General features: G+C 32.3%; 1 protein-coding gene across 5 annotated transcripts; it reads left to right on the top strand.

Moving 5' to 3' along the window:
* Positions 1-7,842: 7,842 nt before the first annotated feature.
* LOC130666225 (calcium-dependent secretion activator) lies at positions 7,843-38,409 on the top strand. 5 transcript variants are annotated; one of them, XM_057467015.1, is made up of 16 exons: positions 7,848-8,274; positions 8,396-8,446; positions 21,774-22,328; positions 22,389-22,556; positions 25,117-25,608; positions 25,676-26,073; positions 26,155-26,619; positions 26,698-27,057; positions 27,144-27,383; positions 29,464-29,764; positions 30,135-30,291; positions 30,423-30,874; positions 33,627-33,785; positions 33,905-34,021; positions 34,099-34,337; positions 37,938-38,409. In XM_057467015.1, the coding sequence occupies exons 3-16, from the start codon at positions 21,882-21,884 to the stop codon at positions 38,140-38,142; spliced, it is 4,200 nt and encodes a 1,399-aa protein (XP_057322998.1). In that variant the 5' UTR covers positions 7,848-8,274; positions 8,396-8,446; positions 21,774-21,881; the 3' UTR covers positions 38,143-38,409. The 5 variants fall into 5 exon arrangements, with proteins under 5 accessions (XP_057323001.1, XP_057322998.1, XP_057322997.1 ...); XM_057467014.1 differs by lacking the exon at positions 8,396-8,446; XM_057467017.1 differs by lacking the exon at positions 8,396-8,446 and having other exon boundaries at positions 7,849-8,274; positions 29,464-29,761.
* Positions 38,410-60,948: the final 22,539 nt, after the last annotated feature.

The raw sequence follows: 60,948 nt of genomic DNA, 5'->3' as shown, positions 1-60,948 counted from the left end.
GTCATATTGACGTCATAGAAGGTCACACAGACATCACATTTACATCATGCATACGTCATTAGTTTTACATCATAATCTTACGTAAAAAAGTGGGAAATAATGAGTCACACCTGACTCATTCGTGACTTATATCTTACGTAAATGATGACATAGCGTAACGTCACTCTGACGTCAAATTTACGTCAATGTGTTTACTGGGTATTTCCAAGAAGCGTCCATCTACTGGTATCGGCTGTCCATCTATTGGAGATTTCGTCCATCTACTGGGAATTTGGACTTTTTCTTAAATTTTCTTTTTTTGTAATCAACCACTACGTTTACAAAGTTTTAATTATTTTTTTCTAGTTAATCAAACATTTTTGCTTAAGTATAATTCATTTTATTATAACTTATTTATATTTTATTGCTTCATTTCGATTAAAGAACATGAGAGTCTGCTTAACCGTCCATCTATTGGTGCGTTTACCCTATACTTAATGAATAGCATTTATTTCAACCACTTTTTTTCATTATTTACGTAACAGCTTAGCTACTTTGGTACATTTAAAAGAAAGAGATATTCTATTTGAAGCTTTTTCGGAGATAATCATAGTTTTGATTTTTGCAACCAATTATATCAATGAAACCCCCTCATGAAAAAAATTATATATGGCCAAACATATATTGATAAGTTTATGGTGAATATGTAACCACAGAAGACGGCAAATTTGTATATATCTAATTATATATGTTTACTCAATATAATTATGATATATTTGTTGAATCAGTGCTGAGTGCCGTCATCTATCTCAGACTTAAGATACTCACGAACTGTTTTACCTAATGTCTTGCATACTTTGCTTTGGTGATATTGAAGATCCAGCATATGCTGTCAAATCAGGTCATAACTGTAAACAAAAACACAAATTCCACGTCTCGTGTGCCAAAGTAAAACACAACCTCCAATCTGCAAGTGCAACGAATCAAAATAATAAAATTAAAAAAATGTAACCCTCCTCTTGATTAATGGATCTTCAATGGGAATGGGAACAGGACCTCCTTCCTCTCCTCTTTGAAGGACTAGGAATGGACTCCTTGACTCCTTCTCTCCTTCCCCAATGAAATTGGAAATATTATCTGCACATAATAAAGAATAAAACGAGTATCTCCAACTTTTTATTAAATTTCATACTTAAACATATTTCATCGTTACATCTTATTATTTACTAGTTGTTAATTTATAAACTATCATTATGATCAATTCAATAATTTCGATCTTATATGCTCAATGTTCTACCGTTCGATCCATTCAGTCCATATGCTGATATGTTATCTATAGCTAACATATCAATGATACTGAATAATACACGTTGCAACGAATTTCAATTAATTTCTTTTAATTTTTTCCATAAAATTAAGTACCTCGGAAACTCTCCAGGGTATCCATATATCTCTCAGAAGTCGTGGCGATCAACAAAACAGAAATGCTGACGAAGTCAACTCCGGATGGATCCCAAAGCTCCAGTCAGGATACTATTGACCAATGACGTCCTAAAAATTCAGACTTTTGATTTGAGCTGAGCTCACTTAAACTAAAAGAAATATCCAGTCTTTCATCAAAGGCCCTGGAATCCCGGGAATCCCTTACAACTACCAATCGTTCAGGGCCCTCAGCCAGACTTCCTTCCATCTAATAATCGAACTTAGAACATTCCCAGTCCTAATAAAATCCCGGGAATTCCCAAACAGCGTTACCACCGAGATCGTTCAGAGCCCTCAGCCAGACTTCTTTCAGTATCTCGGGAACTCTCCAACGACTTCTACAGTGTGACTATTTAGGTTCCACTGCCAGACTTCTCTTACGGACTATACCAGTCTTGAGTAAGTTGTCCAGACAAATCCTTCAATTCTATCAGTTTGAAAGAGATATCCTAGTCTCACTAATTGACTACAGAATCCCTAGAACCTTTTATAACGTTTATATTGAGATCGTTCAGGGCCCCAGCCGGACTTCTCTTTTACTTTTCTAATTGATCAAAATGTGGTTCAAGACGATTTACATGCACGATTTTATATTTTCCATTCGGTATTTTTCTAATTATATAAACTACATTATTTAGCCTATTTTCAATTTCATAAGGACCCTCCCAATCGCATTGAAGTTAATAAAATTATTAATTATTTTCGTTAATATTGACTTTTCTTTTTTTTTTAATTTAATTCATGATAGTAATCTCAGCAATTTTACAAAATTTCCTTATTTATCCGTCTAAATCTATATTCATTGACTCAATTAAATAACTGAGTCATTACATAGCTCCGATAGAAGAATAAAAAAAAAATTTTTTTAAATGATTATTTATGTAAAATCTTTTATCTAACGTTCTACAACATCAAATCATTAAATGTACCCGGTTTATTAATCACGTAAATCGATTATAAAACAAAAGAGCGGTTAAATATCACGATATTTTTAGTTAACTTGTACTTTTTTTTTTTTAATTTTATGTAACTATTATTATTATTGAATAATGATACATCACCAAATTTATCCTTTCCGAATTTTAAGTTATCCACAAGTTCAACTTGTACTCCTCAATCAATTCTAAGAAATTTTTTCCGTCTTCACTATTTCTTCCTGTTTTTTTTTTAATACGTAAATCTCAAATACGGTTACCATATATTATGGTAATGGTTGCCATAATGTTATAGTAATGGTTTCTATAATATTATAATAACAGTTACCATATATTATGGTAACGATTAATATAATATTATGGTAACGGTTACTATAATATTATAGTAATGATAACTATAATATATATGGGTGCTGTTCCTATAATCAACATTTCAAAAAAACCGGTTACCATGCATAATGAGAATCATTTCCATAATATGTTGTAATTGTTACCACAAATTTCTCTCCGTGTATACTATAGTGTTTTTTCTCTGAATTAAAAATTTCCTATTTGATTAGAAATTTAATTATTCACATATCTGATAATCTCTGCGTCGCTTAAATAATTGAAAAATAAATTAAAATTTTTTTTTTTCAATTTAGTTAAAATTTCTATAAATAATCATACATGGCCATATCAAGCTGTGTATGGTAATACCTGGCCATTTACATACATGTTCATGTGTGGTCATATATGGCCATACACGGTCATGTATGATCATATATGGGCATATCTGGTCATATGGTTGCGTAACAACATATCCGCGGACAAAATATCCGCGACAAAATATCCGCAGACAAAATAACCACACGACAAAATAACCACACGACAAAATATCCGCGGAAAAAATATCTACGGACAGAATATCCTCAAAATGACGATATTAAAGGTGTGAAACATAGCGCTGTTTTTTCACGAATTTTGTATGTTTGCAATTTGAAAAATATACTCATACATAAAATAGTGTAAAAGATAACGCCCTTTTTTCACAAATCTTTTGTGTGTGTAATAAAATATCTACGGACAGAATATCCAAAAAATTGACGTAACAAATGGATGAATTCATCACATCAAATATTTCATGGTTAAAATAACAGTACAAAAAAAGCTATTAAAATCATATTTTTCTACACATATATCATTTAATTTATCAAATACTTAATATGACAATACATATGATTATAATAATAATTCTTATGGTATTTATTTTTCAGATAATATTTAACTAACAGCCTTTTTTAATATTTAACTAACAACAAAATATACTAGATGTCGCAACTTGTGATTTTTAATTAAGGGTAATTCATTTTATCGACATATATTTGATCTATTGAATTTTCATCAATTAAATATTTTTACGGATATTTTGTCTGTGGATATTATTTCCGCGGATATTTTGTCGTGTGGTTATTTTGTCGTGTGGGTATTTTGTCTGCGGATATTTTTTTGCGGATATTTTGTCGCGGATATTTTGTCCGCGGATATTTAAGCGTGTCACCGGTCATATATGACCATGTCTGGCCAATTTCCATACATAGATATTAGGGTGCGTCATTTCGTTGCAACATTTTTTTTTTTTTAAGTGCATGTAGAAAAAATCATAGTTCAACACAAAAAAAAAATTTTCGCGCAAGAAAAAAAATTCTATGTCGATTACAGACCTAGCTCATTGAAAAATTCGATTTTTCCATTTAAATAACACGGGAAAAATTTTTTTTTTAGCTTTAAGTATTGTTAACTCATTAAACAAATCAATAGATCGAATAGACTAATACATATTTTTATAGGAAATTGAACGCTCTACAAAAAATGTCTCTTATCATTTTTCGATAAATCCATCTGTTCAAAAGTTATTGGCGCTCGAAGTGAAGTTGGAGATCATTTTACTTTTCCGGCGAAACTATCAGATTCATCACAAAATGTTGTGGAATCTTTTTTGCTGACAATTTTATTTTCTACAAATTATTATCAGTAAAGTTTTTTTCAAATTCCACATCGTTTTCTAGTTATTTCCATTTTAATTTCAAGCTCTTAAAAAAGTGGTTCTGATCGATTTCAAGAGCTCGACATTAAAATGGAAATAACTAGAAAACGATGCGGAATTTGAAAAACTCTACTGCCAATAATTTGTAGAAAATGAAATTGTCAACAAAAAATATTCAACAACATTTTGTGATGAATCTGATAGTTTCGCCGGAAAAGTAAAAAGATCTCCAACTTTACTTCGAGCTTCAATAACTTTTGAACAGATGGATTTATGGAAAAATGATAAGAGACATTTTTTGTAGAGCGTTCAATTTCCTATAAAAATATGTATTAGTCTATTCGATCTATTGATTTGTTTAATGAGTTAACAATACTTAAAGCTAAAAAAAAAATTTTTCCCGTGTTATTTAAATGGGAAAATCGAATTTTTCAATGAGCTAGGTCTGTAATCGACATAGAATTTTTTTTCTTGCGCGAAAATTTTTTTTTTGTGTTGAACTATGATTTTTTCTACATGCACTTAGAAAAAAAAAATGTTGCAACGAAATGACGCACTCTAATAGATATATATTGAGCATTCATATATGGCCAAGTATGATTCATTTTTCACGGGATGTAACAATTCCATCAAAAGTTGCTGGTCAACAAGATCTATAGTTATAAAGATGTAGACAACTAGTTTACTGGTGATCAGGCTTGAGCTAGATTGCTATAAGATTGTTATATAGGTATAGATCATTCAAAAATCAAGATTTTCTCAAATATATTATAACGTAAAGATATTATTTACACGGAAAGAAAATTATGGCAGCGGTTCCCATAATTTTGTGAAATTTTTTCCTATACCATCATAGGAATTACGACCATAAATTATGGGAGCGATTCCTATAATTATAGGAATGTTTCCCATAATTATAGGAATAGTTCCTATAATTATGGGAATGATACCCATAACACTATAGGAATGATCCCTATAATTATAGGAATGGTTCCTATAATTTATAGGAATACTTTCTATAATATTATGGGAACCATTCCTATAAATTATAGGAACCATTCCTATAATGCAATTGGAATGGTTCCTATACCATTATGGGAATCATTCCCATAATATTATGGGAATAGTTCCCATAACATTATGGGAACAGTTCCCATAATATTATAGGAATAGTTCCTATACCAATATGGGAACCATTCCCATAATAGTATGGGAATGATTCCCATACCATTATGGGAATGGTTCCCATAATATTATGGAAATCATTCCCATAATGGTATGGGAACCATTCCCATAATCGTATGGGAACTATTCTCATACTATTATGGGAATGGTTCCCATAATATATGGGAACCATCCCTATAGTAGTATAGGTACTATTCCCATACCATTATGGGAACCATTCCCATAATGCATAGCAAAACTTCCCATAATTTTCTTTCCGTGTAGTGGAATAATTTCTCATGTGTACACGTAAAGAAATCTTGTGATTCCTCTAAAATTTTTAATTATACTTTACAAAACTACAACACTGTATAAAAGATATTCAACGTATCCCAACAATTGGTTGGCTATTCTCAGTCCAGTTTGGATATTTCCGTCAAAAGCATACTCAGTTCAGATAACGATGAAATATGTTACATATATATATATATATATATATATATACTTCAATTATAGTCCCGGAAATAGAATAATCTTTGACCTGATGGTGGGGATACGTAAATAGTAGGTTAACTTGGAAAAAAGTCATTCTTTCGATAAAAACAACTACATATACATATATGGTATTTTATATTTAATCCTCTCTGCAGTTCTAAAGGGATTTAAATAAAATCATTGTATATTTCGTATACACTGTAAATCAAATGTAACTGTTGTATTCTTGATCTATATCAACATGATAGTGGTTTTGGAAATCCGTAAAAGTATTTTTTTATTTTGTTATTATAAAAAACTCTACCAAAAAATTAAAAATTTTGGGGTGTTTGTCAAGAACGAATATTTTTTATCAAGACCCGTATGGAAAAACCATATACTGTCGATAATATATAAAAAAATATATGGTAAATAACTGAACATATATGGCGGCAAAATTATTAATATTGATTAATATATGATTTATCATATATAATAATTTATACGTTTAACATTATAATAATCCATATCATTTATAATATGTGATTATATACATGTGATATTGTATCAAAAATTATATGTCCGCTTTATATATTAATTTATAACGTAAAATATATGTTTCATCTTATAAATTAATTAATAATTTCAATATTATTATAAACCATATAATTTATAATATATGTAATTGTATACATATGATATTACATCTCGAAATATATTTTCGTTTTATAAATAAACTTATAATTTAAAAATTATAATAATTTCGATATTATTATTCATAAATAATTTAAAAAATACACTCATACCAAAAATTAAAGGAACAAAAAAATTTTAGAAATTTTTTAATGATTTTTGCAAGACCGTAACTTCATGAAAAATAATCGTATCGAGATTTAAAAAAAAGCATTTTATAGCTTGAAATCTCTAGTTTTATATTTGTGCAAATATATATAAACATATATCTATATGAATATATATTTACATACATTTATACAAATATATGTGAACATATATTTATAATATTATATATTTACATGTATAAATATTATATGTCAGTCATATAATTAAATCATATATCTTATCATATAACTTAAAGTATAGTATAAAATATTATAAGCAATATCTATAAGTTAGCATATAAAAAAAATATATTACCGATATATATGTTGCAAATTATAGAATCATATAATATTTCGGCAAAATTTTGTATATGGCTCCATATATGACTTCTTATAATTCCATATAATTTATCATATATTTTGAATTATACTGAAGCTCATATATTGCTTTTTCATACGGGGAACTAAACCCTTGAATTCTCAGTATACATCAAAGTTACCAAATAAGCTTGTTTACATTAGAACGCCCGAGTTTTACAAGGTTAAAATGACCAATGATTTAAAAAATCATTATGTAAATAACATTATGATCATATACATATGTAAGCTCTGTTGAAAATGTCGGAGACTTTAACAAATTTTGACAAATTATATTTTATAAATATAATTTTTTTATATTCTATAGATAGAGGCATTTCTATGAGGTTGACAATACATAACAAAACGGAGTATTTGCTTGTACAAAACGGTCAGCTGCTATTACACCAAGCGCGCAGCCGATCGATGGCCTAGTAGCGCTTTATACAGGTAGAGAAACTCTCTCCCTCTCTACTTGGTTTTCATTCGAATCAACTGAATTCTCTTTTCTCATTCGTGCTTGGCAATCCCACTCTTATACGCCGCATTCCCTTCCCCTGATATTAATCGCTCCTTACTCTTACCCCGCTTTAGCACTACCACATTACGTTGATTCAACCTCTTCTATCTTTCTAGCTTTCTCACTCGTTATCTACCAAACAGTCAAACGCGTCACAGTGCGCGTGTTGTTACCAATCGTTCCTTGCAATTTCTTTTTAACCATTATCGTCGATGAATTTTTTCCATTTCTTTAACCTCTCCTCAAATTCTTTCTTACACTTTATTCTTTACTATAAATTTCATTTTTTCATAAGATTATTCCACTATTATCTACTCCGTTTCAATTTTTTTACATTTATTTACTCTTTCTGTACATTGCTGCACTCCCTTGTGTCCTCCTCAATGATCTACCAACCTCACTGCCGAGCCGTCATATTTCCTTCACTCTAGTACCGGTGTTAAATCTGTTCTCGAGTGTAAATCAGAAAAGTTAAACTATTTAATATCTCAATACATGGTAAGATAATTGATTTGAAAAAGTAACAACTTTTTTGTTTCTTCACGTGTTGTAATCACAAAATAATTTGCATTCATATATATTATCACTGTGACACCATTGTTATCTTTTTGGGCATAAGCGATGACTTGTTTCAAGATTTAAATTAACGATGGAGACATTAATTGAAGAGGTTAGTGAAACAGTTGTAGCATTGGTCAGACATTGATATTCTGGAGATATTGTTGAGCGGTTCCTCAGTATTAATTGCTGCAGATTAATTTAAAAAATTTTCATAAAATTAATGACACACCCAAGTTCGTATTGCTCTGCGCGACACATGTGCCACAGTCGCTAGAGCAATGGCGAGGTTTAGAACTCGTGTCTAGATCAATAACGTTCCGTGAAGAATTCCACAATGTGACTACTATATTGTATTCAGGAGAACTTGACGTAATTCTTTTATCGTCATTAGTAAAAAATGATCGATTTTAGGCTGTTATATATTTTCATGGACAATAATAGGATTATAACATAAAAACGGTTTTTTTTTCGTTTCGCATTATTAATTAGTAAGTATTTCAAGCTTATTATTATTGACTTATAAATTAATAATCTCATCATTTGATTCGTATTTTTACACTTTAGATAATCAATAAACTCTTGAGTATATTCGTCGATTATTCTGTTCTTTTTATGTTTTGAGAGGTAATTGAAGTAATGATGTCACTGCTGTGCTGCAAAAGCCTCGTGACCGATATGTCAACGAAGCTTGACATGTTATATATTACAACAAAATTGAACATTTATACTTTTATTATATATCACATAAAAATTTCATTATTTTTTTCTATAGTTATTATACAATTATTGACAATATATTTTCGACTTAAGCCAATCAATAAATAGTGTTAAAGGTGTCCTTAAGTAATCAATTTAAAAGAATATTAATATATGAGTTTAAAACTTTTAATATTCGTGCTTTCATACTTAATATTCTACACAACCTAATCTGTGGAAAAAAGTTTTAATCTGACCAGATACACTCAGATCTGGATAGACCTGCAAGAACAAACCTTTCATTTGTATCTGCCTGACTAGATCTTGCCAAATCCAACCAGATATAACCAGATATGGTATAATGGAAATAAGGAATCATTCTGAGCAGATAAATCGGATCTAACCAGATCTTAAATTATCTGGATCAGTAGATTTGAGCCATTGAATAGATACAAATTTAATCAGATCTTATCCCTGATTAAAAGAAAAGACCCGGGTTAAAAAATTAGATCTGTTTTAAAATAAATGATAAATTCAAATATTTTTCCTTTAATTCAAGTTTATAAATCGTATTTATTTTATATAAGAATTTAATCTGTTTTTGCCCGTACTATTCCTTATCCAGGCTAATATCAGACTTATTTTCGTATGATATTTAGTCTGTTTTAAATCGCGTTTAGACTAAAAACAGACTTTTTTAATATAATTATTGCTCTGTGTTCAATTGTTTTTAAGGACAAATAAAGGACTTTTCATAAATATAAATAATAATAATAATAATAATCTAGATTTATTAATTTATTTTAATTTTCTTGGTATTTAAAACATGCTAATGCGCTTCCATAATAAGATGTCACACAGAGAAAATGTTGGCTCGAAACCTACCATTTTTTACAATGCTGTTGATTAAACTTGAAACAGGAAGTAAAGCATCCAAAAAATTATCGTGCTCTTACAAAAAATGATTATACTGTATCACATTACTTATTACGCGCGAGAAACTTATCGATGAGCTTTAATATCAATTACTTCCATACATTATAATAATTTTGATGCAGCATAATAATTTTTTACAAGAGCATATAGTAATTTTTTGGATACTTAACTTTCTGTTTCAAGTTTGGTCGACAGCATAATAAAAATTGGTAGATTTCGAGCCAACATATTTCTCCGTAGCACAAGAATTTTGATGTTTTCTTATGCCAAAATATTTTCAATTTTATCCTGTAAATAAGAGAAAATTCTTGACATTTTAAGAGTTGTTTTATCACTTTTATTCAATGATATAAATATTCAATGAAGACAACTAAAAAATTAAGCTGTCAAATTTTCATTAACTGCCGACATTTTTAAACAAAAGATAGTAAATAAATAGTAAATAAAACATAATCAATTCTGCAACTTAAAATTTTTTCATAAATATTGCCCATAAATAAAAATTTTATAAGTCCACGATTTAATCTAGTTTTGTCCTTGTAAATTTTCAGAACTAAAATTTTTTAAAGTTCACGAATTAATCTAATTTAGTCTGCTCGTAACGCGTTTGTTTTTTAAAGTAGCAGGTCGAAAAAAGCTTAAAATTTTCATAAAAGATCAAAATCAGATCAAATAGTCCAATTAGACTAAAATCAGGTCAAATTTTTCAGTCCGGGTAGATCAAAAACCGATTAAAATTTTTATCGAAGTTCAATAACAGACCAAGTAGTCCAAATACAGTCCAGTTAGACTAAAATCAGATCAAATTTTTCGACCCGGGCGATTCGAAACGATTTGCAATGTTAAACTTTCATAAGAAGGGTGATCCAAAAGTATTCAACGTATTCAAAAGCATTAACAACTATTTAAGATTTTTTTTTTCTAATCGTTTCAAATAGTTACTTTTAATAAGGGATAGAACGTCCTAAGTATTTTGTAAAATCTATTCAATTTAAATTATTATTTATAATATTGCACATCTCGAAATCGAAGCGGAGAGGTAGTGCTCTACTATCACCAAAGTTTTACAAATACTTATAGATTTCAAAAGATAAAAGAAAAACTTTAAAATGTGTCCAAAAACATTTATTAAATTTTTTTGGTTTGTTGTGAAGACATCTGTGCAGACCTCAACACAAATATAAAAAAAATTTCAATGATTCTCATTTAAAAATCTTATAGCAATCTTGCCCAAATCTCGTCACCAGTACACTAGTTGTCTACATCTTTATATAACTATAGATCTTGCTGTAGACCCTGGTACAAAGTTTAAATTTCAAATCTTGTACAAGACTTGAAAAAATACTTTGTGTTCTGTGATACTTCAAGAATTGTGCAAAAACATTGAAGATATCTTGCATAAGGTACATTGGTACAGTGACTGGAGCTAATCTTACTCTAGAAATTACTTGCAGATACTAACGCATATCTTGCGGCAGATCTGCTCAAAAAGTCTCATGTTACACCATCCATCTCACTTCTGTCTCTCACTTTATCCCCTCTATTGAAATACGATACAGGATCTTGGGGTAAAGTGACAGAGAGTGTAACATGACACTTCTTGAGCAGATCTAGTGCAAGATATGCGTTAGTGGCTGCAGTAATTTCTAGTGCAAGATTAGCTCAAGATATGCGTAAGTAACTTTACTAAGACATCTTCACGGTTTTTTTGTACAATGTCATGTACAAGTCCTGCAACAATTTTGTCTTAGAATCTTGCATTAATAACTTGTGACAGATTAATAGGGATACAGAGACGCTGACATCTAGGGGTCTTCCGCAAAATACTTTCATAAAAATAGTACTACAAAATTATTTTATGCACGTTATCTTAGGCAATCCCATGTAATATCTGTCAAAAGATTTTTGTTACCAGTAAGACCAGTGTTGACCAGCAACTTGTGATGAAAATCATTGCAGGGGTTTTATATTAAAATTTTATTTTTGGTATAAGCAAACTCAGCATAATATTATAAAGAGTATATTTTTGCGTACTCTCTAAATCTGAAATAGTGTATATGCACTATACCCGTGTAAAAAAAATTCGTTCCAAAAAGATTCCAAAAAAGTTCCGCATATGGAACTTCTAAACATGAGACAGATTAGAACTTCGAATGGAACTTTTTTGGAACGTTAGTTATTTTGATGGTAAAAAAAAGTTGTTATGAGCGAATTTAGAGTGAAAAAAGAACGTTCTTGGAACTTTTTTGGAATTTTTTATGGACGTTTTTTTTTAGTTCTATTAAAAATACAAAAGTAGTGATTTTTGAACTATTGTGGAAGCTTCTGGAACGTCTTTATTCTACAAAAGATGCAAAAGAAGTGATTTTGGAAAGTTTTTGAACGCCTTTTTTAGTCCATAAAAAGTCAAAAGTGGTAATTCCGGAACTTTTTTGGAATGTTTTTGGAACATTTACTTTAGTTCTATAATAAGTTGTAAAGTAACGATTTTTGAACCATTTTTGAATGTTTTTGGAACGTCTTTTTTAGCTTTCGAAAAAGTCCAAAAGTGGTGATTATGGAACTTTTTTTGGAATGTCCATTTAAAATTCCAAAAATTTCTAAGAACGTTCTTTTTTGACTCTAAATTCACTCATAAAAACTTTTTATTTATCATCAAAATGACTAACGTTCCAAAAAAGTTCCATTCGAAGTTCTAATCTGTCTCATGTTTAGAAGTTCCACATGCAGAACTTTTTTGGAATCTTTTTGGAACAAATTTTTTTTACACGGGTATTATTCAGTCGTTTTCACTGTTTCAGATTTAGAGAGTATGGTTGTAGGCCAATTCAGATTTGAATATATATAATAAAATTAGCGTTCTTGTGTGATGAATTTCTTCAGATTTGACTATCTGTACAAATAGTTAAAAGTGAAGAGACCTGCACGATTTCGAGAACAAAAATTTTTTAAATCTGACATTTTCCGTCTAAATATAATCAGATTTGATTGTCTAATCATCATTTCTTAGATATAATTATTATATGACCAGATCTAAACTTTTCTCATCGATTTTTATAGTCAACATTTCAGAGAGATGATTTTAGAAATTCAATATTTATGTATTTAATCCACTCATTTCAAGATGAGCTTTCGAACAAAAATATTTTTAAATTGAATTTCTTTAGAGAAATGGTTTTGTATTTTATTGTTTTGTGTACAAACAAACTCAACAATAAATATACAACAAAACTCTGAGAAGATCTATGCGTATTTACATGATTTTTAACGCATTAATAATGTGAAGCAAGCTTTAATCACAATAATATGATAGAGAATATCACCGCTATTATTCATTTTTAACTTCCCGCTAAGAAAATTGTAAATTTTCAAAAATTCGGGAAGTTATTGGTTTCGGTCCGATTTACGAAAATCGAATTTCCATCAGATGTCGACGTTTCGAGGTCCTAGGAAGCTATCCTGACTAATTTCACGATGATGTCCGAGTGTATGTATGTGTGTACGTACGTACGTATGTATGTATGTAAATATTCATAACTCTTGAACGGATGAACCGATTTTGATCGTTGAGGTGTCATTCGACGCGGCTTGTTAATGTCTTGAAGCCGTAAAAATTTGAACTTAATCGGTAGGGTGCGTTCAGAGATATTTCAAAAATAAAATTTTTTCGAAAATGTTTTATTTGGATAACTTTTAATTTGCTCGATGGATTGATTCCAAAATCTAATCAGCTCTAAAACTCTATAAGCCGCGTCGAATGCCACCTCAACCATCAAAATCGATTCATTCGTTCGCATGTTTGCGATTCATTCATTCGTTCAAGAATTCGTTGACGAAAGAATTCAAAAAAAATTTTATCCTTGGTTTTTTTGAAATTTCTCAAAAGCGGCTAAATAAATCAATTTCAAAATTTGATCAGCTTCAGAACTTGATAAAACGCGTCGATTGCCACCTCAACCATCAAAATCGGTTAATTCGTTCGCGAGATATCGTGGGAGAAGGAAATGCTAAAAAATGGTTTTTTACAAAACAATGGCATACAAAAGTATTAGCGAGCTCAAAGAGCTCGAAAATGTATTCACAATAATGTTTTCGAGCTCGTTGAGCTCGGAAACAGCGGGAAGTTTTGGGGCTGGCCCGCAGAGTCAACTGACAGACCGATTTTTTTTCGTAGATTTGCATAAGAAATACATGCGCAATTATGTAGTTTGCTTTAATTAAATTTTATAACAAATGTTTCAATGCAATAGGAACAGAAAATTAAACTCAATAAATTAACTTTTATATCGCAAATTAAGAATTGAAAATTATGTGCATTTCTATCGATAATTATTGATCAGGTGTTATTTATATAGTTCGATTGTTGAAAAGTTATTGTCAGTTTTGTCTATTTCAACAATTAAAACGCATTGTTTCAGTAGTGAATAAGAAATAATGATTCATTCAAAAATATGCAATGTCCCTGAGTAAGAAAGATGATTTGAATTTCCTTACAATATTAAATATTTTCATAAGAGGTATCATTCAAAATTATATAAATATTTGTAATCATTCCATATGATTGGAATGATATTATTATTCCCATTAGTAAAGTACAATTTTTATTTTTAATATTAATTTTCTTAAAATCTTATCTAGACCATAAGGAATGATGACCTCTTTAACGTACTATAGATTCACAAAAAATAACTTTTATTAAAACATTTGTTTTCTGAGTTTTCCGATAGTTATATATCTATAATTGCACAATGGACTGAAATAAACATAATTGTTCAACTGCCGTTCAGATCTTGAACAGTTTAAATTTAATCATAGTCGACATACTTTTCTCGACATTCCTTCCACACTGTGGTATAGCCTTGGATTTGGTAGCAGATTAACAATTACAATAGAGCTTAAATGTTCAAAATCGGAGTGTCCTGGCGTATCTGAATTATAATAACTTACAGAGATCTATCGGACATAATGATAAATTATGCATTGTACTGTAAAATACTGCGTTTTACCATAATTTATGGTAAACTGTTGTATTTTACTACAGAATACCGTAGTTTACTGTAAAAAACAGCATTTTTCCAGAATGGTAATATACATCTTTAGGATACGGTACCGTGAGTACTGTACTTTACAATATTGTATCGTACAATAGCATACTTCACGGTATCTTACCGTAAAATATCAAATTTTACGATATATCATAAAGTACGGTTTTTACAGTCGATACCGTAATTTTTCTAAATACCGTAACTTAGAGTAATTTTCGTGATTCACGGAAAAAAAAATCTGTCTATCGGTTGACCCTGTGGGCCAGCCCCAAAACTTCCCACTGTTTTCGAGCTCCTTGAGCTCGAAAACATCGTTGTGAATACGTTCTGAGCTCTTCGAGCTCGAAAATACTACTGTATCCCACTCTTTTCGAAAAAAACCGTTTTTAGCATTTCTTTCTCCCACGATATCTCACGAACGAATCGGCCGATTTCGATGGTTGAGGCGGCAATCAACGTGTTTTATTGAGTTCTAAAGCTGATCAAATTTTGAAATTGTTTGGTTAAGTCGTTTCAAAGATATTCGCAAAAAACCGTTTTTTGGCATTTCTTTTGCCCGCGATATCTCACGAACGAATGAACTGATTTTGATGGTTGAGGCGGCAATCGACGTGTTTTATTGAGTTCTAGAGCTGATTAGATTTTGAAGTCGATCGTTCGAGTCGTTTCTGAGAAACCGATAAAAAACGAAAAAAAAAAAAATTTTTTTTCCGTAATTTGCCAATATTTTCGAATCTACTTGATCAAATGATCTGAAATTTTAAGAAAAGTTGATGGCTAACAAGCTCTTTCGATTGCCGCCTTAACCATCCAAATCGGTTTATTAGTTAAAAAATTATAAGCCGGTCACACACACACACACACACACACACACACACACACACACACACACACACACACACACACACACACACACACACACACACACACACACACACATATATACATACAGACACTCAGAAATCATTCTGAAAATAGTTAGAATAGTTTCCTAGGACCTCAAAACGTCGACATCTGATGAAAATTCGATTTTCGCAAATCGGGGTGAAAACAATAACTTGCCAATTTTTCGAAAATCGTCGATTTTCTTAGCGGGAAGTTAAAAACCGGTAGCAGCTACCGATTATTTCGGACGCAGTTACCGATTATTTCGGTAACTGCAACAGATTATTTCGGTTCTACTGACGAATTCCAGTGGACAAAAAAAACTTTCTGAGGGATGTGTGTACGAGTGTGCGTGCGCGCGCGTGTGTGTGTCCGTGCGTGTGTGTGCATGTGTGCGAGTGTTCGTGCGACTACGTGTGCGTGTGTGTATTTCAATGTGTGCGTGTGTGTATTTCAATGTGTGCGTGCGTGTATGTGAGTATGTGTCTGCGCGTGCGTGAGTGCACGTGTGTGTTCTCCTGTCTACGCGTGTGGGTGCTTCTGCTTACGCGTCTGTGTGCAAGTGCGTGCGCATGTGTATATGAGTGTGTGTGTACGTAACTGATACCAAAACAATCCGTAACGGCTACCGATTATTTTGGTAACAGCTACCGGAATAATCGGTAACAGCTACCGAAAACAAAATCGGTAACTGCTAACGATTATTTTTTTCCGTGTACGCGTTATCTATTGTAAATTATTTTACCTACTGTATAAGTAACGGTAAATTTCTGTAATTTACCTAAATTCGTATCCTTAAGGGTGAAAATGTATATATAGTTAGAGCGGATATGATGATTGACCATTTGAGGATTATTAAAATTTATTATCAAACCCGTCGATATTTTTTATCTTATTCTTTAACTAAAATTTTGTAAGATGTGGTAAAAATATTTCTTTTTGGTAAATATATATTTTAGATATTATAATTTCTGTTATGGCGTAGAATTATCTGTTGCACTTCAATAGGCAATAAAAAATTTGATTGTTCTTGTTTTTTTAGGGTATACGTGAAATCTAAACAAATACTAGAATTGCAAAATTTTTTAATTCAATCTCAATCTATTTTTGTGAATAAATTTTTGTGAATACATTTTCGAGCTCGAGAATACTTTTGTATGCCATTGTTTTCGACAAGAAACGTTTTTTATAATTTTTGCTCCAACGAGATCTCTCAAACGAATTGACCGAATGAGACGGTTGGGGTGGCAATCGACGCGTTTCATTAAGTTTTAGAGCTGATTTAATTTTGGAATCAATCCATCGAGCACATTACAAGTTATCAAAAAAAAAAATTATTTTTAAATTTTATTTTTGTAATATTTCCGAACGCACCCTACCGATCAAGCTCAATTTTTCATAGATTATATGGATTAACAAGCCGCGTTGAATGCCGCCATGGAGATCAAAATCGGTTCATCCGTTCAAAAGTTACAGAATATTTATACATACGTACGGACATACACACATACATACACTCGGATATCATCTTGAAATTATTCAGAATAGATTCCAAGCACCTCAAAACGTCAAGATCTACTAGAAATTCGATTTCGGAAAATCAGACCGAAACCAATAACTTCCCGAATTTCGAAAAATTTTTAATTTTCTTTGCGGGAAGTTAAAAATGGCTGATTACGCGACTGGCTCGTATGCTCATTGTAATAGTTCATGATCAGAATTATACTCAGTCTGATGCAGCACAAGAATGCCAGCACCGTAACCAGTCGTGTGCAGAGGATATTGATTCATGTGCGCACACGAATTAGTAATGTCCTGCACAAGACTGACTACGATATGTTACAGCACTGGTTAGCGTTGAGCACAGAAACTATTCATGTTGATGTCACTGGAATGAGCCGTGTGCAGCACATGAATGGTTCCTATGCTAAATACTATCCAAGGATGTGATATACAATTGTCAGTCTTGTGCAGGACATTATTCATTCTAGTAGGAGAGCTGATACGCAAGTTTAGGTAGGTTCTTGAGGCACTTAGCAAATTTTTGTGTCCCTAAGAGACCCCTAAAAAAGATAACCGAGGTCTGGCTGGAGGGTAGCGGCCCCCCAGCAACCCTTGAATTTTTGAAAAAGGAAAAATTTTTTATTCAAAAAATATTTTTGAGGCATTTTGATTTTTCTATATATTGAAGTTATAGGGTAGAGGTACCATTTGTGGCCACTGCTCCATTTTTGGACATTTAATATTTTATTTTAATTAATGAAAAAGAGTAAAATAAAATTTCCATTTGAATATTGGGACAAAAATATTTCTAAACACTTTTAAAAAATTAATCATCTGATTGTGGCTTTTACGAATTAATTAATTAAAATTTTTCACGTGTCCAAAACTGGCACTAAAGTGACCAGAAACGGTACTTCTACCCTATATGTAAAGAATCGATACATGAAAAAGCCAGATTAATTAGTCGGCACTTAATGTTAGCCAGACTAGTAAAAAATGGTTTGTAAAACTAATTCAAAAAATGTTCTTGAGGCACTCGGAAATTTTGGGAGGGTAATCTAGCTAATTAAACATAAATAATTCCAAAAAGCTAGATCATTTTGATGGCACTTTCGATCTGCCAGATGGTCGTAAAGTTTCGCGTAAGTGCGTGTGAACAGCACTATGTGACGCTTAATGTGCGAGAGAGAGCGTATATTGACTGTACCTCTCGCTCAAGACCACTACGACATGATTGGCTCTCGCGAGACCACGTGACCTACAGTGCGGTTAATTTAAAATTTCGGAGTAAATAAGTAATTCTGATAATAATAATAACAGTAATAATAGTAATAATAAAATTTAAAATAACATAATAATAATATTGATAATAAAAATGATAATAATAATAGTAGCAATAAGAAAAATAATGATAAAATTAAATCAAATAATAATAAATTTTTAAAAAATAACAATGAAAATAATATTAGTAATAAAAATTTTTAAAAAATGATAAAATAAAATAATAATAAATTATTATCATTATTATTATTTTATTTTATTTTAATTTATCATTTTTTTTTAACTTCCCGCTGAGAAAATCAACGATTTTCAAAAAATTCGGGAAGTTATTGGTTTCACCCCGATTTTCAAAAACCGGGTTTTTATCATATGTCGACATTTGAACGTGCTAGGATGCTATTCTGACATTTTCAGAGCGATGTCTGTACGTATGTGTGTGTGTGTGTGTGTGTGTGTGTGTGTGTGTGTGTGTGTGTGTGTGTGTGTGTGTGTGTGTGTGTATGTGTGGATCTAAACCTCTCGTATCTTTTTGATGAATGAACCGATTTTAATGGTTCTTGCGGCATTCGAAAGATATTTTCTGAACTAAGATTTTCAAAAAAAATTTTAGACCATTTAGTCAAATAAACTCTGAGATATTCAAGAAATACGAAAAAAACAAAAATGTTTTTCTCGTTTTTTTTTTGGATATTGTGAAAACTGTTGGATCGATAAATTCCAAAATCTAATCAGCTCTAAAACTCGATAAAAGCTTTCGATTGCCACCAAGAACGTCTCAATCAGATAATCCGTTGAAAAGATATCGTCGACGAAAGAAACAGTAGAAAACGGTTTTTTGCAAATATCTTCGAAACGACTAAACCAATTATTCCCAAAATTTTATCAGCTCTAGACCTCAATAAAACGCGCCGATTGCCACCTCAACCGTCTTAATCGGATAATACGTTCGAGAGATATCGTCGACGGAATAATAAATGTTCAATCAATATCTGCTTTTTTCATTGAATAACATCATAATTACTAAACATAATTACTCAAAACTAATATGTTCTTCTCTACATAAGTCATTGGAAGTGATCGCCTAAAAATCGTCATGTTCGCTCGTATCAGGATATACTTACACGATGTAAATACAACGTATCACGTAAATACTTATTTTTGAGCTAATTATTGAACATAATTGTGAACAAATATAAAAAATGCTCATTCATTTATTATTTTAGATTCTAAATTTTTAAACTTTAACATAATACGTAACCCTGTTGAGCTTGAAAAGCTCATAAAAAAGAGAAACAAAGGTATCTTCGAGCTCGAAGAGCTCGAAAATGTATTCACAGCAATGTTTTAGAGATCAAGGAGCTCGAAAACAGCGGGAAGTTTTAGGGCTGGCCCGCAGGGTCAACCGATAGACAGATTTTTTAATTTTGAACCTAGTCCCATACAGGAGCTGCCAGAGTTGAACAACGGGCCGCTACTTGGCCCAGCACTGGGAAACCTAGCTTTGGCACACCTATATTGGCCCAGGCTTGGGCCAAGACTGGGTAACCTAGCCTTGGCCGTCCAATGGCAAGCCAGACTTGGGCCAAGACTGGGTAACCTAGCCTTGGCCATCCAATGGCAAGCCAGGCTTGGGCCAGGACTGGGTAACCTAGCCTTGGCCGTTACAATAATTACCCGGGCTTGGGCCAAGGTAGGATTACCCAAGTTTGGATATACCCATGATTTATACAAGTAGATCATATAAATGTACCAGTTCAACGTTAGTAGATTCGTCCAGTAGCTACCGTTCGGACCCAGTAATCAGAAGGACGGAAGTTCGCGCCCAGAGTCCAGCAGAATTTCCACCGAGTTTTTTTCACATCATTTACCTCCCTTAAATAATTAAAACGTTAATGATCATGAATTCTACGAGGTTAATAATAATAAATTTTTTTAAATTAAATTTATTCGTTTCCTGGAAGCCTGGGCCAGGTCTGGCAACCAAGCATGGGCCCGTGGTACTTTCCTCTCTGGGGTATCTTCCACACGACTGATTATGGTGCTCGCATTCTTGTGTTGAATCAGACTGAGTACGGTTCTAAATATGAACTGTTACTGTGATCACACAAACTAATCGTGTGCTGGTCAGTAACCGGTCACCTTAAAATTTTTCTTTGTAGAGTTTCCTATTTTCTTATTCTCATGATAGTATATTAATTTTGGAAATAAAATAGCTTCGCTGTTTAGAAAATATGTTTCAAAAAGATTCGTAGTGTTAAACGCCTACAAAAAGCTACATTACATTTCATTTAAACGATTTAATGGTTTTAAATATTATTCAATTATTGTTTTTTAAATCATAAGATCATTATGAATCATATGTTTGAATCAAAGTTACACGGCGATTGATCTCTATTTCAACGGGCATAATTATACACACGTTTTGTAAATTTTGCACATGACATAAAAGCCCCAACAGTGCTTTATACTTGATTGAAAGTTTTTACGTAATCCACTTACATTAAATTATCTTCACAGGTTATTTACTATATTAGTATGGTATAAAAAACACATTAATTTAAAAAGAACTATCTTATACATAAACCTGATATTATTTTTAATACGTTTGTTTGCATTTTCATAATAAAAAATTTCATTAAAGTCAGGTGGTTAGTTCAGACGTGACTAGGCACAATATTTTCCGAAAGTCTCAACATCAGCAACAGCATTGGCGTAACAGTTATATCATTTAGGTTCAAAACTTCTATTACATTAACGGAATTAACAATCTCCGACGCCGAACCTCTTATGAAACCCTATCATCGTATACATTTTATTTCTATGGAGATTTCTATTGGATCAACATGCATAAAATTAACTTTAAAATAAAGAAATTTATTAAAATAAAGGTTTTTAAACTTTGAAATTGATGCTTTTTATTCTTTTCTTGATCAAACTTTTTTGATAAATTTATAATTGAAGCAAAAAAAAATTTTAAGAATATAATTCGAAATTGCCGAAATTATTTATCCGGCATGTGATTCCTTTTTTTCGTTCGTAATATGTATTTTTTCTACATATTTTGATCGTACGGGATTTTTTTGATTATAGCTCCAAAAGCGGAGATAACCCAAATAACGGAAACGACATCACGCACACGCCGCTAGAAACGGCCTATTCACGTGAAAGTAATCGTATTTTTTACGTTCAACCAACGTCATGATTGATCCAAGTTCATCGGATGAAGAACCTGATGAGGACCAAAACGCACAGCGTGGAGCAGCCAGTGGGGGCCGGGCTACCGGTAGTAGCCATGGTTCTCGTCGTCATCCCAGCGCTGGAAGTGGAGGCTCCGGTGCGGGTGCCATGAGTGGAGGTAGTGCCGCCGGATTTACTGCATCACCTGGAGGTCAGAGTCAAGGCAGCGGAGGATCACCAAGCTCGCATGGTGGATCTCATGGACGCCAAGCAGGAGTAAGCCAAGGCCCTGCAGCCCAAGAAGCTGCAGGCTCTGGATTAGACGTCCCTAACTTATCAAGTGCACGAAACTCGCTGTCACCATCAATGAGCGCTACCCAAGATGCTGCGAACTATGCAAAGTCAGTGCAAAGGCCTACCAGCCCTTCGCCGTCTGTTGCTAGTGAAAAAACAGAAGTTGATTTACAAGTCAGTTGGAATCGAATAACTTATTCAACTTATTTATTAATTGAAAACTTATTATTTTAGGATAAACAAGAACGTGAAGAAGAAGAAAGGAAAACTCGCATACAACTTTATGTATTTATCTCTAGATGTATAGCTTATCCATTCAATGCCAAGCAGCCCACGGACATGACCCGAAGACAAACGAAAATTACAAAGCAACAACTGGAAACATTGTGCTCTCGTTTCCAGGTACATAGTTTTAGTCTTTTTTTTGTTAATATTGAAAAATATATTTTAGTAATATGATGTAGAGTTAGGTTTCATAATTTTAATATCTGAGATCTCTGAAGCCATGCAATGAAAATTTCTGATTACTTTAGAAGCCTCACAGAGAGTCTTGAATTTTTCACCTATAACCTTTCAATGCACATAATCAATTATAGAGTTTTTTTTTAAAATAATGTTAATCAAGTCGGGAATTTCTTACAATATTAAAAATTTATTAAAATACGATTGCGAGTTTATGGTTGGTGAGAATAAGTAAATTTTTTTTTTATCCTGCATCAAAACTGCAAGTTTCAGAGCTTATAGTGAGTCAAAACATGCTGATTTTAGATCATTGTAATGGACATTTATTATGAGCAAATGCGTGAATTGAAAAAATTTTAAACAGTGGGTGAAAACAAAAGCGTTTCTGCTAGTTGCGAGTCAAATTTAATGATCGTTTCTGCCCAATTACTTTGTCATTTGTTTGTTAGTTAATTTAGTTGAACTCTCAGAGTATTTATACCCTATTTGAACAAGACAGCGCCCGCAGAAAGGAGTTGGGATAAACCGGTGTAAAAATCGATAGCTTCGTTACATTAATTACTTCAATTTGAGGTGAGCATTAACAGACTTCGACTTATTACGAAAAAATGAAGTTCAAAGGGAAGTTTACCTTCTAAACACCGAGCAAGCATCTGCTTGTCTACTTGTTCAAAATTTGATCGATTATAGACATTATAGGAAAGGGGCAGAAACTATTGTGGAGAATAAGGTGAAACCGTATTTTACCACTTTTCGAAGTGGTGCTTAACTACTTAAAGGGACTGATATCGTGGGCAGACTATCCATGTTTTACTCTGTTCAGAGTCTATTTCTGGAGAGAGCCAGAGTGATGGTCCAACGAAGTTTGGATTTGTGGTGGTTGTGGTGAGATCACATACACTAATAGGGTGTATTTATATGAACATGCTTTCAAGAAATGTCCACCTCTGATCACTTAATTATATTCATAGACCAGGACTATCGTCTGGAGAAAAAGTAGGGAACCCTGCCGTAAATGTACCTCCTAATCGGGTGAGGTAACGGCTTCTCAAGGACCAAGCTTCGAAAAAACTCACACTCAAAGGCTAGCGGATTCGCTAAATTAACTAACTGTTTCAATTTAACTTTTGGATGCCGTCCAAGAGAGGCAGAGGAAGAGACCATGTCTCCTTTCGGCCAAGTGTTGCACGAGGGAAGCCAAGTGCTTGGGTTTCACGAGAACGGACTTGTAGTAGCTGTTAGTTCGGTTCCACATACAAAAGATCAAACAGATCTTATTCTATCGCTGATAACAAGCTTGAGTTCGATATTTTACTATTTTAACTATGCTGTTGATTATATTATGGTAGAGAATGACACTCGCAGCTTGTGTTTTTAAAAATCGGCTAGGCAACGGCTTAGCAAAGAGTGATTACCAATAGGAACCAGCCTCAAAAACCGGTGACTCCGTTACATTAATTGATTTCTTACGTTTAAGCAACTTCTACGCCTACGGAAAACGTTAATCTGTTATCAGTCAATTGATGATATTTTCATGATACCAGCATCGAAACTTAAAATTTCAGTGTCTCTACAGCCAGTCAAAATAAGCTAATTCCAAGCCGATGCTGCAAACAACTGCTAGCGAATTCGTAATTCACAAATGTGGGCAGAAACACACAGCCTCATTACTCTCATTTGTTTACTTGTCACTTCAGTTTACTCATTTCATTTTTTAAGTGACAGTTTTAATTAACCAAATAAAATTACTAAAAAATGAGTGAAGATAATATTTTTGTCGTATTTACTATTTAATAAGTGACTGTAAAATCACAGATTTCTCATTCTCTAACAGTTCTCCGTATCATCGACTTGAAATTAACTTGTTTTTTACTGGCTGCTTACCCTGGAACTTGAAGTTCCGATGCAGGTGGTCATAAAAAATATGGCATGTGACTCAGGATAAAACACGATTTTGGACTTCGGGTGAGTCAGCCCTCGCCTGCGTTTCAGGCAGCTAACTTCGCCCTATTCTGAAGTCTTATTTCATCCCTCGTCACACAATATACTATTACGTACTGATTGCCGTTCTCGCGAGGGTCAGAAAAAATGTATACCCGCAGAACGTGTATCTTGTGATGGCGAGGAAACGGTTTTGCAAGGAGTTTGTTATAAACAAATTTAATAAAAATGACTTCGAATAATAAAGAAAATGATTCATGTGTGTACTGATTTGCTTATTTATTTATATTCAATTGTGAATTGCAAATCACAATTTGCGCATACTTCAATCGTTTTTCGCTCTATAAGCCTTAAATTTATTTGTTTTTGACTAGCTGTTGACACTAAAACATGGTTTCAATGCATACAATCATGACACGGGATGAAACAATACGATTTCAGTCTACGAATGACGTTAGCTCTCGCTACGGCTCGCGCAGCTGACTGCACACCAGTCTGAAATCATTTTATTTCATCCCTTGTCACACAATATACTAATCTAAGATTTTTATTTTTATAGGCTTTTTTGAAAGGAGAGACACAAATTATAGCAGATGAAGCCTTTCACAATGCTATTCAGAATTATTTCGACGTATTTTTAAAATCAGAAAGAGTTGTAAAAATAGTACAAAGCGGAGCTTGTTCCCAACACGACTTTCGAGAGGTGTTCAGGAACAATATCGAAAAACGTGTTCGCAGCCTCCCGGAAATCGATGGGTTGAGCAAAGAGACTGTTCTTACGTCCTGGCTGGCCAAATTCGATTGTATTTTTAAAGGAACTGGTGATGAAGACACCAAGAGGCCATCTAGGATGCAACAGCAGTCTTTAAATTCGGAGCTAATATTGTCGAAAGAGCAACTTTACGACATGTTTCAACAAATCCTTGGCATAAAAAAATTTGAGCATCAGCTTCTGTTCAACGCCCTTCTGTTGGATTCAGCCGACGAGCAGGCTGCCGCCATCAGGAGGGAGCTGGACGGTCGCATTCAGAAAGTTAATGAAATGGAAAAGGTAAAATAAAAATGATTAAAAATATCAATGTGCAATCAATAACCACTGCCTTATTTTTCTTTTTTAGAATCGAAAGCTCATGCCGAGGTTTCTCCTTAAAGAGATGGAGTCGCTCTACATTGAGGAGCTAAAGTCGTCTATCAACCTACTAATGACTAATTTGGAGTCATTACCAGTCTCCAAGGGTTCGATAGACAGCAAATATGGGCTGCAGAAGCTGAAGCGCCGTAGTGACCGCTCCCGCTACCGCACCCAGGGCTCTCTCGCTAAACTGGAGGGCGACTCCGCTGACTCCGATCCGCAACTCACTAAAATGGATGTGGGCTTAAGTTTTTCAATGGAAGTTGTTGTTATGGAGGTTAAAGGTCTTAAAAGTCTCGCACCAAATCGCATTGTCTATTGTACTATGGAGGTAGAAGGTGGTGAGAAGCTCCAAACCGATCAAGCTGAAGCCTCTAAGCCAATGTAAAAGATTGTGAAAAAAATTTCAACCCTTAATCATAATTATGTACAGAATAAAGAACAAACACACTTTCTCTGTTTTAGGTGGGATACTCAGGGTGACTTTACAACGATGCATCCCTTACCAGTAGTAAAAGTTCGTTTATATACAGAAAATCCTGCAATATTAGCACTTGAAGACAAGGAATTGGGTAAAGTCATATTACGACCAACCCCATTATCTTCAAAAATTCCCGAGTGGCACCGTATGAACGTTCCAAAAAATAATCCGGATCAAGATTTACGAATTAAAATAGCTTGTCGAATGGATAAGCCACTCAATATGAAACATTGCGGTCATCTCTATGCTGTGGGAAAGTCAGTATGGAAAAAATGGAAGAAACGGTATTATGCTCTAGTTCAAGTCTCGCAGTACACATTTGCGATGTGCTCATATAAAGAAAAAAAGAGTGAGCCGTCGGAAATGATGCAGCTCGATGGCTACACAGTGGACTATATTGAAGCCGTTTCTGCTAATATAATGTTTGGCACAGAGTTAGAAGGTGGAAGGTAAATATATTATAGAATGCCTGTATGGAATTTAATTGAATAATTTACTCACACCTTTATCCACTTATTTTATTTCAGGTACTTCTTCAACGCCGTCCGCGAAGGAGACAACATTGTTTTTGCCTCGGACGACGAGAATGAGTGCCATTTATGGGTTATGGCTATGTACAGAGCGACTGGTCAATCTCATAAACCTACACCACCTGTTTCCGTAGCTGACAAAAACTCTACTATTAGCAAAATACAAGGAGATGCCGATAGAGCTAGAAAACATGGCATGGAAGACTTTATAAGTGCAGATCCATGTAAATTTGATCATGCAAATCTCTTCAAATTTCTTCAAAACTTAACTCTTGACTACAGGCTTAATGATCCCTATTGTTCTTTGGGATGGTTTTCACCGGGTCAAGTTTTCGTTTTAGATGAGTATTGTGCGAGGTAATATAATAAAGATAATTTATGACTGTCGATATTCTTAATAGATTATTTTTTTGATATTCATGTCTCATTGTTTCTTGATTTAGATATGGAGTTCGTGGCTGTTTCAGACATCTCTGTTATCTGAGTGATCTTTTAGATCGTGCAGAACGTGGTTGTATGATAGATCCCACATTGATCCATTATAGTTTTGCATTCTGCGCGAGTCATGTCCATGGTAATCGTCCAGATGGAGTAGGATCTATAACCCACGAAGAAAAAGATAAATTTCAGGAAATCAAAGAACGTTTAAGACAACTATTAGAAAATCAAATAACAAATTTCAGGTAATAATGTTGGATTAAGATTTTCTTGTGATTTTGTCTTAAAATCCTTTTCATCTTCAACACCATTAATGATTGGAAATCATTCTCTTATCAGACGCTATTGAATGTATCATGCAGTTAAATTTTCAGTCGGTAGCAAGTGTAAAGTTACTTTCCACTGACGTTCTTATAAAAAAATGGTAATCAACGAAATTAGAAGAGAACGCTGACAGTTGGTCATTAAACACTAAATTTAATATCATCTAATTTTTTTATTAGTTTACATTTAAATGGAGAAAATTATTTATTTATTTACTTACGCGTTCCACAACCACACAATATATACTCAAAATTTAACCGTGCGGAATTGAACTCATCATATAGATTTAACTATCAAGATTCACTTTTTACTTGTATTGATTTTTTGTCACTTTTGAATGCACTGAATGCTTTAATATATTTAGAGTATCCCCGAAGAAGTTTGTTGGGGTTTACATCTTTCTGGCGAATCTGAACTACCATAATAACGAAATTTTACCTTAATCCACCATATCTTACGGCATAGTACCGAAATAACGTAAATTAAAATATAATACCGTAAATTTTTCGAGTGGGCCCTGTCCCACCGTGATCTGTCTCAAATGATTATGGCGCCCGAAAAAACTCGTAGATAAGACATCACTGAGTGATGGATGAGGGCAAGTGTGTATAATCGCATGTCTAAAGTCTTAGTGATTACAAGTGGAGGAAGCCTTCATAGGGTATGGGAAGAAGTTGCGACCCACCACTAATCCTACGCAACCATGTTGACAAGAGCTAGGAGTCTGGTACCACGGGGGGCCTTTTCAAGCCCACTGTGACCAGAGTTTCTTTATTTCCTGAGATGGGAGCAGTGTTTGGCCCGAGAGAGGTAGGACTCGTGGTGGCTGTGGTTAGATACCACGCGCAATGAGGATTGTTGATTATATCTCAGGTTAATGTCCACGTTAGTTTCGACTAAGAGTGTCATCTGGGTAGAAAAGAAGAGATTCCGCAGCGCGAATATGCCCAAAATGGCGAGGAACCGGCCTCCGGTCGGTGAAGGTGGACCGAGGTCCTGTTACACTAATTAATTAATACCGTAAAGTACGGCAAAGTTGCAGTATTTCATCGTCAGCGCAGTGTTCGGGTACATTATGTATTTCGCTGGTTCACCGTATGCGGTATTTCACCGGAAAATACCATATTTTTACCGTGAAAATCCGCACTTTACAACAGATTTCGGTACATTACTGAATTACAATTCAGTTCCACCAGGGCTGCCAGTATCTCAGAAGACTCCAATCAGAATAATTACGCACTACCTTATGAGAAGAGACTAAATCAGTAATTTCATGCCTCTGAAATAGCTCGATCATTTCTTTGTTGATCCTCACTTTATTTGCACTTATTTTGACGTATTTACAGCTTCAATAGAGAACTACATTTTCATCTACCCGATGCCGAACAAATTTCAATCACTTCTGTCCATCGCAAAAAACGGCGACCAGATGACATTTTCACATTGTAATATAGGTCTAACTAATATTACATATTATTGCTTCATAGTTTACACTACTGGAGGTTTTTCCCAAGTCCCATTATACAACCTAAAGCTCTATTTGCTTTTGATAGTCCATGTACTAGACATGTAATAGTGCCCTATCTATGAGACTAATAAAATTCAATTTACTATCTATTATCAATACTAAGGTTTTTCACCACAGTTAATTCATTAAGACGTTTGTTTCCAATTTAATTTTGTCCTTAAAATTGATCTTACCACCGCGTAAGAACACCATTATCTGACATGTTCTGACATTAAACAGTTTTCCTTTCCTATGACACTACAATGTATTTATGATAATGTTTTCGAGCTCAAAGGGCTCGAAAACAGTAAGAAGTTTTCAGGATGGCCCACCGGAACTTAAAACAATTGAAATCGTTCATGGTTCACTATCAACTGGATTTCATTGTAATATTTTCTTTGTGTACAAGTGTTTTCAAATGACATTTTTTCCAAGAACAGTTTTCGATATAAAATTTGTTAAGTAACTGATTTATTTGTTCGCATTATTTACAGGTATAGTTTTCCATTTGGTCGTCCAGAAGGTGCTCTGAAGGCAACTTTATCTCTCTTAGAACGTGTTCTTATGAAAGACATATCGACACCAGTTCCACCTGATGAAGTTCGAGGAATGATTAAATCATGTTTAGAAACTGCAGCACTTGTTAATTATGATATGTTATCGGCTGCAGCAAAAATAGAAGATGAATACAACACAGAATGTGCTCCTCCAGGAAAAAAACTAGAGGATCTGATAAGATTAGCTGAACTTTGCGTCGACTTACTACAACAAAATGAAGAACATTATTCGGAGGTATTAGTTAGGTTTTTAGAACTGAGTGTTGATTGTTAAGGGTTTTCGAGGTAGAGGGTAAGCATGCTATTGAACAGATTCAGGTAAGGGTCTGAAACCTCCTCAGAAGACAATTTTAAATATTATTAACAAAGCATTAATCGATATAATCGCCGATACTTTATCGCTTATTTCAATAAATTATTTTAGCATACATTCATTTAGTAGAATTAGCTTATAGAGTAGAAAAATAGTTTGTAGTGTCTTCTGAGTCCTCGAGAGCTCTTTGCCCATGGCTGGCGATCCCACCGTCCTGGGCAAAAGAAATATTTTCCACCGTATTTGTGTGTCGTCCAATATTTTCACGTTTCGCTCCTACTACACTGCACCGCAGGCGTTCGCCTGGTTTAGCGACCTCCTGGTGGAGCATGCTGAGATCTTCTGGTCTCTCTTTGCGGTTGACATGGACAAAGTTTTATCTGAACAACCAGCTGATACCTGGGACAGTTTTCCGTTATTTCAAATTTTAAACGATTATCTTCGATTAGATGGTAAGTAATAATTCAAGAAAGCCATTTTTGTATAATTCATTCATTCATCATACAAAATTCAGATTCATTAATCAAAACTAAATTATTTAATATCATAATTCTTTAATTAATTTTATATAAATGCAAAACAGACAATTTAAAAAATGGACGATTTCATCAACACCTTAGAGATACGTTTGCACCATTGGTGGTACGTTACGTAGATCTCATGGAAACATCAATAGCACAGTCTATTCACAAAGGATTCGAAAAAGAACGCTGGGAGATTAAAGGAAATGGATGCGCTACTTCCGAAGATCTTTTTTGGAAACTCGATGCTCTGCAATCATTCATCGGTGGTCTTCATTGGCCAGATCAAGAATTTAGACAACATTTAGAACAACGTTTGAAGCTCATGGCGTGTGATATGATAGAATCATGCATTCAACGAACTGATACGTCATTTCAACAATGGCTAAAGAAAGGCGTAACATTCATCTCTACGGATTATATAATACCTTCTGAAATGTGTGCTATGGTTAATGTTATTTTAGATGCGAAAAATCAAAGCTTTAAGCTATGTGCAGTTGATGGAGTTGACGTGGTAAGTAATCATTGATCGGTAATCTAATAAAGTCGGAAATTTAAAAAATTTTAATCAACAAAAGGGACTACTGCATTCTTATATACATGGTTCAGTGCAGTGGTCAGCATACTAGACTTTGAATCTAACGACTCAAGATTGAGCCCAGCAGATCTAATAGATTACGAGATAATTGAGAAATACGAAAAGAAAAAAAATTTTTTTTTAATATTTCAACAACGATTCGCTTAATCAATTCCAATACCTAATCAGCTCTTGAGCATAATAATTCGCGTCTATTGCCACCAAAAATATCTTAATTGATAAATTTATTCGAGAAATATCAGGAGAACGGAATGGACGAAAACGGTATTTTTCCAATATCTTTAAAACGACTAAACCGATCAATTTAAAAATTAACCTGCTTTAGAATTTAATAAAACACACTGTTTGTCGCAAGAACCACCTAAATTGGTTGATTCATTCTATAACGCGCCGACTGTTGCAAGAATCGTCGTAGTCGGTTGATTCGTTTAAAAGGTATCGTGGGAGAAAAAAATAAAAACAAAATAACGATTTACTTCATTTTTCCTGGGTAGCTTATAATGTAATGTAATGTAATGATCTTTGTATTTATTATATTTGATTTTGAAGTTTGAAATCGTTTCGAACACAAATAACATTTTCACATCACTCTGATATAAATATTAATGAATTTTATAGAACATCGCAACATATATCTTAACTGTGAGCGGAATCTATAGTAGCTTTTATATTAAGCAATTTTTTTACGTTACTTCATATATTTCTTGCGGATCCAAACTACGGGAAATTACTGAAATTACCGTAATTTACAGTACTCGAAAGAATTACGGTATTTTCCGGCAAAAGTACGGTATTTCACAGTAAAGGTACAGTTTTTTTACCGTAAATTCGCAGTAACAGAACGGTAATTTACCGTAAAATAAAATATTGCACTGTGAAAACTGTAAAAATAAAAAAACATATAGTGCTTACGGCAAAAATGCCGCAAATGACGGTAAATTGCCGTATTCTACCGTAAGTCACTGTAAAATACCATACATTATCGTATATTACTGTAAGTTGCCGCGAAATGCTGTAAATTACCGTAAATTGCGGCAAGTTTGCTGGAGAAATACCGTATTGTAGGGGAGGGTGGGGCAAAGTGGGCCCCGTAAGCTAGAATTGGGATTACCTTTACTTTTTAACTTCCCGCTAAGAAAATTGTAAATTTTCAAAAATTCGGGAAGTTATTGGTTTCGGTCCGATTTACGAAAATCGAATTTCCATCAGATGTCGACGTTTCGAGGTCCTAGGAAGCTATTCTGACTAATTTCACGATGATGTCCGAGTGTATGTATGTGTGTACGTACGTACGTACGTATGTACGTACGTACGTACGTATGTATGTATGTAAATATTCATAACTCTTGAACGGATGAACCGATTTTGATCGTTGAGGTGTCATTCGACGCGGCTTGTTAATGTCTTGAGGCCGTAGAAATTTGAACTTAATCGGTAGGGTACGTTCAGAGATATTTCAAAAATAAAATTTTTTTAAAAATGTTTTATTTGGATAACTTCCAATTTGCTCGATGGATTGATTCCAAAATCTAATCAGCTCTAAAACTCTATAAGCCGCGTCGAATGCCACCTCAACCATCAAAATCGGTTTATTCGTTCAAGAGAAACCGTTGACGAAAGAATTCAAAAAAAATTTTTTCCTTGGTTTTTTTGAAATTTCTCAAAAACGGCTGAATAAATCAATTTCAAAATTCGACCAGCTTTAGAACTTGATAAAACGCGTCGATTGCCACCTCAACCATCAAAATCGGTTAATTCGTTCGCGAGATATCGTGGAAGAAAGAAATGCTAAAAAATGGTTTTTTACAAAACAATGGCATACAAAAGTATTTGCGAGCTCGAAGAGCTCGAAAATATATTCACAATAATGTTTTCGAGCTCAGCGAGCTCGAAAACAGCGGGAAGTTTTGGGGCTGGCCCGCAGGGTCAACTGACAGACCGATTTTTTTTACTCGTTACACTACTTTATAGGCCCTTGTTTGTTATTTAACATTGATAAGCTGTGTCCATTAAAATTGAAAAATCGAAAATTAGGGGCAAAGTGGGCCCCCATCTAAAAGAATTGTGCGAGACAAATTTATTGCTCGTTTTACTTTTTTTAAATTCTTCACTTTAAAAATGTTATGAATAAGCTGTGTTCATAATAAATTACGAATTTTAAAATATGGGGCAAAGTGGGCAAAAATGGGTAAGCCATAAATAAACTAATCAGTAATAAGTGAATAGTCGTAAAAAAGTGAAGGTGACTTATTATGAGCCTCGTTCAAAAAAAATTTCAGAGTGCTCACTTTGCTCTCAAATTTTAGGCGGGCCCACTTTGCCCAAAAATTTTGGTGGCTTTCCAAATTTGAAGGGGGCCTACTTTGCCTTAAGGGACCCACTTTGCCCCACCCTCCCCTACGGGCGGTTACGACCAAATGTGGTAAATTATCGTTATTCGGATCCACCAGGTACATCTTACTATCACGGAAAGATTGGAACCCGATTGGTTACTGTTTTGCACCCGACTCAGTACGGTGCAGAACAGTAACCAGTCAGGTTCTATTCTTTCTGTGTGAAATATAATAATCAAAGTAAAAAATTGAAAGCTCTAGATTTAATCATTATGTAACATATATAAAATTTTAATCGTTCAACACAATTAACATAACGGCTTCTATGATTTTAGCACCAGTACCACTCTAAAATTGATGATTTGATAGAGAAAACATCGGCCAGTATGAACCAGGGGATGATCAACAAACTTGTCACAGTTTTAGAAGCAACTTTATCCAAGTTATCACGTTACGATGAAGGCTCATTCATTGGTTCTATTCTTAGTTTCACGGTATAGCAATTATTTTAGCCTAGAAGATTCTTCCGGTAGTCAAATCTTCAGTTAAAATAAACGTATTTGTGATTTTTATAAACAGTTATCTTATAGCATACCGTAATTTGAATGTTTAGAAAGTCTCTGGCAGTGGTAAAGAAATGGGCCAAGCTTACGTCAATTTTACAAGAAATTGTATGGATCAAATTCGCAGTAAAGTTATTGATGAATTATGGATTTTGAACTTTTTTGAGGTACATTAATTTAACACAAGTTAAATGAATTTAAATGTATAGTTCAGTTGTTACATTAATATCGTTGTGAATTTTAGCAATGGTATACTGAACAAATAAAAATGCTGTGCACCTGGTTAACGGACAGATTGGATCACAGTCTTCATCTTTATCAGTGTACTTGTTTAGCTCATATTGTAAAGAAAGTTTATTCAGATTTTGAACTTCAAGGAGTGATGGAAGACAAATTGAATTCCAAGACATATCAGACGATAGCGCAAAGAATGCAGACAGAAGAAGCAACTTGTGCCTTAACAATGAGTGCTCAGAATGACGAGTAAGTAGTTTGTAAAATAATACTTTATATATGCTTATATGATCATATGTACTATCGACTAGCCGTCATAATCCGAGTCAAAATCAAATAAGTAGTTGGAGCCTCAAAATCCTCAATTCGTTTGATTTAAACTTTTCACTGAATGAAAAATCGCGCATGAAGAAATAAATCCCATTTTAAAATGATATTTTAACCCTCCAAGGCCTACCTTACTTTTAATTTGTAACTTCGAATCAGCTCAATTCTTTAGCTTGATATTATCATTACAATAATGGCTGCATTCTAAGTAGATAAGTAGATTATTTTTCAAAAGTACTTTTCGAATTCTTCGTCAGTTTAAATTTTCTAGTATATCACTCGTATTTCAAAGTATTTCAAATATCACTCGTGGAAATTCAAAGGTTCTGATTATTCGATTTGAATTACGAATCGATTAGTGATATTTGATTCAAACACTACTCATTTTCGATTAACGACCCCTTCTTCCGTTTTTTCCTAAATCGATTGTATGCGATCTGATAAGAGCCTTTCTCACCATGTAAATGTATAATTTTAACCTAAACATAGTAAAAGTTGACAAAGTTATCAAGTTGAGGTTCAAATTATTAATTTATAGTACAGATCACCATAATCTAAAATGATAATTTCAACTTCCTTGCACTCATATACAATTTGGAGGCTCAAATTCCTTTTTTAATTTTGACTCGGGAACACTGTCTAGGAACTGGTCTCGGGGACGTACGGGAAATTTTTTTTAGAATTCCGGTCTCCCCACTACCGTGCATTTAGTTTTTTCTTTGATTATCCGTTATAAGCCTTCCTATTTTCTACATGGTAAAAAATGAACTAAGGTACCGGCGGGTAATAAGGCCTAGCTAAGGGAGATTTTGAATAGAATCGAAAATATTGCATTTAGTTATCGAAATGTATCATAAATCTTTGTTTCAATACATTAGCCATAAAATATAGTGAAGTAATGGTAATTTATATCACAAACAAACAAAAAATTGAACTTTTACAAAAACCATACAAATAGGCCTTATTTTACTACAGTAAGGTAATAAAGCCTACGGGTTCAACAAACTGGAATAGTTTAATTATACTTAATAAAATTGGTATTAGAGATGAATCATCACTTGAATTTAGCAACAATACTTTTTAAAGACAGAAGACTAGATTGTTTTGTTCATCAGCACTTAAAACGATCAGTATCCTTTTTAAGAGTCAGAAGACCAGATTGTTTTTTTATAATCTCTTCTGCACTACGACATCATATGATGGATGATGAAATATAGAAGACAGGGAACGTGGTATCAGGATTCTATAAACTTGTCGTAACATCTTTATGCAAGACCCTTCTACTGGAGTAGCCTTTAGCGGAGGCGGTTATTTTAAATATCATTTCTGTCACTTAGGCCTTATTATCCGGCAGGCTTCATTACCCGTGGGTACCTTATATAAATTGAGAACGACAAGTAATATAATGATAAAGAAGCCAGTAAATATACTATCATTCTCTATAGTAATTTTTTCATTTATAATTAAAACGTGAATGATTACAGGATAAGTATGAAAATTTATTGTCTATGCAAGAAAAATCACTATTTAAACTTTAGAAATTGTAACTGATACTTAGAAAATTGACAACACGTATTCTAAAATTTATTATTTGGAATGTTAAAATTCTCCATATTGACACCCGGGTTCCAGGTTATAATTTCGATCACTAATTTTTAAAGTTTATTTTTTTCCGTGTATGATTTTAACCGTTATATTTACATTTCGGTACAATGCCATCGATACCAGTACTAATTACAGTTATGATAATAATAATAATTTTATTGATGAACGTAGTGCTCAATAAAACTTTTTGATTGTAACAGAAATTTTGAATGAAATTCATGATTACAATTATGAAAATAAATTATAGTCTACTTAATATTGAATAAACTAATATTGATTGAATTATTCTCCGCGAAAAATAAATAAATAAATATTTTCATCATTAATTCCCATATAACAATTTTTTTTAATTCTTGAGCAAGTCTGCTCTCAAGATCGATAGGTGCTAGTGTCTTTTTCTACGTATGTGTCTTGCTGCAGATACTTGTGTTTAAATTGCAAGCCCGAGTCGAAATTTAAATCGTCAGTCAGACGTTATAAACGTTGTAATCGTCAGTCGGACTTAATGAACGTTGGAATCGTCATCTAGATATTCAATGTTAAAAAAGATAGACAAAATCAATTTCCTTCGGCTTCCCGTGGGGGGTACTTTAGTGGGTTGAATGATAAATATACTCCCGATTTTGCGGTATCCGGTTTGCAGACTTGAACTTTGGCATAAATATTCCCAACAATCTTAAAAATTTCTTACCATCGGTAATTTTTTCGAAAACTGATTTGAATAATGAAAAAAAACGAGAGTATTTTAATCGTCGACTCCACTGAAACCCCCCTTGAAGTTGGTTATTCAAACAAAATACAAATGATGGGGACTTCCTAAGATTGTTGGGGAAGACGGCCATTGGACAATTTCCAATTGGAAAAGTAACTGATAGGACATATCCCAATAACCCAGATCCCTATTACCTGAATTACCAATTACTAATAATCCCGATAACCCGAATTGCCAATCACCTAGAATCCCGATCACCAGTAATTTCAATTACCAATAATACCAATTACCCAAATTTCCAATAATCCAAAATTTCGATAGCTTAATTTTTCGTTAACCAGAAACATTGATGACAAAACATTCCGATTGGACAGGTTTCGTAAGCTCAAAGTCAAGTTTTTTGTTATATAAAAAAGCTCAAAGAGGGTTTCTTCGTTATGTAACAAAGAAATTGACTTTGAGCTTACGAAACCTGTCCAATCGGAATGTCTTGTCACAAATGTTTCTGGTTAACGAAAAATTAAGCTATCGAAATTTTGGATTATTGGAAATTTGGGTAATTGATAGCATTGGTACCTGAAATTACTGGTGATCGGGATTTTAGGTGATTGGAAATTTGGGTCATCGAGATTATCAGTAATTGGTAATTCAGGTAATAGGGATCTGGGTTATTGGGATATGTCCTATCGGTTACTTTTCCAATTGTAACCTGTCCAATGGACGTCTTTCCGATTGTTGGGAACATTAATGCCAAAGTTCACGCCTGTAAGTCTCATTATGTCAAAACGAAAGTATTTCAATCTTTCACCTACTGTAAGTCACTGGGGCAAGAAATGGGTCAGACACTTTTTCATTGCACCATGTTCAAGATATCTTTAATATTCTTCAGTACGATACCATGAGCAAAGCATACACAAATCTTGACATAGGTTTCTTAATACACGATTTTGCGAAAGACACAAACGTAGAAAAAGACACCAGCAGCCAGAGGTCTTGCTCAAGATACTTACTCCAGAATCTTGCTCAAACACGTGTTACTAGGGACGGTCTGGTACAAAATCCTTTAGAGTGGTTGAGCGGAAGAAACTGTTTCAATTCAGTGATTCCCGAATGAGAGGGAGAGGCTTATGGCGGGTAGCCGACTGTACATTTTATTAGTTAGTAATGATCGTTTAATCGAAAATTTATTATTATTCTTGACACAGAGGGCTTTCCGAAAATGGGAATGACGACGACGTTGAACGACCGAAAACAAAAGTAACAATTGTCGAGTCTGCAGGTGCGGAAGATGCAAACTATGTCGCCAATCTTACTAATGCAACATCTAATGTTGTTGGAAAAGTTGGAAGTATGTTTGGAAAAGGAATCGGGGGTCTTTCAACGAAATTTGGTGGAGCAAGTTGGTTTTAGATTTATTAAATAGCAAAATCACGAAGGCAACATAACATTAATAATAATTCGCAATTAATAAAAATGTTATTATCAATATTAATATTATTATAAAAAAAAAAGATAGAGCAAATTTTAAACAATCAGAAAGATACTTCTATGCATTGAACTTTAATAACGACACATGAAAACTTAACACATAGTAATATACGATATAATTATGTACTTAAAATTCATAGAAACGAATCTTTGTCTTTACTTACGTTGCAAGAAAAAAAAAAATAAAAACGAGCGATGTATTTATTTTGATTGATAATTAAATAGATGTTATATATATATTAACGATTGAGTGGAGTAAGTAATATTGATTTGTACAACAAAATGTAATGCCTAAAAGTTGAATGTAAGTAATCGAATAATTAAGACCATAAAGTAATAAAAAATGAATTTAAAAAAAAAATATATCAGAAAATAATGTTCGTTTGCCAATTGTATGAATAATTAAAAGAATGAAAGATAATTACTCAATATGTATACATATATATAGTAGGGAAGTTAAAAAAAAAAAGTTTTTGTTTCTTATGGTCTTAAAAGCTAGTCTTCAGTACAAAAATAACTCTCCCGAAAACTTCAGCTCGAAATTTCTGAACCCTTTTAAGAGTTCAATAGTTATTCATTTTCTTATTTAAATTACGTATAAATAGTATATTACGTCAACGCCATACAGTATGGTATCGAAAATTTTTATAGGTTATAAAATTGTATGCATAGATGATTCGACTATTGCGGAATAGTAACATTCGCAATAGTTGTCGTGGACGCCGCAATGTCAGTATGGCCGTCAGGCCCATTAGTATGGGTCTCAGGGTCATGCTGTTTCGCCGTGCCTGCTATGCATACGTGTGAGAAATATTATAGCTTTAGTACTATACAGTATAGTAAATAACGCCATACTTCTGGAACTCGTTACAATACTGTCTTGGAATATTTCACACCCTAGTAGACCTGAGTTACCGTAAATTCACGGTATTTTTACCGTAAATCTACCGTAGAATACCGTAAAATTCGAGTAGATTTACCGTAAATTACGGTAAATCCACCGTAAATTACGGAAAACCCACCGTAAATTGCGGTAAATCCACCGTAATTTACGGTAAATCGGTACTTTACGGTGGGTTACCGTAAATTACGGCGGCTATACCGTGAATTTACCGTCGAATACGATAAATCTACCGTAAAAAAAATTGGGTGGATTACCGAATTACCGTAATTTACGGTGGATTACCGTATTTCCGTATTTTACGGTAAATCCACCGTAAAGTACCGATTTACCGTAAATTACGGTGGATTTACCGCAATTTACGGTAAATCGGTATTTTACGGTGGATTACCGTAATTTACGGTGGGTTTACCGTAATTTGGGCCCTTTAGGGCATACTATTTTGGTATCTGTCTTGAGATCATACCAGCATGGCATTAAACGCCATGCATTTTTTACCGTGTACACACCAAGGGAGAAACGTAGGAGATTTAAACCCAACCTGATACCGTATAATTGCCTACGCCAGGCGAAGACGAAAGGGGCACATGTGTAGATCATGACGCTCTATCTTCTTACCATGGTATGTAATATACTATTTTTCCACCAGATCAGCACCTGAAAGTTTAAATTTTTGCCTCTGTTTGTGTAGAGAATGGCACTCGCACTAATTTTCATCATTTGTTTTCTTACAAAGTAAAAGAACGACTTTCTTTTAAAATAGTATATTACACACTTAGGGAGGAAGATAGGTCGTATTTTAATTTCGAAAAAAATATTGTGTTTATTTTCAATGGGAAAGTGAGCTGATATTTTTGGAGAATTTTTTCTATACCTTAGACTAACTTTTAACATTATAAGACTTACAGAAAAAAAAACCATTTTTGTACTTCGTAAGGTGCTTACAGAGTACACCTTAGAATGTAATATTTTGTATGAGTGGTAATTAAAGTACTTCAGTATCCGTACATATTTTCGGCGTAAAAATTTAAAATATTCCGTGTTACTCATGCCCAAAGAATATGCCGCTACTGGCTAAAGTCAGCCTCATAAAATTTTATACACTGCTAACAGAAATTAAGGGAAGGAAAAAAAATTGTAAATTTTTTAGCGGGTTTCAACATGCTGTAACTCCGAGGAAAATGGTTGTACGGCAAACAAAAATAAAAACAAATTGTAGCTTTAAGTTTCTAGTTTTCAGATCTGGCCTCTAGATATATTTCTTTCTTATCATCTTTACAATACTTTTAATGTTAAGAAAATAAATTGTGAAGATAATGAAAAAGAAAAATATCGAAAAAAAAAAATTTCGAAAAAATAAATTTTTTTGAAAAAAATTTGTTTTTAATTTTTTTTTCCAATAGTTAATGATTTCGATCAAAGAAGTAAAGTTTGCCGCTAAAAAAACCTTTTGAAATTAAAGAAATAATGGAAAACCGAAGAATCTCTCATTATGCAATTTTTGTCGAAAACGATGAATTCGAAGCTTTGGAACACTAAAAACGAAAAATCGCGGCGATTTGAAATTTTCAGGGTTTTTTCGAGACTCTGAGGTTGTAAAAATACCGACGGTATCCTTGGTTTATCCATTATATCCAAATTTATACCAAGATTTCTAAATATCCCTTAATACCCTGATTAAAAAACTGAATTGAAAAGTATTGAAAAAGATGAGAAATGAATCCTTTCGAATACTTTCTATACCCCAAGGTTTTCATTTTGACATAAAATGAATACTTTTCAATCCCAAAATAATAAAAGAATTTCTGAACTTCCGAGGAATTGAAAAACATTCAAATGAATTGAAATTTTCGAATCTTTCCGAATCCTTCTCAATACCTAAATAATCCGATATTTCGGATCACTTTTGAATTCCACTTTGGAATTGGAAGGTATTGAAATGATGAAAGATTGAATTCTTTTCAATACTTTCGAATTCCACTTTGGAATTGGAAAGTATTCAAACGATCGAAATTTCAATTTCATTCAATACTTTCCAAAACCGCCGAGGGATTGAAAAGAATTGAAATAATTTTCAATACTTTTCAATTCACTTTTTTAATCAGGGTATTCCTCAGATAATGCCTCAGATAATGCTCACAGGGCCTCAACGAGCCTCAAATGTCGATCAAAGAGCCTCAAATAATACTAATCGAATTTAAATTACATAGTCGAGACTAGGTTCATTTGAGGTTCATCGAGTCTTATTGAGGCTCTGTGAGCATTATGTGAGGCTCATTGAGGCTGTGTGAGCATTATGTGAGGCTCATTGAGGCTGTGTGAGCATCATTTAAGGTTCAAAATGCTTTTTTTACTCAGTGAGGTTAGATTGAGGCTAGATTGAGGCTAGATACTATGACCCGGGAAATTTTAAAGGTTAGATCTCAATACTAGAAACTTGAAGCTGCAATTTACTCGGAGTTACAGCATGTTGAAAATCTGTAAAAAAATTTACAATTTTTTTCATATCCCTTAATTTTTGTTAGTAGTGTATTAAAATGCAATCCGATCTGATTGGTCAAAAGTGTCATTTAATATAGATTATATCGCTACCTTTTATATTAAATCATGAAATTTTAGTGAAATGGGCGGAGTTTATTCCTACTGAATCACACTAACGAATTTATTACCTCCTCCTTTTATGACGTCACTTTAAATTTAGCTACCTTACTTACATGGCGAAAATCTCTGGACCGCCCATGCGCATTTAATTAATTAGCGCGCGCATGCGTAGATGAATGCGACATCAGTTAGATCTTATAACCTTACCTATTTTCGTTAATTAATACGACACAACACTAAAGTTGACGTTGTTTTTATCGAGTTTAGTTTTCTTAAATAAATAGCATTAAAAAAATCCTCCAACTCCTTAAAGTATAAATCTTTTTTGATAGTAATATAGTGAACAATCTTTATAACTTCGATTGTACGACTCTGACTTTAAACATCTAATGGCGTTTTTCTTCATGCATTAGTTACATAAACTGTTGTATACATCTAGTGACATCGCGTATTATATTCTCAGGTGTTGGCTATACTTACTTCGACACTGAAAGAAAAAAATCTGTCTATCGGTTGACCCTGCGGGCCAGCCCCAAAACTTCCCGTTGTTTTCGAGCTCCTCGAGCTCGAAAATACTTTAGTGTGCCATTGTTTTAAAAAAAAACCGATTTTAGCATTTCTTTCTCCCACGATATCTCAGGAATGAATTGACCGATTTTGATGGTTGCGGCGGCAATCGGCGTATTTTATTGAGTTCTAGAGCTGATAAAATTTTGAAATTGTTTGGTTCAGTTGTTTCGAAGATATTCGCAAAAAACTGTTTTTTACCATTTATTTCTCCCGCGATAACTCTCGAACGAATTGTCTGATTTTGATGATTGAGGCGGCAATCGACGTGTTTTATTGAGTTCTAGAGCTGATTAGATTTTAAAGTTGATCGTATAAGTCGTTTCTGAGAAATCAATAAAAAACTAAATTAAAAAAAAATTTTTAATTCTTATTCTTTGTATAACTTGTAAACTACATGACCGATTTACCCCAAAATCTAATCAAGACTAAGTTTTGGTGAGCTCTTTCGATGGCCACCAAGTACGTTCAAATCGCTTCATCCATTCCAAAGATATCGTCGGACAAAAAAAAGTTCACACACACACACACACACACACACACACACACACACACACACACACACACACACACACACACACACACACACACGGACGTCCACCCGGGAATAGTCAGAATAGTTTCCTAGGACCTCAAAACGTCGACATCTGATGAAAACTCGATTTTCGAAAATCGGACCGAAACCAATAACTTCCCTTTTTTGAAAATTTGCAATTTTCTTAGCGGGAAGTTAAAAATATTAAATTCAAGTAATTATTTTCCTTGTTTCCATAAATACACAAAATAAGTCATTTTTTCTGAAATGACATTGATAGTTGTTATTTTAAGAAAACTATTGCTTCGCTTTAGTAATTAATTTCTAGAAGAATCAATTACTTAAGACAAGCAAACATTTCTTCAATTTAGTCGATACGTTCTCAAATTTATTGCAATTACAAACTTCAACAAAGTCCTATGTACATAACTATGCTATCCCTGATTAAAAAAGTGAATTGAAAAGTATTGAAAAAGATGAGAAATGAATCCTTTCGAATGCTTTCTATACCCCAAGGTTTTCATTTTGACATAAAATGAATACTTTTCAATCCCAAGATAATAAAAGAATTTCTGAACTTCCGAGGAATTGAAAAAGATTCAAATGAATTGATATTTTTAATCTTTCTGAATCCTTCTCAATACCTAAATAATCCGACATTTCGGATCAAGTGTGGGATTGAAAAAGATTGAAATGAATTGAAATTTTTGAATCTTTCTGAATCCTTCTCAATACCTTTGGAATTGGAAGGTATTGAAATGATGAAAGATTGAATTCTTTTCAATACTTTCGAATTCCACTTTGGAATTGGAAAGTATTCAAACGATCGAAATTTCAATTCCATTCAATACTTTCCAAAACCACCGAGGGATTGAAAAGAATTGAAATAATTTTCAATACTTTTCAATTCACTTTTTTAATCAGGGATCCCTTGATTAAAAACTCCGATAGAAACCGTTCGATTCCGATTTTAAGTCAATTGGATTTAACCGAGATCGTCGTCAGACGGAACGAAATATTATAACGGCCAAGAACTCTCAGCGACCTTCCTCAATTTTGAGAAAATTTCAGTACAACGTTACTATATCAACTAGACTATAATTATTAAACAATTAGCTTATACTTTTCTCTGTAGGCATATTGCAACGTTTTATTCGAAAGTGGTACGTTAATTTACTTGTTCACCCTTCGTCTACTAATCTTTAGATTTCGTATATTATTCCCACTTGTACAAGATGTATAAACTTTTATTCCTCACTTACAGTCTTAATCGTCAATTTGAGACCTAAAAATATTTTTAAAAGTACAATATAATCCGGTATTCATTTTTTTGCTTACTTGTAAGAGATTTATATTTACAAATAAATTCAAAATTCGAATTTTCGAATGATGTTGTCAGTTCGAAGTTTAAAGAATCGCTTCAATACTTTGAAGAATAAATTTTCCAAGGATCGAAATAATTTATCAAAACTTAGATCCGATAAATTTCGTGGATCGATAGACAAAGTAGTTTTCAAGATATTCAAAAACTAAAGTTTGAAAAAAGTTTTTTTGCACCTCATGGTAAGAAAGCACGTCTTTGATTGGTTAAAAATGACACTACGAAGAATAAATGTCGCGACGAATATCTCCATTGTTCGCGAAAAATATGACAAATCTACACTTTAGATATATATATATATATATATATATATATATATATATATATATATATATATAGATAGATAGATAGATGTACTATTTATTAGTCAATGAACGATCCAACAGAAAACCCAATTAACAACCGTCTCTAATTGGGACAACAGACTATAGAAAATCATTTTACTTTATTTAATTATAACGTAAAATTCACTATCTCAACCTAACTGGAAACTAGTTATTTTTGCAGATTATCCTATATGTTGAAAACAATGAAAATAATTTTAAATTATTATAAAAATCAATTAAATCATATTGAATTGTTACTATTATTATTTAATAATCATTTGTATCAGAAATAAGACAGGAATTAATTTTTTATCAACACGATTTAATATTATCTTAGGTTAATTAGAAAATTGAATTTAATGTAGTGTCCTTTTTTACTCATAAAAGACATTCTTTTTTACCCTTTAGATGCAAGAACTATTGTAAAGTATGGAGTAGAAAGAGCTTTCGACACTCGTGTGGTGGCAACACTCGCCTAACGGCTCGTGAACCAATCACACTCGTTGTCGAAAGCACCTTCCACTCAATGCGTTAATATACTATTTTTAACTTGTTTTTGTTGTAATGTACTATAACTAAATATTTTGTTGATGTCAAATAAATCCTTTCTAGTTTTCAAACGATAAAAATCAACTGAGCTCCATACATTGTCTTCGGCAATTTTTTTTTATGCTTAGCGAGCTTGAATAAAAAAATCTGATAAACGGTTGACCTTGAAACTTCCCGCTGCTTTCAAGCTCTTTGAGCTTCTTGCGCCAACAATAACTCTCAAATTAATTAACCAATTGAAGTTATTCTTGCGGCAGTCGAGCCGTTTTCTTATAAACGGCGAGAATTCGGGGAAATTCGAACCACGGCAAATTACGATAATGACCTAATTTACGGTATTTGGAAGCCGTAAAACCCGTAATTTGATGTAAAAATCGTAATGGACGGTAAAATACGGTGTTTTGCGGTCAACATAGTTATTTTACGGTCAAAGTACGATGTTTTTACGGTAAACTTGCAGTAAAGGGCGGTAATTTACCGTAAAATTGCGGGAAGCCTGCAGTATTTTATCGTAAAGTGAAGTATTGGACTGTAAAAACTGTGCAAATGAAAAAACATACGGTGCTTATAAGAATGCCTTAAATTCCGGCAAATTTGCCTTATAAATACCGCATTTTACGGTAAATTACGACGAAATGCGGTAAATTACCGTAATTTGGATCCGCCAGGGCACTCATCTGAGATTACACTGTTTTTAATATCGCTTACCCCACAATATACTATTTAATTAGTTTGTTTTCTCTTTATAGTTTTATCAGCGAAATGTGAGTAAAAATTTGCTTAGATTTTTTTAAAAGAAAAAAAAACCGCTCATGAGCAACCCTAGAGGATCCGAATTACGATAAATACAGTGATGTACCGTAATTTGCCGTAATTTACGGTGCCTAGCAGAATTACCGTAATTTGCCGTAATTTACGGTGCCTAGCAGAATTACCGTAAATTACGGTAATCTACGGTAAATTACGGTAATCTATGGCAAATTACGGTAAATTGCCGCAGTTTACGGTAGTTCTGCTAGGTGCCGTAAAATTACGGTAAATAACGGCAATTTACCGTAATTTGCCATAGATTACCGTAATTTACCGTAGATTACCGTAATTTACGGTAATTCTGCTAGGCACCGTAAATTACGGTAAATTACAGCAAATTACGGTAAATCACTGTATTTACCGTAATTCGGATCCGCTAGGGTATAAAATAAATAATTAAATTATACTCTTGAAAATATTTTTTTACATCTAGAATTATACTTTAGGTTTTAAAGGCCATACTCTATTATACGTATATATAAATATGCGTACTGAAAAAATCACTTTTCAATGCACATATATATTATCGGCCTGACGGAAGTGCGTTGCGACGCGTTATCATACACTTTTTCACACTATTCTGATTATCTGTTTATTAATTACAAGTTGTCTTTTGACTACGAATCAGTAAATTTTCGTATATATGCGTATGTATGAATTCACATAGTACATGAATATGTATTAAATAATGCATTATACTAGTGTATAACTAAGTCTATATAGTGATATTAAAGATTTAACTCTAATCGATTACCAAATGAGACTTAGAGCTAATAATATATTAAGTAAAGAAAACCGTAATTTGAAAAGTGTGTCGTTTTTTTTTTTCTAGCATTAAATACATTATTTAAATGAAATCATTAAAATGATGGATTGATATGAAAAAAAAAAAGGAAATTACGTACGGACCTATTCAATGAATAGCGATATAAATTGTATAGAAAAAAAATTTGGATATGGGACATATTTATTATTTTTAATAAACTAAAATATAACATCGGACGTAAAATATTAAACGCGTTAAGATTCGATAATTTTTGTTCTGTACATAATTGAATGTCGTTGTAAATATGAATGAAGGCATTAGTATTTCTAATTACGACAGTCGAGCTATGGCTTGTGTTCTCCATGCCCATGATCGGTTTTAACCTATGACTCGTACGAACTGCGCTCGCCCATGTGAGTAGTACCATAGATTTGGTATCTAATTTTTATGAGATTACATCCCTAGCGGATCCGAATTACGGTAAATACAGTGATTTACCGTAATTTGCCGTAATTTACGGTGCCTAGCAGAATTACCGTAAATTACGGTAATCTACAGTAAATTACGCTAAATTTCCGAAATTTACGGTAATTCTGCTAGGCGTCGTAAAATTACGGTAATTTACGGCAATTTGCCGTAATTTGCCGTAGATTACCGTAATTTACGGTAATTCTGCTAGGCACCGTAAATTACGGCAAATTACGGTAAATCACTGTATTTACCGTAATTCGGATCCGCTAGGGATGGATGCATAATTTCAATATAAAAAGCGTATACAGAAATCTCTCACTTCGTAAGTCTATTCTGAGAGATTTCGCGGCGTGACTGAATTTGTTTCTCACCTTAGCAGATCCGAATGACGGTAAATTACGGTAATTACCGTAAATTATGGTATTCAACAGAATTACCGAAATTTACAGTAAAATACGGCAATTTACCTCCATATAGGTAAATTGCAGTATTTTGGCGTAAGTTGCGGTAAGTTACGGCAAACCGCTGTAATATAATCCAATTACGGCAAATTACCGCGTTTTTACCGCAAATTTTCGTATTTTAACGTAAGTTACGGTAATTGCCGTAATTTACCGAAATTCGGATCTGCCGGAGCCTTTAACATATATTTTAGGATATAATTAAAGGCTAACCAAGTTGTAATTTTCGATTTAATAATGGAATATATTTATGTGCACGAAATCTGTAATAATGAGAGTTGTCTACATTCTAATTTAAAGAATTTTATGATTAATAATTTATTCGGTATTTTTGATGATTTTAAAAGTGATTATCGTTGACTAAAATTTGAAACGCTAGTTGTTCGGAAATTTAAAAATAATTTTGATCGATTTTATTATAACGTTAAATATTTACTCGAATTTTTTCATGGAATTTTTTCAATCCAAATGTGTAAAAGTAATTGCAAGGTATGAGTTTAAGTAGACAATTTACACATTTTCAAGAGTGTTAAAAGTGATTACAATGCGTTAAACTAGAAATAACTCACTTTAGAAAAAACAAATTTGAATTTACAGTAGACGTAATGAAACAATTTTTAAAAAAGTTGTTAATTTTTGAATAACTGCAGACCCAGTGAAAATCGGGTGTTTAGAAATTAAAAACTCAAAAGATCAAATAACACATTTTGATTGAACAAGTGTTATCAGCCTTAGAATTGGAAATGGATTTATAAGTTTTTTTTCTGCTGATAACAATAACTTTCTCATGAGCTCGAAAACATTATTGTAAGTACATTTTCGAGCTCTTCGAGCTCGCAAATACTTTTGTATGCCATTGTTTTGTAAAAAACCATTTGTTAGCATTTCTTTCTCCCACGATATCTCGCGAACGAATAAACCGATTTTGATGGTTAAGGCGACAATCGGCGTGTTTTATCAAGTTCTAAAGCTGATCAACTTTTGAAATTGATTTATCCAGTCGTTTTTGAGAAATTTCAAAAAAACCAAAAAAAAAATTTTTTTTTAATTCTTTCGTCAACGGTTTCTCTCGAACGAATGAACCGATTTTGATGTTTGAGGTGGCATTCGACGCGGCTTATAAAGTTTTAGAGCTGATTAGATTTTAGAATCAATCCATCGAGCAAATTAAAAGTTATCCAAATATTTTTGAAAAAATTTTATTTTTGAAATATCTTCGAACGCACCTTACCGATTAACTCAAATTTATTAAGTTTCAAGATATTAATAAGCCGCGTCGAATGACACCTCAAAGATCAAAATCGGTTCATCCGTTCAAGAGTTATGAATATATACATACATACATACGTACGTACGGACGTACACACATGCATACACTCGGACATCATCGTGAAATTAGTCAGGATAGCTTCCTAGAACCTCAAAACGTCAAAATCTGATAGAAATTCGGTTTTTGCAAATCGGACCGGAACCAATAACTTCCCGAATTTTTGAAAATTTTCAATTTTCTTAGCAGGAAGTTAAAAATCTACGTACACGGCGAAAAAAAACTATAATTTTTCCTATGTTGGCATAGTAACTATTACAATGTGGACTAGTGATTTTTCCGATGTAAAGATATAGAAATTTCCTGTAAAATTACAGGAAGAAATACTTTAATACATAGAAAATTTTCCTATAATGCATAGGAAAAGATCCTAGGTTAACATAGCAAAAGTTACTGTGTCAACATAGGAAACATTCCTATTTCTGCATAGAAACTATTCCTATGTTACCACAGTAATTTTTCCTCTGTAGTATAGGAATTTTTCCTATGCCAAACATAGGAATAATTCCTATGTTAACATAGGAAAAATTCTTTCGTTAAAAAATTATAAATAGATTTTCTTTTATTTTCAAAAATTCAAAAATTTAAATTCAGACGAAGTTGGTATAACTAAGACGTTCACCAATCGGAACGCGTTAAAAATTAACCATATTAACTTAATTCATCCGGTTTAGTTTTAATGAAGACTTCAGAAGAAGGACCTACATGTTTTTGTATTCTACCAATTATTACAAAATAAATTGTTTATATATTACAATAATGTACAGTGATTTAATTAGTTATTTGAAATAAGTATTGATTTGACTTGCGCTAATCATTTATAAGTCAATGTTTATTGTAATATTGTAAATTACGTTTTTTTATTATCTATTACTTTCATGTCACTAACTTTCAGGTTTAAAGTTAAGTTTACCTTAAAAAAATTATATTTCTACAAGTAACATTGCTTTTACGGAGTAAGCCTACAATTATATTTCCAATGTTTTTTTTGTAGTAAGCAACCTAATATACGAATGTATGTAAGGAAATAAGTTGAAATTTTATATACACAGGAATTATTCCTATGTTAACATAGTAGAATATCATATATGCACATAGAAAAATTTCTATGCAACGAAGGAAAATCTACTATGTTAACATAGGAGTAATTCCTATGTCACAAAGGAATTATTCCTATGTTAACACAGTAAGATTTCCTTTGTTGCATAGTAAATTTTCCTATGTTGTATTATGGGGTGTCACGCTTAAATAACCGCAGACAAAATAACCGCGACAAAATAACCGCGACAAAATAACCGACGATAAAACACACAAAAACCATGATAAAAGGGCGGATATTTTGTCATTTGGTTATTATGTCATTCGGTTATTTTGTCGCGGTTATTTTGTCTTTGGTTGAACTGTTACACAACCATGTATTGTTGTATGGTATATATCCTATGTTCAAATTGGGAAATTGAATATGTCAACATAGGAATAATTCCTATCTAACATAGGGATTATTCCTATGCTGCATAGTAAATTTCCCTATGTGAGCATAGTAAAAATACCTATGCGAGCATAGGAAATATTACTATGCAGCATAAGAAAATTACCTGTTTTTTTTTCTTCGTGTAGGATTATATGGGGATCTATAGAATTCCATGTATGAACTATGGATTTTTATAAAAATCTATGGGGATCAGCATAGGAAAGTACGGATTTATATAGGAATCCATACGGTAAAATATGGATGCCAAGATTCCTATGTAGGAATTCCATGTAGGAAACTGTGGGTACCTAGGTTTTCATGCAAAAACTACAGATAGGAATTCGAATATCTAGATTCTCATGCAATAATGGGATGGATATCTGGATTTCTATGCAAAAATTATATATAAATAGTGAACCATGTATGTCCACATAGGAATTTAAACTAGGTTCCTATATGGATTTAGCATGCTGTGGATTCCCATGGGAAACCAAACATAAGAATCTATACAGGAGTTTCTGCCGGGATTTCTACAAGAAATTATATGGGAATCCAAGCTGGTTTTCCACGTGGACTTTTTTGATAGGGAGCGCTTTTAAGGTGTTGAAACATTTCCTATCAATTGCCCTAGCAGACCTGAGTTACCGTAAATTCACGGTATTTTTACCGTAAATCTACCGTAGAATACCGTAAAATTCGAGTAGATTTACCGTAAATTACGGTAAATCCACAGTAAATTACGGTGGATTCACCGTAAATTACGGTAAACCCACCGTAAATTGCGGTAAATCCACCGTAATTTACGGTAAATCGGTACTTTACGGTGGATTACCGTAAATTACGGCGGGTATACCGTAAATTTACCGTCGAATACGATAAATCTACCGTAAAAAAATTCGGGTGGATTACCGAATTACCGTATTTTACGGTAAATCCACCGAAAATTACGGAAAATCCACCGTAAATTACGGTAAAACCACCGTAAATTACGGTAAATCCACCGTAAGTTACGGTAAAACCACCGTAAATTACGGTTAATCCACCGTAATTTACGGTAAATCGGTATTTTACGGTGGATTACCGTAATTTACGGTGGGTTTACCGTAATTTACCGTAATTTGGGTCCGTTAGGGTGTTTGATTCTTCCATTTTTTAAAGTTGAGTCGTCTACAAAATCGATTATTTGTTGTACTATCAATTTAGTCATAAATATTTCGAATTGAATTATAGATTTTTTCGTAGATCATGTTTACTTGTAAAAATTACATTATGAAAATAAAATTCTATTCTTCACACTAAGCCAACTTTCCTCCTATGGTAAATTTTCATGAAAAAAATAAAATCCCTAAATATATTAAACATATCTATTGAAATAATTATAATTTTTAATCAACATATATATTAAACATGTTTAAACAAAAACATTATTTGAAAGAGTATAGCAAACTTACAAGACACAAATAAAAGAAAAATATGATTACATATTGTGTTAATTTGAAAAAAAAATTAAATGTGATAAAAAAAAATCGTTAATTACTTTTTTTTTAATTATAACAATAATCTATTGTGATAAAATTTTTTGTAAAACCAATTTAGAAATTTTCTGAGAGGAAAAATATTAAATAAAATAGTACGAGTTTTCTAAAGGTAAATTTATTTTTCAACTCACTGGTTAATTGCTTCATATTGACAACTTTTGAATTTTTAAATTTCTAATTTCGTTGAAATCTCGAAAAATTGTTGTACCCAATCGATTTTTTTTGAGATTCTTTTGATAAGTTTTTTCATAATTTTGTGATAGAAAAATTGGAAAGAATGTTGTTTTTTTTATTTTAATTTTTTGAAAATAATTTTTGAATCAACGGGATGAGGGTTTTTACGATCGGAGAACAAAAATTTCCATTAAAAACAAATAAAAAAAATTCTCTTTTGTAAAATTTTACTACTGTATTAATAAATTACACAGGAAAACCCGCATATCTCCTTTTCCATGGAAACTGGCTGTTAGTAAAATTCAATGAGTTTTTCTTATGTTGTTGTTTGTGTCATGCTGATTAAAAATTCTTGTGCTTACAACTGCACTTCGTTATATTTTAGCTAATCACACTGATGTTTATTATATGTATGAAGGGATTAGTCGTACGAAAGTAATTATTTGATGGTCTTGTTATCTTTCAATATATTAAAATTTAGTCCAGAATTTCTATACATTTCCTATACAGAGTTCTATCTTATAATGTGTCGTTGTGTTTAAAAAGTGTTTTTGAAGTTCGGAACACCTTTAAAAAAGTAATTCAACATATACTAATTTAAATAATTATTTTTGTAAAATAATTATGTATTTAGTTATTTAATTATATATGCGAAATAATGTTCATATATTATAGAGTGTAAGTTATTTATGTACACTATTTAAATAAATCACTATTGTTGTATAATAAAATTATTTATGCGCTGAGTAATTATTGAGATTAAATAGTATTTAGAATTATAAATTGAAGATTCAACTTTAAAAATCTATATACTAAATGTTGCATGTTAAAAAATTTTCATCGGATAATCCCCAATTTAAGATAAATTGGAATACTTAAACTGCACTGTCATACAAAAATTTTCGATTTAAGCATAAAAATATGTTGACTTGAGAAAAAAAATTTTAATTTAAGATAAAAATTGTAAGATAATTATTCACTCGGTGCAAGCAAACGTTGATGTTCCAAATCGTTAAAAAAAAGTGTTCTTGAATCAAGATTACATTACATTTTTCTAGATTCGAGTTAACTTTTTTCGATGTACATTGAAAAAAATAATCGCTAGCTGCTAGCGATTTTTTTCTTTAGCAGCTAGCAATTTTTAATCGTTTAGCGATTATTTCGCTAGCTGCTAGCGATTTTTTCGCTAACACTGACTTATCGGTTCCTTGTATAAAGAAAAGTTTTCATCATTAAAATAATTTATAAATATACATATAAATATATATATATATATTTGACTGTGCCAAATGAAATCGATATTTTTTTTTTCGGTCCCATACGAAAATTAGGTTGTCTCACTAAAAAAAAAAATCCTGAAAAAATTCAGCTCGATATGTCTATTTTTTAGTTAGCGCTCGCGTAAATAAGAATTTTTTAATAAAATTGTTTTTTATCCCAACTTAATATTTTATAACTCATTAGATATAACTGATTAAAAAATGGCCAAGGTGCCATTTTGTAGAGAATTCAATTCTCTACAAAAGGAACTTTTGATCGAATAAAAAACATCAGCCAATTTTTTTCTGCAGCCATTTGAACCTCATTTTTTTTCAAAATTTATATTTATATTTACTATTAAACGCTTAGAAAACTATGTTGCTATGTATGAAACTTATTGAATTCAATTTCTCTAGGAACCTTTATGATTCCAAGGAATAGTTTTCATACTTGAAGTAATAAAACTAACATTAAACTATTGATATTAACAATATTTCTAACAATACTTTTTTTTTGTTTTGACATTTTTCGCATTTAATCTTTCTAGTTATTTTTTTCTGCATTTGAATATCGTTCGTAATTGTGATTTTGAGATTCTCATACTGCTGATCAATAATTATTACTTTATTGATAAAAATATACATTGTTTATCATAATAAAATACTTATAAAAATTTAAATAAAGGAAAAAGTGATGTTCTAATTGTGCAGAAAAGTTTTTATCGATTCTGTTACTAGTTTTTAAGAGCTTATGATTTGTCAGGAGAACCTATTGCAAACAATCTGAAAGTTGCCTACAATGGGCAGCAACAACTTGTAGTAGAAATTATTTAATTTATCTATTTATTGATTAATTAACTAATTAATTAATTAGTTTGGAGCAAGTACAGTTTATATTCGCAATAGGGTCTCTTGACATATCATAAGCTCTTAAAAACTAGTAACAGAATCGATAAAAACTTTTCTGCACAATTAGAACATCACTTTTTCCTTTATTTAAATTTTTATAAGTATTTTATTATGATAAACAATGTACATTTTTGTCAATAAAGTAATAATTATTGATCAGCAGTATGAGAATCTCAAAATTACAATTACGAACGATATTCTAATGCAGAAAAAAATAACTAGAACGATTAAATGCGAAAAATGTCAAAACAAAAAAAAAGTATTGTTAGAAATATTGTTAATATCAATAGTTTAATGTTAGTTTTATTACTTCAAGTATGAAAACTATTCCTTGGGATCATAAAGGTTCCTAGAGAAATTGAATTCAATAAGTTTCATACATAGCAACATAGTTTTCTAAGCGTTTAATAGTAAATATAAATGTAAATTTTGAAAAAAATGAGGTTCAAATGGCTGCAGAAAAAAATTGGCTGATGTTTTTCATTCGATCAAAAGATCCTTTTGTAGAGAATTGAATTCTCTATAAAATGGCACCTTGGCCATTTTTTAATCAGTTATATCTAATGAGTTGTAAAATATTAAGTTGAGATAAAACACAATTTTATTAAAAAATTCTTATTTACGCGAGCGCTAACTAAAAAATAGACATATCGAGCTGAAATTTTTTCAGGATTTTTTTTTTTAGTGAGACAACCTAATTTTCGTATGGGACCGAAAAAAAAAATATCGATTTCATTTCGCACAGTCTAATATATATATATATATATATATATATATATATATATATATATATATATATATATATATATTTATATGTATATTTATAAATTATTTTAATGATGAAAACTTTTTTTTATACAAGGAACCGATAAGTCAGTGTTAGCGAAAAAATCGCTAGCAGCTAGCGAAATAATCGCTTGCAGCTAACGATTAAAAATCGCTAGCTGCTAAAGAAAAAAATCGCTAGCAGATAGCGATTATTTTTTTCAGTGTAGTTATAATTCGTAAAAATATCGGATAATTTTAAAAAACATTTTAGTTATGAAAACCTAAATGCGTCTTTTAAATTTTAGTTTCTCTACACTGTAAAATATTATTGGACTCGGTGTAGTGTAAATGTCTGTGTAAAAATTGTGGTGTGAAAATTACACTAAGTATTGTATTAGGCGGTGTGAATTAGAAATTTTTCCTCCGTCAAGCGTGTATATGTGTAATTTATGATAATTTTGCGTTTAAGGCAAATAATCATAAAAAAATTGGAATGTTTAAAACACGATCAATTAATAATTAATATCTAAATAAAATTGCTTAAACCAAGAGAAAAATTTCTTGGGAGAAAACATATGTATGAAGGAGAGGAAAGTCACCGGTACCAGACAGCAGTAGCGAGAGTAGTTCGATGCTCGCCACGAGATCGCGCCCAGCCGCTGTGTAGTGTCCCTGGCAAGACATATATCTCAGAACTGTTAAATTCCAAAGTTAAAAACAATTTTGGCATCAGTACAACTCTGTCATTTGACAAAGTGACAATTACATTTCTGGATTGTATTATAGTTTATCCTATATGACATCAAAATTTATTATTAATAGTTCAATAAATAATTTATCTTTGAAATTAAACTTGAACTTTCAAAAAAAAAAAATTAATTCTAATTAGAACTATATAGTCTCTACTTAATACGATAAAAAATTATTTATTTAATGGATTTAACTAAAAAATATTCGTTGAATATGTTAATTCCATGTCGCTTTTTATGATTATCAAAAGCGTAAGCCATATTATCGCGTAATTCGGTATCAGTTCGTTGCTTTTTGTAGCATTGACTCAGTGGATAAACAAATTTACCAGGTCATAGGCTTCGTCCTTTTGCATAACAATATAAACATCCATAATAAAAACGTCACTGCAGCTCTCGCTGGAGAATCGAGACTACACGTAGTAACAATAAACCTTGATGTTATTTTTAATGAATCAGAAAATATCCACTTTACACCTGACAAGTATATTCTATTCATTTCATTCGTGAATGGTTTTGGAAAATAATTCTTAACTTGATGATGTTGATCAATATAAATTGCTGCAAGGAGCATATGTTTCTTCCGCATATGGATAGTAATTCGGTAATTTGTGCATCGATAGGACACGCACTTGAATTAGAAGATTTGGCGATATTACATCCATCAGTATTCATTGTGAATGAAAAATTATGCCATTTTTCTAAAAATTCTCCTGGTGAACATAAAGATTTATATTCTCACTCGTCATATATATCTTTATAAGCATTGGCATTTGTTTTCGTTCTCCAAAATCTATATTTCATAGCCTCAGAAATATTATGTATTGATAGGAGTTCTTTGATTTGTGCAGTTAAACTTATATATATAAATCTATATTCGATTCCGAAACTTCACATGTACATTTATTTTATTCGTTTCTTTGCATTTTTCACCCAAGTAGTGACGAATGTTTCGACAGTAATAATGATTGTAAAATAACATTATTACGACCCAAAAGTTTCCACAATTGTTCTTTATTCGTCGGTATACAATTGGAATGATACGTTGATTTTATCCACCGCAATTGCAGCAAGTAAATGATCCTTCACAGTTAAGTTTTGCTTCGGAATTAGAGGAATTTTAATATTTGGTTTAGTTTCTATATTTAGAAATGGAGTCTCGTGCAGCTTATTATTACTACCTTGGATACCAACATTGTTATGTTTATTATAAAAAAATTTTTTTTCCGAAAGACGAAAAAAAAAATAACCCCCTGAATAAAACGTAAAAAAAAAAAATGTAAAAAAATTCTTGTTTGGTCTCGTTTTTTGGAAAAAAATTTTTTTTTCCTCTTTACCTCACATTTACTGAATAACTAACGCAAAAATGAAAGAGAATCTAAAAAAAATTAATTTTTTCATTTTGGTAATGATTACACAAATTAAGGAACAAAACTTGTTCCTTTAATTGTTTTGTAAAACTTTGAGCAATCGGTCCGGAAAAACGGTTCAATGGATCAATCTGAAAATTTCCAGGGTTTTTTTGGGGTACATTAAGCTGTAAAATTACCTGGCAACATTATTTTTTTTATCGATATTTGCAGAGTAGCGATGAGTTGACTAAAAAACCAGAAAATGGTCATTTTTTGTGGGTTTTTCAAATGGATATCAAGGATGAAAAAAAATTTTTTTTTGAAAAAATCGAAAATGGAGCTTGTAGGGAATTCATTCAAGTTTATTAAACTGCCCTTTAAATTACTGTGTGACCATTACTTGCTGAGATATCAATAATCAAAGACAAAAGGATCCTTTTTCATTTGAAGGCTGATATCTCAGCAGCAAATTAACGTACAGAGAAACAATAAAAAGCAAATTGTAGCTGAATAAATTTGCTAAACGAGCCATAAATTCGTTTTTTTTTTTAAATTTTGCCCAGCCCCCTAGACCTAAAAAACAAAACCAAAAAATTTAGAAAAATTTTGTCTCGACCTTTTTCTTATGATTCCGCAAAAACCGTGGCTAAAAACAATATTTTGCTGGAAGATCTTCAAACTAGAGATTTCAAGCTTCAATTTGCTTTTTTAATTTTTTCGATACGATCATTTTTCACGAAAATACAGCCTTCCAAAAATCACTAAAAAATTTATAAAATTTTCTTGTTCCTTTAATTTTTTGGATAAGTGTATTATAGTATAACCCCAACCGGCACTCTAAAAAGGTCAGAAACTGAACCCCTTACCTTATATCGAAGCCAGTAAGATCAAGCCCAATATTTTTCTGGGTACCAAAGTAGATTATGAGTTATGTAGTAAGTATTTTGAAACTTTTAACCCCATTGAACTTTTTAAAATCCATATTTCCATTTATTTTATATCAGGGATTCAAGTAATGCATTATTTTAAGAAACGCGCAATGCATCATTGCGGGATTAAAATTGAATTTTTCAATTATTAGTCCCAAAACTTTCTTAAAATAATGAGGTAAAGTACCCAGCAGTTGAACAGGTTTCAAAGTAAAACGTATTTGACCCTACTTTTAATATATAAAGTTGTTATTATTAGTTCAAATTAATGATTTTCATGAAAATATAAACAATTTTGAATTGATTGAAGCGCAAAATAACGCAGATAATTGAATATTTATATTTTGACAACGTTTTTAAGATAGACTATGAAAGATAGTTTATTTCATTTAACGGATAAATGTTATTCGCAATTTTCATCTTACCTATATGTTGTGAATTTTTTTTGGTTAGAAAATAATAAAAATTTATTTTGATGAAATAGATACGTTTTCGCACGAAATCACTTAAAATTATTACACTAATTGTTGATGAATCACTCATACTTTATTTTCGTATATCTTTTTTAAAAAATAAATAATTAAATTAAATTATTTGTTGTTGCACTAGAATAAATTTTACGCTGTTCACCTACTGCTGCCATGAAAATAACATGGACCCAATACTTGACCATGTAACGCTATCTCGTTCAAGTTTTGGGTACCGGTTTGAACATTGGGAGGTATAGTTAGACGCTAAAGTTTAATATAAAAATTTTAGTTTATGTCTTTGCGAAAAATGTATTCATCATTCCAGATATTTTCAAAACTAAGTATCCTTAAGCCGATGCTAACGAATACCCGAATGCTGTTAAAGCAGCATTAAAAAACGCAGGTGCTCATGTAAATCAAAAAAATTAAAACTCTAGTGAGCCAAAGGAGTTGAAAAAGAGAGTTTCTGTACCAAAGGACTATAATGACATACCCTTCTTAAAAAGGCCCTGCAATGACGACGTAATTTTGATGTTAGATGAAGAAAGCAGCAGTACATCACATGGCTGATGCAAAATAGCATTCATTGAAAATTTATTATCATATTATTATATATGTTGATTATTACAATATTATTTATTTTAATTTTTTTCTTATATGTCCATTAAATATTCTATAAAATTACAAGTTTCAAAAGTAAAGAGTTCAATAATAAAACACATTCCAATATTATAAAATTTGATTTAAATACCTCCCTAATACATCAAACCTTCAGCACTTGAAGTGAATTTGATTTCCAAAATTTTATACCCAATTTTTTTTTTAATCCATTAAAAACCAAAAATCAAATGCAAAGGCATTAAAATAATTTCCAGCCAGCCAACTTTTTTTGTAATTTGAATAGCGCCATCTAGCGAGGAAAGTTTTCAATCTTGCGGTTGGTAACTAAGAATGCTCTTTGATCGACTTATTTTATCGATAAATTGTCTAGTCGAATGGTAAGAATGGACATTTTTACCGATTCGTTCAAGAGGAAAAAGTTGCTGGAAAGTTGTCGTCAGACATCTGACATCAACTTTTGCCGTCATTCTGTAGTCAGATTGCGGCAGTAGGTCTCCGTCAGATTGACAATCGATTTGCGCGCAATCTACCGTCAGTTTGGCTATCAGGGTGTATACGTAAAAAAGCGACTTTAATTGGACGTCAGATTTACGCTCAATTCGACTGTTGGTTGAGCTCAACTGGCTATCAGCGAAGTCGACGTAGAAATCTACATCCGAAATGGGACGTCAAGTTGACTTTAAAAACTTATACATGCAAAGCAAACTTATACATGAATATGTCTACAATTTGGGGGTAAAAAAATACTTAACAACCCTAATAGCCACTTTGCATTGAAATTGACGGTAATTTGATGTTGAAATTACCTGAAATCTGCTGCCTGAATTTGCAAACAATTTCACAGCAAAAGTTGAAAATAAAAGTTTGCGATCAATTTTTCTTCAATTTCAAGGTAAACTTGTACGAAAAAAAACGGTCGGTAATGTTCATTCTTACCATTTTTGCCTAAAATTAAAGACAACTTTTTTCTAGTCAACTTTTAAAGTGAATTTGCATTCTAATTCGGGCAGCAAATTTACCTCAAATTCAATTGCAAGTTGCATACAACTTGTCGTACAAAATGGAAAAGTCCGAAGTTGACGGAAATTTGACGAAAAATTCAAGGAAACTTTTGTAAGTAAACTTTTGCTCAAGCAAACTGTGCTAATAGGGAATTTTTCAAGTCAAATTAACAATAAATTGATGTAAAACTTTTTCTGAAAATTGACGAAAAATTTTTCCTGGTCAATTTTTGAAATGAATTTGCATTTTAATTCGGGTAGTAAATTTATGTCAAATTGTATGGCAAGTTGTACATAAATTGTCGTCAAAAACGAAAAAGTCCGAAGTTGACGGAAATTTGACGAAAAATTAAAGGAAACTTTTGTACATCAAACTTTTGCTCAAGCCAACTGCTATTAGAGTACTTTTGTTTTAAATAAAGAAAAGGCACATATAGTAGATGCACAATCGAATAATATTACCAAGTTGGTACAAACCCATACAATCTGATGATACTGAAGTTAGCCGACGTCTAATAATTTTTGGATTTTCTTTTGGACGGTAAATTTGAAAAAAAAAAAGTTTGAAAAAATTGCACCTGTAGTTTTTAAAATTTTCTACATGTGGATATTTTTATTTTTTATTTTTTTGTAATTTATTTGTTGAAAAAAAAATCCGAAAATTTTGAATTGTCTGCTAACTCCAGGGGCGAATACTCATCTATACTCAAAATTTCTTTACTCAAGCACAAAGACGACATCTATACTCAGTGACAACTATATTCAATGACAACTGGACTCCACTGAATTTTT

This window comes from Microplitis mediator, chromosome 4 (assembly GCF_029852145.1).
Source record: "Microplitis mediator isolate UGA2020A chromosome 4, iyMicMedi2.1, whole genome shotgun sequence".
Lineage (NCBI taxonomy): Eukaryota > Metazoa > Arthropoda > Insecta > Hymenoptera > Braconidae > Microplitis > Microplitis mediator.
This window is presented reverse-complemented; position numbering and strand designations above follow the sequence as displayed.

What these genes read in the sequence shown, in the direction of transcription:
- LOC130666225 (XM_057467014.1), top strand. Translation starts at nt 21,882, where the DNA reads ATGATTGATCCAAGTTCATCGGATGAAGAACCTGATGAGGACCAAAAC. An exon ending in AAGTTAATGAAATGGAAAAG is followed by an intron (nt 25,609 to 25,675) that starts GTAAAATAAAAA and finishes TTTCTTTTTTAG; the next exon opens with AATCGAAAGCTCATGCCGAG. An exon ending in CAGTTGATGGAGTTGACGTG is followed by an intron (nt 30,875 to 33,626) that starts GTAAGTAATCAT and finishes CTATGATTTTAG; the next exon opens with CACCAGTACCACTCTAAAAT.